Source organism: Nicotiana tabacum, chromosome 11 (assembly GCF_000715075.1).
Source record: "Nicotiana tabacum cultivar K326 chromosome 11, ASM71507v2, whole genome shotgun sequence".
Classification (NCBI taxonomy): Eukaryota; Viridiplantae; Streptophyta; class Magnoliopsida; order Solanales; family Solanaceae; genus Nicotiana; species Nicotiana tabacum.
Window position 1 is genome coordinate 133,078,588 of NC_134090.1, and position 72,089 is coordinate 133,150,676.

The 72,089-nt window shown below is 40.2% G+C and overlaps 2 protein-coding genes across 2 annotated transcripts in view; both read left to right on the forward strand.

Annotated features, from left to right (window-relative positions):
- Window positions 1–23,392: 23,392 nt before the first annotated feature.
- Window positions 23,393–28,176, forward strand: LOC107786667 (GDSL esterase/lipase At2g04570-like). Its single transcript, XM_016608183.2, has 3 exons — window positions 23,393–23,864; window positions 25,851–26,349; window positions 27,713–28,176. Exons 1-3 carry the CDS (start codon window positions 23,484–23,486, stop codon window positions 27,904–27,906), a joined length of 1,074 nt encoding a protein of 357 aa, XP_016463669.1. The 5' UTR covers window positions 23,393–23,483; the 3' UTR covers window positions 27,907–28,176.
- A 42,089-nt stretch (window positions 28,177–70,265) lies between these two features.
- LOC142166018 (uncharacterized) overlaps window positions 70,266–72,089 on the forward strand; it is a 3,075-nt gene continuing 1,251 nt past the window's right edge. The window contains exon 1 of the mRNA XM_075224419.1: window positions 70,266–71,121. Within this exon, the coding sequence (XP_075080520.1) occupies window positions 70,266–71,121 (856 nt within the window). The remainder of the gene's footprint in view (window positions 71,122–72,089) is intronic.

A 72,089-nucleotide genomic window follows, 5' to 3' on the forward strand; every position in this document is an offset into this window, starting at 1 on the left:
CCTATCTCCATATATTTGTAATAAATATACTTGTACTATGTTGGGATTTCCTCTCTTATATAAAGGGGATCCTTGTCATTTTGTAATCCCCCGTTACTTTAGTTGCTCCACATGAAATATACAAGAACATTCTCTCTGCTCTCTAACATGTTCTCTTGATATTATTGCTTCAATTTACTATCTTCATTATTGTTCACCATTTATTGCTTATCATTGGCCATAAAGATCCTTCGTTGATTTTATTAGAACTGCTAGTCATACTTCGACCACCTTCGATAGCTCTCAACCGAGCACCGGAATCGACCTCGAGGCCCCCGAATCGACAAGCTCGAAGCCTCGATAATTAACCTATCGGTGTGGTTATCACATTATCCTTACTCTCATTTCGTCTCTAAGTCTCACATAGACAACATCAACTGCTTAACAACTAGAATAAAAATAGATCAGTCCCATAATCAAATTTAATTATTATTACCATTTTCACTGTAAACAGTTTGGCGCCCACCGTGGTGCTAAAAATAATAATGATTATTTTTTTGCTGATTTTACTACATAACGCAACTTATCTTTCACGCTTTCTCTTGTCCAAGATCTTCGATTTCAGGTCGAAATGTCTAACTCAGTGAATGGAGGTGAAAACAATAATTTTGAGGACCACGGAGAAAACGGTGTGGCTGCTCCAGGTGTTGGTTTGCCACCATGAAACCTTGATAATGCACCAGGATCAATTCCGGCGGACGCAGTCTCGCACGATGCCCAACTTGGCGATGTAAGCTCGCACACCAATAAGAGTGTGCACCAAGGAGATCAATAAGAAGCTTAGGAAACCCAAACTAGGGAAGAACGAGAGGTTAGCCTTCATGTTATTTTTGAAATGTTGCAGGCACAATAGCTGGCTATTGCTCCGCTGCAAAGTCACCAGAAAAATCCTAGCACGATAGCACCAGGGAAGCTTCCCTAGCCGAACAGGTACCGAAGAGATCGAGAAATAACGGGTCAATGACCGATCCCGTCATCATAAAAATGTTCGAGGACCTCACCAGAAGGATCGAATTGCGCGAGAAAATGATAGAAGCCAACAACAAAAAGATCGAGACCTACAACTCCAGGGTCGACCAAATTCTGGGTGCACCCCCGATCCTAAAAGGGGTAGATTCGAAGAAGTTCATACAAAGACTATTCCCAGAGGAGGCAGCTCCAAAACCCATCCCAAAGAAGTTAAGAATTCCAGACCTTCCAAAATACAATGGAACCTCAGATCCCAATGAGCATGTCACCGCCTACACTTGTGCGGTAAAGGGAAACGACCTAAGGGACAACGTGATCGAGTTCGTCTTACTAAAGAAGTTCTGGGAAACACTCTCGAAAAGGGTCATGATGTGGTATCACAACCTAGCTCCTAACTCCATAGACTCATTTGCCATGTTGGCAGATTCCTTCATAAGGGCACATGCTGGAGCCATCAAGGTGGCCACGAGGAAATCCGACGTCTTCAAAATTAAGCAAAGGGAGAACAAGATGCTGCGAGAATTTGTATCTCGCTTTCAAATGGAATGAATGGAACTACCACAGGTCTCCGATGACTGGGTAGTGCAGGCCTTCACTCAAGTTCTGAATGAACGAAGCTCGGTGGCTTCAAAGCAGTTAAAACAGAATTTGGTCGAGTATCCCGCTATGACCTGGTTGGACGTCCATAACCAATACTAGTCAAGATCAGGGTCGAAGACGACTAGCTAGGGGCCTTCTCGGGCTCAGTATACCCAAGTAGACTTCTGGCGAAGGAGCCAAAGCCAAACAAATAAAGATATCAGCTGTACATCGAAGACAGAAGGAATGCCCCGAGGTGCAACCTACCTCGCAATGATCAAACGATAGACCGATGATAGAATCCTCGGGGACTCATCTCCAGGAATTCCTCAACGACCAAGCCAAAAATCAGTTCTGGGAAAGAGGGGAGGCCAATAAGAACGAAACGAATGAGCCACAGCATGTAATCCATATGATCTTGGGAGGCATCGATGCCCCACAGGAACCCGTGATGAGAAGGATAAAAATATCCATCACCAGAGAAAAGCGAACCCGGGGGTACATACCCGAAGATGCCCTCACATTCAGCGAAGAGGACATTAAGACCTTGTCTCAACCTCACAATGACACACTGGTAATCTCTTTCCTCGTAAATACATTTCAAATAAAACGTGTACTCATGGATCCAGGTAGCTCGGCCAACATTATCAGGTCGAGGGTAATAAAGCAGCTCAGACTGCTTGACCAAATTGTGCCCGCTACTCGAGTCCTCAATGGATTCAACATGGAAAGAGAAACAACGAAAGGAGAAATCACCCTCCTAGTCAACGTGGCTGGCACAACCCAAAACGTCAAATTCCATGACATCGAAGGAGACATGAGGTACATCGCCTTGTTCAGACGGCCGTTGATACACTGCATGAGAGCAGTACCATCCACCCTCCACCAAATGATGAAATTCCCGATGAAGGATGGGATTAAAATCGTCTACAGGGAACAACATGCGGCGAGAGAAATATTCGCAGTGCACGATGTGGCACCGGCACCAATACCTCCACCCGCAAAGGAGCCAGAGGGTAATCAAATTACATCTTCGGTTAAGCCAGATTAAACAAAGCAAAGGACCATACTACGTCCTCGTCACAAGTGACTAGGACGTATCAGACCTCGAGACATCACCGACAAGGTTTTTAACGAGGCAACATACATATGCTACCTAAGGAATACTCAACAAGTATTCAAGTCTTCCTTTGCAATCAACCTCAAATACTGGGGGGCATCCCCCAAAAGGCCATCCACTCGGAAAAGCTAAGAAAATGCCAAATGGGGTCCCAATAAGAAAATGATATACTGGGCCAAACGGTCAAGCGAACCGTGTCCGCATATCCAGGCCACCGACGGTGAAAACATGTACACTTGCATGAAGTAATCGAAGAATATCTTTCATCAAAGCATCTCACACTCCAAAAGACACTCGGCACCTTTGCAAAAATGACTCATCTGACAAAAATGTCCCGAGCACTCGGGGACTGGCGTCAACAATTCAACACCTGAACGACCTCTGGGTCGGGACTCCAAACTCATAAGCCCTTAGTGAGGCAACATGAAAATCACGAAACGTTTCCAAGGCCGAAAGTGTCCTGAACACTTGGGGACTGGCGTCAAAATCTCAAAAATCACATGACTTCAGGGTCGGAATCGCCAAAATCGTAAGCCCTCAATAAGACAATACCAAGTTTACAAGTAATGGCTCCTGAGCCAAGAAACCCTCGACGACCCGGGGACTGCCGTCAAGCGCCACCTCCATCGACTTATCAAAACCCAAGGTCGTAAGGCCACATGCTGGCAGCCTCGATCTTGTAAGACCTACATAAGGCAACAACAATATCTATAAGACCTCAAGCAAGGCATGAACAATACTTGTACTAAGTATCCAAAACTATAAGATCTCAAATACATGTAAAACTGTAAGACCTCAGAGGCATGTAAAACTTGTAAGACCTCACTAAAGGCATAAACCCGATCTCAAAGTTTCGGATATGTATCGAACTTGTAAGACCCCTAAAAAGGCATACCCTCGATATAGATGCCAAAACTACTTCACTCGGGACTTAAAGGCTTCGGCCGAAAACAAATGACTCAGGTCACAAGGTTGTACCATCCAAACTAACGCGACTCGGGGACGCCCGACCATTGCTATAAAATTATAGGCCTTCAATTACTTCGAATCTACTTTGAAAGAACCGATTAAATAGGCTACCCTCGATATAGGTAAAAGAGCTTCGACCATGTCAGCTCCAAATCACAGGCTTCGAGATACTCAGCCTCCGAGCCAAACCTCCTGAGGTGCTCGATTATCGCCACATAACGACTTATAATTGAGGTTTTTATCGAACCGTCGAAGAGTCAGGCAAAAATTATTTCAAAAAGTCCTTAACGAGGGAAAAATAAAGCCAATAAAAGGCCGCTCCGACCCAAGGCATAAGAGTCATTGTCGCTAGCTCATCTAAAAGGTCACATCGACCAAGCGCGTAAGAGCCTACGGGCCACCCTAGTGAGCCCCAGGGCCATACCACGAATCTAAGGATTCCTACCAACTCAAAGGCCAATTGATTTGGCTAAAATCTAGCAAACAGAAGCCTAGAAGATACAAAATTGCGAGGTTTCCCCCTCATACACACATGTAATAAAATGCAAGCTCCATTTACAGCATACTATGAAAGTACTATATACAAAGACAGAGAAAGAAAATCAATGTCCCCCTTGGGGACTGTGACCCGACGGCCCCGTCCTCACCATCAGACAGAAGTAACCGAGCATCACGCTCGTCCGCCCTCGCTCGTGCCAACTCTTCCGAGAGGACGAAACCCATAGCACATATCTCCTTGAGGGTCTTTCTTTGAGACTTACAACGAGCATATTCTTCAATCCTCCCTTTGCATTCGAGGATCCTTCTCAGCTCAGCTTGAGCATTAGTAGCGTCCTTTAAATAGATCGCCATCTCCTGGTCAGCCTTAGTTCGGCTTATTACAGCTTTAGCCTGGGCATCAACGATCTCAGCCCTGACCTTCGAAAGCTCGGACTCGAGCTTCGTAATCATATCTGTTTGAACCGAAGTGTTATCATGAGCTAAGAGAAGTTGAGCCTCAAAAGCGGGAACTTTAGCCAGAGCACTCTTCCCCTCTAAAGCCTGAGCCTCCGCCCGAGCTTTTAGCTCATCATGCTCACGCCTGGCTCGGCCAGCTTCATCCCGAAGACACTTCAAGGCCTCCGTCTTTTTCTGCAATTGAAATAAATAAAGTGTTAGCCTCAGAAGCTAGAAGGCGGAATGTGCACTCACTCAGGACAGAAAATTACCTGCTCTTTCAAGTAGCTCTCATAATTCAAGCTCCGGCTCACCTCATATCACAAGTGTACCAACTCGACTTCCTTTTCATCACAAAGGAGCCTAAGGGATCTCTTCTCATCCAGAGCTTTCCACAGCCTGGCTTCAAGATGAAGCAGCCCGGACTTAAGTTTGTCGAAGGCCTGCAAAATAAAACCTAATAAGGAAGGGAAGGTGCGAAGCTCGAAAGGCCTGTGCCGAAACTCACCACGAAGTGAAGCCGCTGGGCTTCCTCGAAGACCGAGCACGTACGCCAACCTAGCTCCCTTAACTACGAAAGGGTTGACTCCGGTCGAGGCACAATCGCTTGGTGCATGCGACCCCGGGTTTCTAGTATCCCTCGAAGTACTGTCGATGGAAAAAGAAGGCGACAGCAATGGAGAAACCATCTTTCCAGAACAAGGAACCACAGACGCGGCAGGATCAGATGATGTTTCCACTCCAAAGCCCCGGTCCCGTTTTGCCTTGCTTTGAATGTCATCGCCCTGTAAAAGCATCTCTTGCTCATTGTTGTCATTTTTTAGCCCGGAGGCTGGCAACCCTACCCCCTCTCCAGAGGAGCGTGGCCTTGCCTCGGAAGGCTCTCCGATGCCTACAACAACAAGATTAATACACATAAAGGGAAAATGCCTCTCCAAATGAAGGAAGGGAAAGGAAAAAATAGCACAACGTGTACCATGATGTTTTGCTTCCCATTTGCCCTGGGATAAAGCTCGCCACTTGCGCTCATCACAGGTCGAGTGGGTCACCAACTTCTGAACTCAATCAAGCAAATCGGGAACGTCACCCGACGCCCATAAAACCGCTGCAGAAAAAGAAAAGAAGGCACGATTACAAAACCAGCTTTCGCCATAGACAAAACTGAGAAGGCACGGAATGCACCACTTATGTGTATAGTTCCATTCCTCAGGGAATGGTATAAGCTCCGAGGGGATATTGTCAGCGGTCCGCACTCGGATGAAGCTACTCATCCACTCCCGGTCTCCATCTTCCTTATCATCAACAACAAAGGGCACGGTCGAACGACATCGCAAGGTTAGCAGACCTCGATGGTGAAAGGGCCGGTACAGCCTAATAAGATGACTAAGAGTAAATTCAAGCCTCGCCTTCTCCGCGGAAAATCTCATCATCAACAGGGTTCACCAAAATGACGGGTGGATCTTCGCCAAGGTAACCCGATACTTTAAACAGAAGTCGATCACAATTCTATCAAGGGGGCCCAGTGTGAAAGGATACGTGTACACACTCAAAAATCCATCGGCACGATCCGTGATGCCCTCATCTGGGAAAAATGTCTGTAACACTACTTTCTCCCCCATCTGCAGTCTTTTCTCACTAACTCAAGGTGCTCTTATCCTATCGAAGAAGTAATCTTCAAGTTATACTCTCATTGATCCTGAGTGTCGGAGGTGGAACTCTCCCTCTCTGCCGAACAGACCTCGATGTAGCACTCATGGCCGTCACACCTTCTTTTTCTACCCAGAAAAAGGGATATAAAGGGAGTTTTTTCCAATTAAAGTGACAATCGAAACGGAATTATTTATATTAAATTTAGAGGTGCCACTTGGAGTAATATGGCGTCCTAAGTCACCAGTTTAAAATTCCGAATCGAGGAAGTTTGACTCTGTTCTACAGTACGCGAAACATAGAAATCCGGGTAAATAATTCTATTAACCCGGGAGAAGGTGTTAGGCATTTTTGAGTTTCGTGGTTTTAGCACGGTCGCTCTATTATTATTATTGGCCTAATTATCTAATTAATCACATGTTTAAAGCCTATTGTGCATTTTATTCCTTCTACAGCTTTTAATTATTTATGAAATTATTTTCTGAAATAAGGCACGATTGTCGTACACTTGTCGATTTAGTACATATAGTGAATCGCGTCACGGGAACCGTACCCACGATCTACAATGTGTTTAATTTATTAACAAGATTAAATTATGGTCGGATCACATAAATGTACCTCCGGATATTAAAATTGTGTATCACAACTACGTCATGGGAACCGTACCCGTAGCTATGACACTTTATTTAATTAATGCGCCTAAAGCAAACTACGAGAATTCAAGGCATTTTTCTACATCAGTTAGATAATTAATATGAGGGCCATAGATTAGGTGATTCAATTGTAAATGGCACGCCTCAGTTTATTTCAAAGGATTTATGCTCAACCAAGCGAACTACGGATGTTCATATACTCAGTAATTTATATCTTTTCTTGACTAACAATTTCTCATCAGCAACCAAATACTCACATTGGACAGAAACGCCACACTCAAAACATTTAAATAATTCAAACCATAGTCAGCATCTTTAGGCAACTAGTTTTAAACCCCAAAAGCAAATTAGAAATTAACAATCAGTACTAGAGCTGAAAATGATTTAATCAAGCAATGACATGAAACTTGATAAGATATCTGAATAGCTCAGTCCGAGCTGGTTAAGATTCATTATATTCTTTCATTCCAGAAGTAACAGTGAGATCAAGGTAGATATTTTTTGCTTGAATATGATTTATTACCCTTTCAAATTTCTGACTCCAAACTCCAAATGAGAAAAACACCATAGGGACCGAACGGAAAATGCAAGCTCAAACCTCGAACCAGCAACCTCCACACGAGTCAAACTCAACGGCTCCATACACGCACGCTAAAAATTGGGCTCTAAGACTCTTAAAATTGTGGTCCAACACCTTAATTAACCCCCTTTAATATAAGATAATAATACTATACAATGCAAAAAATAATCATAACTAATTAAACTAAACTATATTAAAACATGAAACTATTTTTTGTAGTTTCAAGATTATATAAAGATAAAAATAAAGTACTATTTTTGTATATATATTTTATTTAAATTTATGAAAGATACATAAACTAAAATATTTTTTTGTGACGAAATAAAGTAAAAGAGTCAAAATTAGTTGAAATAGCGATATTAGGCCTAAACTAAATATTTACATGCTAAAATATAAAAAATCTTGGGGAGGATAAAAAATCACATGTCTACAGCTGCCCCTCTTGACTGGGAAAGCGAAGAGTTTTCAGACAAAGAACGACTAGATAGGTTTTTTTAACCCGACCCTTATTTAGAGAGACCAAAAACTTAAGAGAAAGGAGAATGTGACCGAGCCCTGGTATCTGAGCTGCCTACATATCCTTGTCTATAAAGGAATCAGGCCACGTATAGTTCAGAATTATGAAGAGTGATGGAGTATACTGAGGTGGGGAGCCTGTCGAAGTGCCGTTCCGTCGAGGTTTTGGTCTGCGGCCCTGTTATTACATCAAAAATAAAAAAATAAAAAAGACTAACTAAGCATGTCAACTATGAGTTACTCCCTCCGTTCCAGTTTATGTGAACCTATTTCCTTTTTGGTCTGTTCCAAAATGAATGACCCCTTTCTAAATTTGGAAACAATTTAGCTTAAACTTACAATTCTATCCTTAATGAGAAGCTTTTATAACCACAAAAATACTCTGGACCCCCTTTTGAACTTGTTTAGGACCACAAATTCCAAAAGTCTTCATTTTTTCTTAAACTCTGTGCCCAGTCAAATAGGTTCACATAAATTGGAACGGAGAGAGTACACGATTCCTATCTATAAGTCTTCTGAAGCTTGATCTTGAGTCTTAAAGGGCTCTTCATGCAGACTTTAGATTTGAACCTTGACGCTTACTAGCTGCAGGTGCTAGTTCATTCTTCTTCGGATCAAGACCGGACATGCAATGCTCATGATTTCAGCCATGTCTTGAGAAGTTCACATCTTTCTCTACTTCTGCATTTTGGATTCACGTCTTTTTTTTGTGACTAACGTCTGTTGATCATCTCGGACTGTAGACTCACATTCTTGCTACGAACTGCTGCTACTTCTTACCTGAATTGAATTCTGAAATGATTTCCCTTGTTCTCCAGGTGGGTGCCTGTTGCCGATACTTGAATTGAATTCCCTTGTTTCTTCAGGTGGGCGCCTACTGTCGATACTTGAACTAAATTCCCTTGTTTCTCCAGGTGGGCGCCTGCTGCCAATACTTGAACTGAATTCCCTTGTTTCTCCAGGTGGGCACCTGCTGTCAACACTTGAACTGAATTCCCTTGTTTCTCCAGGCGGGCGCCTGCTATCAAAACTTGAACTGAATTCCCTTGTTTCTCCAAGTGGGTCCCTGCTGCCAATACTTGAACTGAATTCCCTTGTTTTTCCAGGTGGGAGCTGAATTCCATTGTTTCTCTAGGTGGGCGTTTGCTGCCAATACTTGAATTGAATTCCCTTGTTTCTCCAGATGGGCGCCTGCTGCCAATACTTTAACTGAATTCCCTTGTTTCTCCAGGTGGGCGCCTGCTGCCAATACTTGAACTAAATTCCCTTGTTTCTCCAGGTGGGAGCCTGCTGCCGATACTTGAACTGAATTCCCTTGTTCCTCCAAGTGGGCGTCTGCTACCAATACTTGAAATGAATTCCCTTGTTCCTCCAGGTGGGCGCCTGCTGCCAACACTTGAAATGAATTCCCTTGTTCCTCCAGGTGGGTGCCTACTGCCAATACTTGAAATGAATTCCCTTGTTTCTCTAGGTGGGCGCCTGCTGCCAATACTTGAACTGAATTCCCTTGTTTCTCCAGGTGGGCACCTGCCATTAAAATAAAACAGACAAAACAAAAGGAACTTTTCTACCCCAATTTGGTACCGGGAACATCTGTGAGTGTTAATCGAACCTTGTTATCAAAAGAGCTATAAGAAATCAAAAACTAAATCTCATTATCCAGGGGGACCCTGAAAACTAAAGTTAAATCTCATCTTAAGAGTGAAAACTTGAAAGCTAAATTCAACTTCCTAAAGGTAAAACTTATGCTAGATCTCATTATCTAATGAAGGATTTAAAACTAAGTCCCATTATCCATGAGGGTACTGAAAACTTGAAATTAAATCCCATTATCCAGGAGGGTCCTGAAAAGCCGAGAATGAACTTACCTGAGCCATGCTCTCTTCCTGGAGGATCTCTGTAGAACGAAAACAATTCCTTGCCCTTGAACCATGATTTTCCTCATGGAGGGTTCCTATAGATCGAACAAATTTTCTTTCTCCTTCTCAAACCACCTTTGTGCTGACAAAATTTGGGCATAACATTTGAAAATATTCAAGCTTCCAAGCTTTGATTTGGACACAATTTTCATCCCTGTTTCAAACAAAGAAAACTTGTGAGTTTAAACATGGTGGTTGGTTTGTGGCCTTGACGTTGAGGGCGATTACTCCATCACTTCCCATGATAACTTTGATTTCAACTCGAAAGACCTTGCTTGTTTATTGACTGACCACTTTTTTTGTCACCCTTATCATAGAAAATACCTCTGATTCGTTCAAACCCAAGCCCTATATCTGTTGCATTGTGATCATGAATTGACATATACCGAACCTTTGTATTTCACATGAATCCCAAAGCACATCAATTGCCACCCACTCAGTGCGCATACTGTTCTTTCCTAACTTAAGCCACTTTGATATACTAGCCAGACTCCGCTTTATGTAATTGGAAAGCTGGTAGTAAATTTTGAAGTTATTTCTCACTTGTTCTGACCAAACAGACTCAGGAAGAGGAAGTAAACAAACCAAAAGGAACAGAGTAAGGGACAATAGAAAGAGATGATACCTAACAAGAAAATCACAAAGTAGAAACTTATGAGATGTGGATACCATCTCTAATAACCATGACATGCACCTTTGGTTTAAGTAGCATAATCAGTCAAGCAAGTCTAATATTCAACTCTTGTTGTACCTCTTCGCCATGAAATTGGGCTTCAATGCTCCGATTATCCTATCTGATTCACGATCCTTATTCGACTTGTAGTGCCCGAAGGGTTTTCACCATCAAACCTCTCTCATTTTGTTCTTTCTCTCAACTCACTGTCGTCTTACGGTGCCTGTGAAGGTTTTCATCGATAAGACTCTCTCATTTTGTTCTTTTTCTTTTTATTTCCTCTGATTCTGTAGATGACAAGGCATTGACCATAGTAAAACATCATATGCTCCCGACATGTTTAGCTCGACACTCTCAAAGATTATCTGGGAGGTCTTTTTGGACTATAATATGGCTTTTGGACGGGGTTAGAAAGAAAGAATATCATAAAGGCTCAAAATAACTAAGACAACGGGGTTGATTTATTTACAACTTTTGGAATCCATTATAAAATTTTGCCCCAATTTCCAAAATAATGGAATCTGATTCTCTTTTTTCTGTTTTTCTTTTTGAAATGGAATTTCTAAAAAAGACTGCTCCTTTTTCGACTTTATGGGATTATGAAATATTTTATTTGGTGCGACCGAACCGTAAGGCTGCCTACGTATCTTGTGGTGACAAGAATCAGGTCGAACGTAGTTCACAAGACTACTTTTTGTTACTATTTTCCATTTTCTTTTTTTTTCTTCTTCTTCTTTTTCCCTTTTTTTTCTTTTTCTTTTTTTTTCTTTATCTCTATTTTTCTCTTTTTTTCTTGAATTTCCCTTTTGGAATGCACTTTTTAAAATAAACCTATGGGGACGTGAACTTTTTTTCTTTTTTCGTATGACTCTAACTTGATTCCAAAAGAGGGGAAGTCAAATAAATCAGTACAGGCTCAAAAGGGTATCGAATGATATAAGTGTTTGGGTAGCTGAAAGAGGGCTTCCCAATCCCTGAAAATGCCAAGTACAACACGTTCAACTTGAGGAATGAAAAGAAGATCATGCACAACATTTCTTTAGCAGCTTCGGCATTGATATCACTGATATGCATTCCACTTTTCTTTAGCGACTTGTCAAGTACAGAACTCTCGTTGGGTAATTTCTTCTTCACAAGGGATGCCTTCCGTCAGTTCAGAGCAAACTCCCTTGGCTTTATCTTGTTACTTGAGGTGCACTTGAACTCAAAACCGCTCGCTTCAAATTGTCTGGGATGCACTCTCCTTTAATAAATTCTTGTCATCCTATTAACTTCCCAAATTATTTGTCCCAGTTTCACACAGTTCGGGCTTCAAACAATCTCAAAATGTCCAAATCTGTACTTATTTCCCTCAAACGTACCTATCATCTTCAAAATTGTTTTATTGCTTCATAATTAGATTGACTTTTAAGACCAGACCTAGAATTATGCGTGCATGTCATATCACTAGAGCCAACATGAAAAGAACTATAAAATAAAAAGGGAACTAAACAAAAACTGACTAGAATAACATAAAATAGGAAATTGCTTTAGACAGACGGTGAAAGGGTTTGAACAACAAAACAAGTAAAATAAACTGGGGTAACAACCCCGGAACATAACTAGACAACACTAAATGAGCTACTATGATTAAACAAACTAGGTAAAATAAAAGGATAGAAGGGTTTGAGTCACAGGACAATATCCGAATTACAACCCTAAAATGACCCGGACAACAGAAATGACAACAAAATAAACCACCAGAACTCCTCCCTGACTAGCCAAGAAAAGAGTGTCTTTCCAATCACCAAGCTCAACATCTTAGCCACTGAGTTCCACATTAATATCACTGGGACCTTCACCAACTTCAATCACATTGTCTTCACCAAGTGGCTCATTGACGCCTTTGACCAACCCTTCATCATTGCAAACCATCCCAACAATTTGTGCATTGTCATGTACCTATAGAGGATTATGTGTGACACTTGGGGTATTACTGCCTTGGACCACAATTATTCATTATTGAATCATTCTTTCTATTTCCCTTTTCAAAGCACGACAATCTTCAACATTGTGCCCCTGGGCATTGGAATGATATTCACACCTTTTAGCAGGGTCAAAGCTTCTCGCACGTAGGTCTATATAATTTGGAGGAATAGGTGCAATCATGTCGTAATGCTTTAATTTCTCAAACAAGCTTGCATAGGACTCTCCTAGTGGTGTAAATTATCTTTCAACCTTTGTTCCCGTCTACACCCTTGGCTTGGATGTGGGTTATAGGGCACTTGAAAATTTTGTGGAAACTGGTGGGGATTCTGCGGTGCTTGTGCTCGCCTTTTGGAGTGACCCAGTGGTTGGACAGATGGCCAGACGTTGTTCGGAGGATAATACTGGGATGGATTATGTAGAGCTCAGGGATATTCGTGGGGTCAGTATTGAGGCTGAAAGCGTTTAGAAGGAATGCCCATTAGATCCTGTCGTTAGCGGGGCTTAGCAACATCTTTTCTATCAATCGGGGGACTGACCCGAGCAACTTGTTCGTTCCATTTGAGCCAAAACTCCCTAAAACTTCCCTCGAGTTTCTTTTTCCATTTGAGATAGGGAGGAGCGGTCTGGGATAATATCTACATTATACTGAATGTATCGAACAAAATCTTGAGTCATGTCATCACATGTATGCCACTTATTGACATCTTGACATGTATGCCATTCCAAGGCTGCCCTAGTCAGGCTCTCACTGAAATACGCCATCAACAGCTCATCTTTCTCTTCAACACTTCTCATTTCGCTGCAATAACCTCTCAAATGGGCTACTGAATTTCCACATCCGTCATACAAATCAAACTTTGGCATCTTAAACCCAGCAAACAACTGGACACCAGGAAACAAGCACAAGTTTTTGTTAGACACGCTCACCTGCTCTAAGATTTTCACCTTCCTGGATATCTCATCTTGCTCCATCGTTTTAGCAGGCTTTTCAGTTTCACCGAGAGGTTCAAAATTAGGAGCGTAAGAGTATGGATCTGAGACCATGAAAGTTAGTTCTGGAGCACAGTGTTGGGCCTCGGGGATTTTGAGCACAGTCCTGCTAGAGGATCGAGGAAAGGTAGCTGGTGGATGAGCTACAAAAACATGAGTGGTCAAAAGAGCGGGATATGAGATGGTTTTGGCGGGTGGAGTGTGAAAAGGTTGTGGGGAGATATCAGCAGCAGTGTGAATCTGGATTTGTAACAATGGCGGAACGGTGACCAGGCTTTCAGGGTAGTTAGTGGGAAATAATGGTAGAGGACGCACACTAATCCATGCTTGGTATATTTCGGTCATCTGTCCTTTCAACCTTAAGACTTCTTCTTTCAACTCATATTCTAACCCAACAATCTCCTTAGATGGATCAATAACACCCGTGTCCAAGTCTTTGCTAGTCATGGCTACCTTGCTCTTTTATCTTGTGTTGTATGGATAAGTTACTTAATAACCACAAACCAACCACCCTTCTGCTCAATGAAGATAACAAAAGGAACAGAATGTGGTCATCCTGTTAGCATTAGGGCATTTAACAGCTAAAAATATCACATTGCGTGCAATGCACCTAGCAACAATTAACGGTTCTAGAATGACTTCGAGGTCACAAGGTCACTTGGCATCATCCCAATTTTGTTCATTTCAATCTTCTGTTTTCTTTCTTTTCTAGCACTGCTTGGCTTGCTCATTTTCCTTCCTTTTTTTCTTCTAATTATCACTCTTTTCTTTCCTCTCATTTCTCACATCCCATAATTTCACATTTTTTACTTTTTTTCTTTTTCTTTTAACTTTAAAAAAAGATTCAATCGAACCCTATGTAGGTTGCCTACGTATCATGACGCCACATAAATCAGATCTTTGCATAGTTCGGAAAAAGTAATGGATAAATTAAACTAAAAAAAATAAAAATCTTTTTGGATTATTCAATTACAACTTTTTTTTTGATTTTCAAATATAAAGCAAGAAATACGATAAAGGGAGACTTGACAAACTCAACTATACTACGACAAACTCTAACACCAACTAACATAATCAGTACTACTAAACATGACTATAAAGTACAAGACAACGTAAAAAAATAGACTCAAAACATAAAAAATCTCCTTTAGCCAGCTCTTGAATGCAGCGATCATGACTGGATGGTCCCGGGGTGTCTGTCATACTCAAACTCCGGTAAGTAGATTCACACCTCTATGAGAAAACTAAAACCAAATAGAGTTAAAGATTTAGAACGCTATGTAAGACAATAAAACTTCCTATCGGACACATGCAGGACGCGATTGAAGCTATTTTTGCAAAATGACCTATGCGGCTAAAAGGTGGCTAGAAATGCAAACTCAACAAAGGTGACCTCTAAGACATGGAAAAATTACTTTATACAAATGACCCATTTTGTAAAAATGGCCTATGTGGCCAAAAATGGCTAAGCATTGCTAATTCAACAGAATGGGCCCTAAAAAGAGAGAACACCTTGTTGTGGACGTAGGACTCAGAGACATGGGTTAATTGAACCACTTTTGCGAAAATAGCCCTATTTTGCAAAACGACCTATATGGCCAAAAGCGGCTAGACATGCAAATTCGACAAGGACGGACCTTAAAGTAAAGATACACCTAATTGTTGATTGAAGGCTCTCTAGACACAATTAAACAAATCACTTTGCGAAAATAGTCCTATTTTTGCAAAATGACCAATGTGGCCAAAAGTGGCTAGACCTGCAAGATTTGGCTACAACCTTCAAAGCCAAGAACCTAAGACTCACTAGGAAGACCGGACCCTATGTGGGTTGCCTACGTATCACGCCCCGATAGACGAGAATCAGGTGTGCATAGTTCGAGAGGATTGGATACGGGGTGAGAATTAAAAAAACAACTAATTTAGAGAAAAATATATTTTGTCTTTTTTGAAATATGATGAAACATGTAAACTTTTTTTGAATTTTCTTTTTCCTTTTTTTCTTTTCTTTTTGTGGAAAATGATGGGAAAGTGCAAAATCTTTTTTGGATTTTTCAAGTCTTTTTTCTCTTTCTAAAAAAAATGTGAAAGAAAAACATAACTGGCCTACTTGATTTTTTTTTTTACACTTCATCCTCTTTTTTTTATTTACCCTCAAACTTCATTGGTCCGCCAAATGACCTTTTTTACCCTTAAAAATTGCAACATGTAGCACATAAGATGCATCAGGATGGTCTTTTATTGTTTGGGTATACCTCTCCTAGACGGACTCAACCCCTATGTTGAGTTCCCAAAGTGAGATGCATGTGATGCAAACAAGCTTTCCTACCAGGGATCCCAGCATGAGACTATGTTATTCTATATTTAAATCCTATGTGTATTGTTCTAGACCTGACTTACCCGAGCGGACAACTCGAGTTGGGGGGAGGCAGCGTACCGATAACCAAAAGATCATCCGGCTTTGCAACTTGTCCGAACCTCATTCTAAATTGGGTGTGACTCTAATAGAAAAGAAGTCACGTCAGCGTGCACTTCTCAGAAGATTAGAAGAGAAGGGTTTTGCAGCATTTTATAAGCAGTTCAAATAATATCAAAGCGGTAAAAAGCGACAATTAGCACATTAGGCTCAAGCATGTAAAAATCAGATAATAAACAAAGCTAACTATAACAATTATTCTAAGCTCAAACTCTGAACCCTGGACCAAAGATTCTGGGTTTTTGTCCCCAAAAGAGTCGCCAGAGCTGTCACACCTCTTTTTTTTGCCCCGGAAAGGGATATAAGGGGAGTTTTTTCCAATTAAAGTGACAATCGAAACGGTATTATCTATACTAAATTCAGATTCGCCACTTGGAATAATTTATGGTGTCCCAAGTCACCGGTTTAAAATCCCGAATCGAGGAAGCTTGACGTTGTTCTACAGTCCACGAAACACAGAAATCCGGGTAAGGAATTTTGTTAACCCGGGAGAAGGTGTTAGGCATTCCCGAGTTTCATGATTTTAGCACGGTCGCTCAACTATTATTATTGGCCTAATTATCTGATTAATCACATGTTTAAAACCTATTATGCATTTTATTCCTTCTACCACTTTTAATTATTTATGAAATTATTTTCTGGAATAAGGCACGATTGTCGTACACTTGTCGATTTGGTACATATTGCGAATCGCGTCACAGGAACTATATCCACGATCTACAACATGTTTAAGTTATTAGCAAGATTAAATTATGGTCGATTCACATAAATGTATCCCGGATTTTAAAATTGTGTATCACAACTACGTCACGGGAACCGTACCCGTAGTTATGTCACTTTATTTAATTAACAAGCCTAAAGCAAACTATGATAATTCAAGGCGTTTTTCTACATCAGTTAAGATAATTAATATGAGGGCCATAGATTAGGTGATTCAATTGTTAATGACACGCCTCAATTTACTTCAAAGGATTTGTGCTCAACTAAAGCGAACTACGGATGTTCATATTTAAAACTAATTTGAAATTAGGTATCACAACTACGCTACGGAAACTGTACCCATAGTTGTGATGATTTAATTATGTGCCTAAAGCAAACTACGAATGTTTATATGAGTTAATTATTTCCTAATGTTTGAGATTATTGTTGGTGGCCCAAGAGTTTATGGAAATTATTGTAGAAGAAGTATAATAAATTAGATATGGAAAGGTGGGTTAATAAATTCTTTGCCCCAAAATTCAGCCCAACCCAAACCACACTTTACATGTGAATACGGCCCATTTGACTTTAAACAAATTGTGATCTTCTTCCTTATGATTTCTTTTAACTCTAACGAAGGAGAACAACAAAAACGATTAATAACATATGCCGATATAACCAAAAGAATGAATTATAGCAATCATGAAATCTACATAAACCATTTAACATGAAATAAAATAAAATGACAATTAAAGAAGAAAAAAAAAATAAATGCTGGTGTTTTAACCCTCTGGCCCTTTTCATATACTTAGTAATTTATATCTTTTCTTGACTAACAATTCCTCATCTGCAACCAAATACTCACATTGGACAGAAACGCCAAACTCAAAACATTTAAACAATTCAAACCATAGTCAGCATCTTTAGGCAAATAGTTTCAAACCCCAAAAGCAAATCAGAAATTAACAATCAGTACTAGAGCTGGAAATGATTTAATCAAGCAATGACAGGAAACTTGATAAGATACCTGAATAGCTCAGTCCGAGCTGGTTTAGATTCATTATATTCTTTCATTCCAGAAGTAACAGTGAGATCAAGGTAGATATTTTATGCTTGAATATGATTTATTACACTTTCAAATTTCTGACTCCAAATTCCAAATGAGAAAAACACCATAGGGACCGGACGGAAAACGCAAGCTCAAACCTCGAACCGGCAACCTCCACACGAGTCAAACTCAATGGCTCCAAACACGCACGCTAAAACCAACCCGAAGCCCTCCTGCAAAGCCACAACTAGAGCAGTTACAGTTGCTGAATGGGATGATGGCATTCCACCAGATCTAACGAGTTGCTTAAGATCCCATCGTCTTTCCTTGTACCTACTGTTGTACCCTCACCTTATCCATTTTCCCTCTATCTAAATTGATTTAAGATTTGTAGCTTTATTATAGATTTGGGTATAGAGAGGAAGTGGAAGCAACGACGAAGGATCCTCCCAAGTCGAGTCTTAGGATTCTTCTGCTCTTTCCTTCTTTGAGAAATGAGTGCTTAAGGATTGAATGAAACAAGGCTGTTTTCGGGGTTCTCAGCTGCTCTAGGTTCTTCGCCGTTTTTTGTTTCTTCCTCCTCTCTTTCTCGTTTTCAGTCTATGTGTCTGCGCTTTGTTGGTTTTTTGAGACAGAAATGATGAATATAGGGAGGGGAAACAGCTGAAGCTTAAGGTTTCTAGCGTTTCTTTTGTTAAGTTTCAATGAAGAAGAAGAAGCTTCGCCTCAAATCATGGAAAACGGCTGATCTTTTTAGTTTAGGGATCTAGGTTAGTTCTTTTTTGTTGCTGATGGGTGTTTTAAGCAGTATAGGTTTTAGGTCTTAGGGTTGGGTTAATGTGTATTGGGTATTGGGCTTAATGAGCTAATTCGAATTGGCTCTAAGCCTCTTAAAATTGTGGTCTAACACCTTAATTAATTCCCTTTAATATAAGATAAAAATACTACACAATGCAAAAACTAATCCTAATTAATTAAACTAAACTATATTAAAATATGAAACTATTTTTTGTATTTTCAAGATTATATAAAGATAAAATAAGGTACTATTTTTGTATATATTTTTTTATTTAAATTTATGAAAGATACATAACCTAAAATATTTTTTTGTAATTTTTATTTTTGTGACGAAATAAAGTAAAAGAGTCAAAATTAGTTGAAATAGCAATATTAGGCCTAAACTAAATATTTACATGCTAAAATATAAAAAATCTTGGGGAGGGTCAAAAATCACATGTCTATAATGACTATGGCAAAATTAGAGAACTAAAGTAGGAATTTGTGCAAGTACGTCACTACTGAAGTAACGAAAGACTTAACGCAGAAAAAGAAGGGTAACTACTTAGAATGGGGGGATCTCCAAAAAAGCAGAAATAACCCTATATATGGAAAAACAACATCATCGTCTGTCCCGAGGTGGTACCCAATCTCGAGGACCTCCACCAAAGAGAAGTTAGGCTCTAAAAGGCCGATGACATCATCGCCAGTCCCAAGGTGGTACCCGACCTCGAGGACCTCCATCAAAAAAGAAGTTAGGCCCTAAAAAGGCAACAACATCATTGTCAATCCCAAGGTGGTACCGACCTTGGGGATCTCCATCAAAAGAGAAGTTAGGCCCTAAAAAGCCAACGACATCATCGCCAGTTCCGAGGTGGTACCCGACCTCGAGGACCTCCATCCGGAAAATGTTAGGCTCCAAGAAGTCAATGACATCATTACAAGTCTCGAGGTGGTACCCGACCTCGACGACTTTCGTCAAGAAAGGAGTTTGGCTCCAAGGAAATAAGCATTCAAGCTCCACCCCCATGGGCTTGATCCCAGGGTGCCATCTGAATTCGGGTAGACCCTCATTCGGGATCTACCTACAACACCTTAGGTCTATCTATGCTAAGTTCAAAGCAGGTTTCCAGGTGGCCAGGGTTTGAACGAACCTCCATTCGGGGAATGCTCTCGAAAGCTCAAAGGCAGTCCCTATCCTCGAAACTCCGAGCAAATTTCCCCTCAAAGACTACTGCAGGTCCTAGGTGATAAATCATGGTCTCAAAGCTCGAAGTGTTACTTTCATTCAACTCAAAGTAAGGGTCCCGACGACCCGAGTTTATCGGTTCATGCTCGGTCTAAGGAACGATGAAGGGTTCCACGGGAGGTCGTATTAATCAATCAAAGGTCAGAAAAAACACTCGCATCTGGGTTCGATATTGGCAGTAGCCGATAGAGTCACTCGACGACAATATCTTCAACTGCCACCTCCTATGGGGTTTCATCTCGACCCTCCAGAATAATATCTTCGAGGGCGAAGATGAAGAAGAGGAAAGTGGGAAGATGAAGAAGAGGAAAGTGACGCAGAAAAAGCAAAAAAAAAGAGACATAGCCCGTCGAAGCCAGAGGTTGAAGATTCGGCGGGCTCCCTACTTGCACGGGTGTTCCGGGTCCACCTTATGGGACATTGTGTCGTGCAAGTCTAATGGTCGGTTGTGCCATTTTATCCCTTGGAAAACAAAGAGGATGAAGTGCCACACCAGGCCAAGGTAGGAGAGTGAGCAGCGGTGTATAGTCCGAACGCTCTCCCAAGCAGTGGTGTAGAGTCCAAACGTCCTCCTAAGTCGGAAGAAGTTAGCCCCCTATCTCGTCACAATGAACCGACGATGACGGCAGTAACAACCGTAACAACAACAACAAGAAGAAGATAGTATAATCTCGCTCGGCAAAGAAAAGCCCAGGCAAAAGGCCATGGCGTGGCTGATGCAAACGTCACCATAAGACCTTAATGCCATAGACCCCAAACATGGTGGGTAGCAATGGAGGAGGATAGTAGGAAGAAAGGGATGGAAAGGTGTTGAAAGGCGCTTGGATAAAAAGATAGTACTGGAAAGCCCCATTTATAGGGGGTGATAGTATGGCCAACAACGCCATCAATGCCTTTGAAGGACGGATTAACAGGCGCAATCAATGCGTCATTGGAAACTCGATCGACGGCGATACTGTCACTTTGGAGAATGGGAATCGGCAACGCATTGAATGACGCTGAAAAGACAAGTCCATGGGATGTCCCGGTTATCGTAAAGGCTTATGTCATAAGTATGATATCATCAACGCGACATCATCGCGAGAAGTCCGAAGAGTTGAATGTCAAAATCATTTTTTGTCGCTCCTCTCTAAGAAACGTGGGGACTATCCGTATACGGTGAAATCGGAGGGTTCGATTTCTCGTCATCGAGGAACCTTAGAAGATCATCTCGAAGCCTCGAGACTACAAGGCTATGGTCGAGTTTCCTCCCTCGAGGTTCGTCGACACCCGACCTTGGGACAATGTTGACCACGGCTATGGTAGAAATGGGGAGTTCCCAAGGCGTGAAGCTAGAGCCGACAAAACCTGTCAGGCTAGTCTGAGATTGTATCGTAGCATTAGCTAAATGTCTCATCTCCATATCTTTGTAATAAATACACTTGTACTATGTTGGGATTCCCTCTCTTATATAAAGGGGATCCTTGTCATTTTGTAAACCCCCGTTACTTCAGTTGCTCCACATGAAATATACAAGAACATTCTCTATGCTCTCTAACATGTTCTCTTGATATTATTGCTTCCATTTACTATCTTCATTATTGTTCATCATTTATTGCTTATCATTGGCCATAAAGAGCCTTCGTTGATTTTATTAGAACTGTTAGTCATACTTTGACCACCTTCGATAGCTCTCAGCCGAGCTCCGGAATCTACCTCGAGGCCCCCGAATTGACAAGCTCGAGGCTCCGATAATTAACCTATCGGTTTGGTTATCACCTTATCCTTACTCTCATTTCATCTCTAAGTATCACATACACGACATCAATTGCTTAACAACTAGCATAAAAATAAATAACGTATTTTTAAAGTTTCATAATCAAATTTAATTGTTATTACCATTTTCACAGTAAACAATATTTAATATGAGAAGAATTATACTTAATTTGAAGTCTTGAAGCTCTTCCTGTGAGAGCAGAGAAATGCAAGTACTAATAAACAACCAAATTGCATACTTCTAGGCTGAGTCCGAATATAACTAGTTGGATTGTTCCATATTAGTTGAAGGGACGGTATGTTGATCTTTATATGGTTTTGGGTGATTTGCATATGATGAGCTAACTTTAGATTGTCCCCTATCGATTGAAGGAATGAATTATTATTTCCTTCTATATATTATTCGTTTTTGATAATATTCACCCATGAGCTAATTATTGGGATTAAGTTAAATCCAAATTCTAATTTCTTATTAAAATTTGCTGTTTTTCTTTCTTTTTAATGGCATTTAATAAAAACATAAGAGATAATTTTAAAATATAGGAGTATTTGTGTCATCAGAGCCAAGCATTCACCGAGTGAATGGGCAGAGATACAGAAGTGCAATTTCCGATTCAAATTAAAGAAAGTTGCACAGTCGAGAAACAGACAGTGTTGCTGAGAAGTAAGAAAGCACAGAGCCGGTCATTTACGTGCGTCTTTATCAGTCTCATTAATTGCCACAATCAAACTCTACTGCCCTTCCCGCTGACAATATTGTTGAAACCATTTCACCTAAAAGGAAAAACAAAAAGATTTCGTATTCATAAGATGGAAATAATTTGTTTTTGAGATATTCCAACTTTTATCATAATCATTTAATACACTTAAAAGATGCTCTTAAAATTACACATATTTTTAACAAATCTAAGGGTAATTTTGTCATATTATTTAAAGATCGACTTTTCAGCAATTTTTTATCAAACATATCCACATATTGTTACAGATTAAATACTTTTATCTAAACATGTATTTTGTTACTCATAACATCAATGTCAGCACATATTGCACGTAAGTTATTCCCTCCGGTCCGCGATAAGTGATTTTTTAGTCTTTCAACTTTGGTCCAAATTATGGAGTAAGTGATTCTTTTAAAAGCTGGGAAGATATTAATTTTTTTCTAGCTTTGTCTAATAAATAATTTAAACAAATTTCTAATGTGTATTAACGAGTGAGAAGTGAGAACAGATAATTAAGTAACTTTCTTAATTAACGTTATTAAGTAATGGGTATGCAAAAAACCTTAAAAATTAATTATTGTAGGTGGAAGGGATTAGGGAGTATTTACAGTTAGCTAACCCAAATTGACTCATGTTTATTAACCTTCAACACGGGGTAGTTAGAAATATTGCCAAAGCACGTACATTCACTTCACCTCGTACGATTATCACACATCAGTACATCACATACTTCAAATAATCTGTAAAATTATTCTTTTAAGATATCCCATAAAAAGTACTCCCTCTTTTCCCTGTGAAACGTTCTTTTTGGTCCACTCCGAAAAGAATATTTTTTTTTTAAATTTGGTAATAATTTAACTTAAACTTATAATTTTACCCGTAATGAGAAGCTTTTATAACCATACAAATACTTTGGGGCTTTTTTGAACTTGTTTAGGAACACAAACTTCAAAAGTCTTCATTTTTTCTTAAACTACGTGCACAATTAAATAAGTTCAAATAAATTGGAACCGAGGGAGTATATTTCATGAAAAAAAGTATTTTCCTCATGTTAATACTATATGCTTTTTCCTTCGCCATTAATGATACCAACAAACTCCTGCCAAAGGATCCTCTTTCCCACCCAATTCACTTGTATAAAAAGTTAATATGCTTCACTCAAATCCCCATAACCTTAACTAAATCACCAAAAAAAAAAAAAAAGAATGGAAGCTCACAGCTTCAATATTCCATGGCTGATACTAATTCTTGTCCAATTCTTACTACTAATCACTACTTCTTTAGCAGGAAAAGTTCCAGCAATTATAGTATTCGGCGACTCCTCCGTTGATGCTGGCAATAACAACCAGATTTCCACTCTTCTTAAGAGCAATTTCGAGCCATATGGCCGTGACTTTTATGACAAAAGACCAACGGGAAGGTTCTGCAATGGACGTATTCCACCAGATTTTATATCAGAGGCTTTTGGTTTGAGGCCATTTGTGCCAGCTTATTTGGATCCCATGTATAAAATATCTGATTTTGCTGGTGGTGTTTGCTTTGCTTCTGCTGGTACTGGTTATGATAATGCTACTTCTGATGTTCTTGTAAGCTCTCATTCTTTCTACTACTCCCTCCGTTTCAATTTATGTGAACATGTTTGACTGTACACGGAGTTTAAGAAAAAATGAATACTTTTGGAATTTGGGTTCGTAAACAAGTCAAAAAGGACCCAGAGTATTTGTGTGGTTATAAAAACTTCTAATTAATGGTAGAATTGTAAGTTTAAGCTAAGCTAAATTGTTATCCAATTTAGAAAAAAGTCATTCTTTTTGAAATGGACAAAAAAAGAAATAAGTTGACATAAATTAGAACAGAGGAGTAATTACTACTCCATTCTTACTCCTATTATTCCCTCATCTTAATTAATTATTGAGGTAATATTTAATTTGATTGGTCAAGAAATTCAAAAAAGAAATTAAATAAATATTTTGTAGCTATTACATAGTACTAAGTTATTAAGGGTAAATAATTTAATGTTAAATTGTTGAGTGCCACATAAAACAGAACAAAGAGAATAATATTTATTTTGTTCAAATTTAATTTATATACACACTGGCAGTGTGCAAGATTACTAATCAGTTTATTTTAATTTGTTGTAGCATATCTTATTTTCAAGTTATCAATTCTACTTTTGTAGACAATAATGTAATCATTTAAATATTACTCTGATCAGCATAAGTTAATCATAATGTTTCTACGAGGCATAAAACATTTTTATCTAGGGGAGTTAGAGAGAGCTAGAGGGTGAGGTACGGATCCGACCGTACCTAATAATTTTGATTTAAATTCTATAAATTATTTTAAAAAATTCATCTAATATATACTAAAACTTATTATTACTCTATAGAAATCAGTAACTTAAATGAGTAAAATTAGAAACACAAACTTCAAATTTTAATGAACTCTTGGATATTTTTTTTTGGAAAAAATAATACTGATAAGTTGTTAGTTGGGTGGACGGGGCATTCGTCAGCCACTCTCGTGCGCACACGAGGTTGCTTTAAATAAAAGGAAAAGAAAAGGCCTTGTTTTTATTAAAGTCGAAAACCGTTGCTCCGAATTGAATATTCGTGTTTGTCGATGGAACATAGCGTCCATTACAAATTTACAATATATTTATTTTCCACATAAGTAGGTGAGTGCGTACATATTTCGTTGAGTTTGTAGTACTTCTTGATACATATGTTAAAATATTATTTTGAAAGAAAAGTGGTAGACGTTTAGCATATCAACAGAAAGTAAAGTTTTGGAGTATTATTATTAGCTCTGATCTGCTCTTTGGGAATGATAAACTGATAAAATAATTCTTTGAGCACGGAAAAAACTTACGCCCGCACCCCAAATCTTTGCACCAAATTTAATTAATTTAACACATAGAAGAGAATATTAAACTATTAAAACAAGTTTTTCTTATGGGCCGGGTAATATAATATAACAATTTAGTTTTTTATTTAAGCTTAATATTTATTTTCATAGTTTATGGAGTAATATTCATTTCATTTTTTAAATTTAATAATTTAATCTTGAATCTGCTTTTTTGATAAATTTCTATAATTACCTTTTCATGATGTCTGGAAAATCGCATGTTCTTCACCATTACGACCAAAAATAGTAATCCCAAGTGGATATTCTTTTCTAGTTCGACCAATTGATTTTGTTGGGCCTTGCCGGTCAAAGGTGTCTCTATCAGTAAGTGCTTAACCCTAACGTTTATAACTTGTATAACACAACTATATATATATATGTTTTGCTTTCAGTTATTTTTTTAAAGTTTTTGCAATACATTATAAGATTGCAGATACACTGTCAGTACAAAAGAATTTTACACCATTAGGACATTTATATGGTGTAGCCGGTAATTTTTATGACACCATTTTAAGTAGGCTTACCTGCATATTTCCTTTGGGTGACATGATAGAGTGTAATAAGTTCTTTACACTAACAATGTATATAACTTAAATCGATATATTAATAGTATAATTCTTTTATGGGTAAAATATTTGATTGGCTCCAATTTTTCCTTTTCACAGAATGTTTTACCCCTGTGGAAAGAAGTAGAAAACTACAAGGATTATCAAAAGAAACTAGAAGCATATGCAGGCACCAGAAAAGCCAAATACATAATAGAGGAATCCCTGTATCTTGTCAGCATGGGAACAAACGATTTCTTGGAAAATTATTATTCAATGCAAAGCAAACGTGCATCTCAATACACAATAGAACAATTTCAGGTCTTCCTTCTTGACCTTGCAGAAAAGTTCGTCAAGCAAATTTATGATTTAGGAGCTAGGAAAATTTCCTTAACTGGACTTCCTCCTATGGGTTGTTTACCTTTGGAAAGAGCAACTAATTATATAAGAGGAAGTGGAGATGGTTGCAATGAGAAATATAACGAAGTGGCTCTACATTTTAATGTGATGTTGAAGGGTTTGGTTCAGAAGTTAAATGAGGAGCTTCCTGGGATTAGAGTTGTTTTTTCTGACGCTTATGATCTCTTGCTTCAAATGATCAAAAATCCTTCCTCATTTGGTAAGTTTTTTCTTTCAACTCCGATCCTCTTTTATTTATCCATTTTTTCGTTAAATAATTGACTCATAAAATTAGGTTAACTTTCTAACTTTTACATGTCAAGATTTTCGGGAAAAAAACTAAAAATAGCCAGATTTACAAGTGGGAATTAAAAAATAGCCACAACTTCAAATCTAATGAAATTTAGCCATTTTTTCATGTAAAGATAAAATCTGAACAAAAACATCCTTAAAAATCTGGAAAAATTCCAGCATAATATGCTGGAGTTCGAATTTTTTTACATATGAGATTCTAACATAGTATGCTGGAATTTCATAATGTACTGGAATTGCAACATTATATATGCTGGAAGTTTAAATGCAGGAGTTTCATAATCCAACATATTATGCTGGAACTTTTCGTGTGCAAGAGTTCCAACATAATATGTAGGAAGTTTTTACGCACAAACTCGATAATCCAGCATATTATGCTGGAATTTTTCATGTTTCAGCAAAACAGTGATTATTTTTCAATGACTTTGCAAATGCTGGCTATTTTTCGATTACCAGTCCAAAAACTGCTAGCCCGTGCTATTTTCATAAGATTTTCCCATATTCACCCCCAATTATAACAATAATATAAGATCATGAGAGTGTTCATTATTGTTGTTTTTTCCCTACTCGTTTCAATTATATATTGAAGTGGGCGATAAATACTTTTAAGCTTAATTAATTGGACCTTCCAATTCTTGTTGCCTAAGTAATAATGCATTGCTCCTATAAGTAGCTAAATCCTTCAAATCATATTGTATTCCGCTGAGGCAATATTTTATTGTCACAATCGTTCTTCCACAAATAAGTAATTTCTACCTAGCTACTCATAATAAAAAATTTACTAAGTACTACGTATCTTCTAGTTCCTAAAAGGTCTTAAGGTAATTCTTCATTTCTTCCAAAGGAGCCACCTTTTTCAATATATATAATTCTCTCAATTCTAGTTTATGTGATAAATTTTCTTTTAATTCTTTTCAAAAGAATGACACTTTTCATAATATGTAAATAATGTAATTTAAATTTCTCATTTTATTTTAGTAATTTAAGTTTTTATGGTCACACAAATGTAAGGACATATTTATTAGTACCATTTATCAAAGTATCCTCTCTCTTTATTTCTTAAACTTTGTACGAGTCAAACTATGCCATAAAATTTGAAAAGAATGGAGATATACATTTCTTTGGATTGATGACTTGAAGGTCTTTTATTTATTTTTTATTATTATTTTTTTGCTTGACGGTCTTCAATTCTCATGATCTCTCTATATGTAAATATGATATTCTTGGGGTCATTTCCTAATTAATTAGCTCCCTTTTTACTTGCAAATCAGGATTTGAGGTGGCAGGTATAGCATGTTGTGGCACAGGATTATTTGAAATGAGTTACTTGTGTGATAAGTTAAATCCATTTACATGCACAGACGCAAACAAGTACGTGTTTTGGGACTCTTTCCATCTCACTGAGAAAACAAACCTCATTATCACCAATTTCTTGATGAAAAATGTCCTTGCTGAATTTTTGTAGTTCAACAATTTGAAATTCATATCAAGGATTTTGTACCTATGTAGATTTTCGGAGCATTATTTATACGTTTTCTTGCTTTTCATTAATTAGTTTATTTTTCTAGAATATTGTGTAATGTCCAGAGTTTGAAAAAAAATATATTTGTATATATATTAGTCATCTCAATCAGGTGATGATATCTGTACCTTTCGTTTTCGACACGTTAAGTAATGTAATCTGTCTTAGACACTTGATTGTCTTATTTGTATTTTAAAGATTTTTATTCCTTCGTTTAAAGATTTTACTATAAGTTATTCTGGTTTTCTTAGCCAATTTTTTCTCGTTGAAGTACATTAAGATTTAGGCTCTCAAAATAGTCAAATATTTCCCATAGATTGTAACTTGTTTGAGAAAATGCTATTGTTTCTTATCCAATAAGAATCATATTTTTGGGAACTCCAATTTTTTTTCAAGACTCCACAATAATATGTCGATAGATATATCATCTAAACAATCAAAATGCTTTGAGAAATCCAATCAAGTGAGTATAGTTTTTGTTAACTGTAACTTACCTCTGAGTTTACTTCAAATGTTAGAAACAAGATTAAAAAAAATGTAGTCTCACTTAATTCAACGTAATATTGAAAACTCTGCTAAATTCTAACTAGCTTGAAAAGTATTGCACTTGTGTTTTAGTCCCGATCTGGAAAGATGTTATTTTTTTGTTGGAAATAAACATCATCATAAAGGATTATAATTGTGGAAAATCTAAAGTCTAACCTTTCATTGTCATAATGTCACATTCTCAATTAACTTTATTTATAGCAAAGGATGCCCTCACATTGTCGTGTATTTTAGGGACAGATTACCTAATCTTTTGGGCTATTTAGTTTTTACAGTTGCGGCCGAACTCATGGCTTTTATTTTCATTAATTGTACGGCCAATTAATTAATGCAGTATATGATAACTTAATGGATTAAGTTGATAACTTAATGGATTAAGTTATATGCAATAATTTTGTAAATAGTTTTTACACTGTCAGTGCATTTTTATCATACTAGCAAGTTATTTTCTTTACTTTTTAAGTTTCCAAATTAAGTTTATTAGTAACAAATATTTATTGCTGTAGGTTACTTCAACCTGATAGTATAAATATGTATGCAATACTGCACAAAACTTAACTTCTAATTTAATATCGAAGAAAAGTTTAAAACACGCACACACAAACGTATACAAACAGAGACAGAGCAAAGATTTGAACCTTACGAGTTTAGGATCAGATTCTAAAACTTTTAAGTTATTAAGTTCTAAATTAATAATTTTTATATATTTAATTAATTTTACTTAATTAAATATATAATTTTCATTAAACTACTGAGTTCGACCGAACTCGCAGCTCCTATTCCCCTTCCGTCCCCGTCCACATGCTATTACGTGTGCTACAAAATCCATAACTCTTGACTTTATATGTGTTTAAAGTAGGTTTCTAACATCCACGAAACTTCCAAAAAAGTATCTGCCAAATTCACTTAATTGTGAGTTGCCAAAAAAAAAAGTAAATGATTTTGTCTTTTATAAGTTGTATTCGCTCTGGTTCAGTGCTTCTAATGTGGTAAACTATGAGGGCAACAAAGACAGTATCTGGACAACAAGGCCATGGCACTAATCTTAACCTTTTCTTTTAAGGGTTGTTTGGTTTGAAGATGAGTTATACTGGGATTAGTTACATTGAGATTACTTATTCTAATATTATTTTTATTGATTGTTTGATGTGTTGTATTTATTTTGGGATTGACAATTTTAGTAATTTATCCTGGGATTACTATTCTACCCTCTAGCAGGTGTAAGTTATTTCGGTACTATTTTTAATCATGGAATAACTTATCCCATGATTAGTGATCAAACAATGAATAAGGCGATATTATCTCAAGACTATTTTTGCTTATCCATCTTACCAAACTACCCCACAGAGTTTTAAGGACATATCACTACTAAAAAATCTGGTTTTAGCGACGGACAAATTCTGTAGCTAAACAGTAAAATCCGTCGCTAATCTCATTTAGCGACGGATTAGCGATGGATTATCAAGAAATTCTGCTAGCTACGGGCGATTTAGCGACAGATTAGCGACGACGTTCGTAGCTAAATCCAGATAGTAAGAATTTTTTTTATTATCGATTAAATTTAATCATAGGAGGTAATTTTATTATAATAGGTTATTTATAATTACATCACACCCCTTATGGTACGGTCCTTATTCGAACTCTACATGAATACGTAATATTTTGTGCACCGGGCTGCACTTTTTATAATAGATTACTTATTTATTTTCTAGATTCTTAATTAAGTTTGGTATTAAATTGTGCATGTTTCTTTAGGTTAATTTAACCTAATAATGAAAAATTCTATTACATTCGTTGGAGGGGCGGAGCTATTATACGGATTACGGATTCAGCCAAATTCTGTAGCTTTGGTTCAAATCTTGTATTTATCTTAAGAAATTTATTAAATATATACAAATTATTGATTCAGAATCCAATAACATTATTTGTGCACAAAAAATAAACTCTTTCTTCATATATAAGATATTGACAATAATGAATCAATTTTCGGTCTTCGTCAGAAAAGAGAAAGAAAAGAAAACGAAATGAATTATGATGTAAAGTTTGTCAGCAAATATCTGAATATATAAAGGGTATCAACCACCACCTCCATTTCTGCTCAACAGAGAATATTAATACAAAGTTGTTCTCAAATTAATTATCCCCTTCATTCTTTCGGTGAGTAGTTGGTACTACGAAATTTATAGCAGCTGTTTCTTAACCAAATGTGACAATTCTCTCGATCTGCATCATATATATGTACTCCATTTTTTCTGTTTCGTTAGGATCCCTTCTAGATTTTTGCGGATGGTATGAATTTGTGGACCTCCAAAGGCGAAATTAGTACACGTATTGTTTCTTAAATTAAATGTAGACCTGACTACTTCCTAACAAAATTATTTTCTGTATTTCTTTGTCTCATATCTATAACTATTTTTATTTCGACTCCTATAAAGCCATGATAAATACGGCATTAAGTACGACAGCATACTAATTATTGAAAAGAAAAAAGACAGACAAAAAGCTAGAGAAAGGTGAATTCTCTGCCTACGGCTTGAATCCAACTTCTACCTTCCTGACATGTAATTTTCATCTTCTTTGTTCGTAGTTGTAAAATTATGACATCATGGTAAAGCTTGTATTGTCACTATTTAAAATCCCACTCGTTGTGATGACGCCTAACACACTTACTAGACAAGCCGGACATAATAATAAAAAACCAAAATGATAAAATTCGTAGGAATAACATAAGTCTGAAATTTCAACATAACAAAATACTGCTAATACAAGGTAAATCCCCTAGAAACTGGTAAATACAAAGTCGTGAGTTTTACAACGGAATAAAAGTCTGAAAACTAAATAGCAATACCGTCTGAATTGAAACAACAGTACATAAGAAAAGACAAGTAAAGGCTGTGGCCGGAAATGCAGCTCTACCTCGTCTCTCGATACTCCACTCAACATGCAACTCTGCTACTGATCGTTGGTACCGACACCTGGATCTGCATAATTAAGTGCAGAGTATAGTATGAGTACAACCGATCCAATATAATCAATAAGATAACCTCGACGAGGTAAAAAAAGCGAGAATTATAAATGATACTTGTTATAACCTGTATAGTTTTATCAATTTAACAAGTACAAAGCAATAATGTAATCAAGTCATAACGCACGGAAAGAACCCTCTGTGTATGTGTGTGCAATTTCTCAAGTTCTCTATTCAGTCAATGATACAACTTATAAAGATGATATGTACATGAATCAAGTAATTAACCACAGAAATTTTCAATTAAAGATGAAATGAAGAATCCAAACAAAGCACTGGCCAGATTTCCTCAACCCTTCCATCTCCGTACCAAACCATTGACCAGTTTTTCTCAATATTCGCGTTTACACCATCAAGAGAGAAACATGAGAGGGTGATCCTTGGGAGATGAATTTATATCCACACGCAAGCACGGCCAATTCAACGTGCTACCAGCCCGGTGTGATCACAGACTCAATATCATAATCCATCCGGCATAGACACAAACTCAATATAATGGATTCACCTGGCCTGGTCACATGCTATATCACAATTCACTAGCGTAGTCACAGGCATAACAACATAATCCTCCGTGCATAATTATAGGCATAACAATACAATCCGTTCGGCGTGGTCACAAAAATAGCATTTATCAAGTTTATTCAGTGATTTAGCCTCTATGTAGCCTCAAACATGGCTCAAATAGGTCACAGCAATGTTACAAATATGAGAAACATTACAGCTTAAAGCTTAACAGTCAACTCTAGGCATATTATAGCCTAAGCACTACCCCGAGTATGAGTAAATAACCTGGTGCTCGCACATGTGCTCGAACCCCACACATATGCGTACCCATAACACGTAACAATCACAAACAATTCAGGCAACTAGTGCCTCAACCAAGTTTAGGTAAGATACTTGCCTCAAGCAAGCCTAATCACTCCTCTAACAAGCCCTTCCTACACGTATTAATCTCCGGACGGATCGAATCTAGCTAGAATAGTGCAATACCATCAATAGATGCCATATGAAGCGATTGCAGAAGATAAAGCTAAGACTTTTAACTCAAGTCAAAAAGTCAACCCCAGGTCCTCACCTCGGAACCCAATAAAATTCACTAATTCCGAACACCCATTCAATTTTTAGTTCAACCATACCAAAATCATCCAATTCCGACTATAAATCGACTATCACATCCTCAAATTTCACTCTCTACTAACATAGTCCAAAAATCCCCCAAATTATATCTTAGATTCATGAAAATAAGCATAATAATCAATGGGTATTCAATATCTAATACCAAAATTGAATAAACATCACTTACCTCTTCAATTGGGATGAGAAATGCTCCAAAAATCGCCTTCAACCGAGTCCCACAATTCCACAAATAAAAAACAATAAAAACCCTAGATTTTATTAACCTATCTAGCATTCTCACACTTGCGCCCCATACTTTTGCTTCTGGGGTCAAAGTTTCACACCTGCGCAATTCACTTAAGGCCTCGACCTTCCGCTTTTGCGGCTTAAGTCCCACTTTTGTGGGTCCGCTCCTGCGGAACCTCCTCCGCACTTGTGGTCTCTGGCCTTCTCCTCTTTTGCGGTCCTAATCCGCATCTGTAGACTCGCAGATGCGGTCCATATTTACACCTGCGACCTTCAATAGCCTTAGCCATCTCCGCACTTGCGATAAATTTGTCTGCACCTGAGGACTTCCTCTAGGTCTCCACACGTCACTTCTGCGAGTCCATAGTTGCACATGAGGCTCCGCATATGCGGTCTATCCCACCACAGATGCGATTACACCAGAAGCCTTACACCTTCAGTAATGCATTAAGTCTAAAAATTGATTTGTTAACCATCCAAAAACTCAACTGAGGCCCCGGGAACCCTATCCAAACATACTAACAAGTTCTAAAATGCGATATGAACTCGCTCGAAGCCTCTTGTCGCATCAAACAACACCAAAACCACCAATCACACATCGATTCATGCCTAATGAAACTAATGAATTTCCAACTTCTAAAACTAATGCTGAAGCATATCACACCAATTCGACCTCAAATTTTGCGCACACGACATAAGTGACATAGCCGACCTACTCGAACTCCCGAAACCAAAATTCAAACCAGATATCAATAAAGTCAACTATCGGTCAAACCCCTCAACCTTCCAAGCCTTCAACTTTCCAACTTTCGCCAAAATGCAACAAATCAACCTACAGACCTCCAAATCCAAATCCGGACATACACGTCTAAGTTCAAAATTGCCATATAAAGCTATCGAAAAAATCAAAACTCCATTCCGGAGTCATCTACACAAAAGTCAAACTCTGATCAACTCTTCCAACTTAAGCTTTCAACCTTGGGACTAAGTGTCTCAATTCACTTCGAAACATCCTCGGAACTAAACCAACAACCCTAGCAAGTCATATAACCACAAATAAATATATAATAAGCAATAAACATATTTACGGGGCTATAATACACAAAACGACTGGCTGGATCGTTATTCTCCTCCTCTTAAACAAATGTTTGTCCTCAAACGGGTCTAGAATCATACCTGGAGTCTCAAATGGATATGGATAACTTTTCTACATCTCTCGCTCGGTCTCCCAAGTAGCCTCCTCGATCGGCTGACCTCTCCATTGAACTTTCACTGATGCGATATTCTTTGATCTTAACTTTCGAACATGCCGATCTAAAATACCCAGATCCACATCATAAGTCAAATCCCCGTCTCACTAAACCGTGCTGAAATCCAAAATATGTGACGGATCACCATAATGCTTCCGGAGCATAGAAATATGAAATATTGGGTGAACACCCGATAAGCTAGCTGGCAAGGCAAGTTTATAGGCCACCTCAAAAGGTCCAATATATCGAGATCTCAACTTGCCCTTCTTCCCAAACCTCATCACACCTTTCATGGGTGAATATCTTAGCAAAACATTCTCACCCACCATATAAGTAACATCACAAACCTACCTATCATCATAACTCTTCTGTCTGGACTATGCTGAATGGAGCTGCTCCTAGATCAACTTTACCTTCTCTAAGGCATCACAGACCAAATCGGGCCCCAATAACTTAGCCTCCCCTGGCTCAAACCAACCAACTGAAGAATGACATCTCCTCCTATATAAGGTCTCATAACCAACCAACTGAAGAATGACATCTCCTCCCATATAAGGTCTCATAAAGAACTATCTAGATACTCGACTAAAACCTATTGTTACATGCGAACTCTGCTAACGGAAGAAACTAATACCATGAACATCCGAAGTCCATAACACAGTCACGTAACATATCTATCAAGATCTGAATAGTGCGTTGGGATTGCCCGTCTATCTGAAGATGCAATGTTGTACTCAACTAAACCCGTGTGCCCAAATCTCGTTGCACTGCTCTCGAAAACTGTGATGTGAACTGTGTGCCTCAGTTAGAAATGATGGAAATGGGCACGACATGCAAATGGATAATCTCCTGGATATAGATCTGAGCCAACCGCTTCACAGAATATAAAGTCACCACCGAAATGAAGTGTGCTGACTTAATCAACTGGTCCACAATAACCCAAACTGTGTCATACTTTGTGGGAGCCCAACAACAAAATCCATGGTAATACGCTCCCACTTTCACTCCGATATCTCCAATCTCTGAATCAAGCCTCCTGGTTTCTTATACTCATACTTCACTTGTTGAAAATTCAAACACCGAGGGACATAAGTAACATATCTTTCTTCATTTTCTGCCACAAATAATATTGTTTCAAGTCACGTTACATCTTCATAACACCTGGGTGAATGGAATAGCGCGATCTATGAGCCTCCTCAAGTATCAAATCTATCAACCCATCAACATTTGGAAAAGAAATCTGGCCTTGAAGCCCCATAAAACCATCATCATCAATCCCAACCTCTTTGGCACCATCCCACTGCACCATATCCTTCAACACTATCAAGTGAAGATCATCAAATTGGTGAGCCTTGATACGCTCCAACAATGATGACTGTGCCACAATGCAAATAAGAACACGACTAGGCTCCGAGACATCTAATCTCACAAACTGATTGGCCAAGGCATGAACATCCATGGCTAGTGGCCTCTTTGCTACTAGTAAATATACCAAGCTACCCATACTCTCTGCTTTCTACTCAAAGTATCGACCACCATATTGGCCTTCCTCGGATGATATAATATAGTGATATCATAGTCTTTAAGCAACTCTAATCATCTCCGCTGACGAAAACTAAGACCCTTCTGCTTGAACAGGTGCTAGAGATTCTGATGGTACTGAAAGTATCGGCGACCAAATTGGCCTTCCCTAGATGATATAATATAGTGATACATATTCTTTAAGCAACTCTAACAATCTCCACTGACGGAAATTAAGATCCTTCTGCTTGAAAAGGTGCTAGAGATTTCGATGGTTGACAATGACCTCACAATGAACACCGTAAAGATAGTGCCTCCAAATCTTTAATCCGTGAAGCATAGGCAGTCACCCTACCAACTCTAAGTCATGCACAGGGTAATTCTTCTCATAAACTTCAACTTCCGAGAAGCATAGGCAATCACCCTACCATCCTGCATCAACACTACACCAAGCCCAATACGCAATGCATCACAATACACTATGTAAGATCTCGAACCTGTAGGTAATACCAACACTGGGGTTGTGGTCAATGCAGTCTTGAGCTTCTGAAAGCTCTCCTCACACTCTTTAGACGATCTAAATGGGGCACCCTTTTGGGTCAATATAGTCAAAGGTGTAGCAATGGATGAGAAACCCTCCACGAAACGGTGATGGTAACCTGCCAAATCTAGGAAGCTCCAAATATCTATAGTTGAAGACAGTCTAGGCCAACTCTGAACTGCCTCAATACTCTTTGGGTTCACCTTGATCCCTTCACTGGACACCACGTGCCCCAAGAACGCCACCAAATCAAGCCAAAACTCACACTTGGAGTATTTAGCATATAACTTCTTCTCCCCCAAAATCTGGAGTACAATCCTCAGATGCTGCTCATTATCCTCCTAGTTGCGTGAGTACACCAATATATCATCAACGAATACTATGACAAAATAATTAAGATATAGCTAGAATACACTGTTCATCAAGTGCATAAAAGCTGTTGGGGCATTGGTCAGGCCAAAAGACATCACAAGAAACTCGTAGTGACCATAACGGGCCCTGAATGTCGTCTTCAGAATATCAGAATCCCAAATCTTCAGCTGATGATACACTAACCTCAAATCAGTCTTCAAAAACATTCTAACACTCGGAAGCTGGTCAGATAAGTCATCAATTTGCGGTAATGGGTACTTGTTCTTGATTGTAACTTTGTTCAACTGCTTTTAATCAATACACATTCATGTAGTACCATCCTTCTTCTTCAAAAATAGAATTGGTGCACCCGAAGGCAACACACTAGGCCTGATGAATCCCTTATCAATTAACTCCTAAAGTTGTTTCTTCAATTCCTTCAACTCTACTGGTGCCATATGATACGGAGGAATAGGGATGGGTTGAGTTCCTAACACCAAGTTAATACCAAAGTCATTGTCCCTATCGGGTGGCATGCCCGGCAAGTCTACAAGAAACACATCTGCAAAGTCTCTCACTACCGAAACTGACTCAACGGTAAGAGCATCAACACTAACATCCCTCACAAAGGCCAAATATGCCATACATCTGTTCTCCACCATCTGTTGAGCCTTCAAATATGAAATCACTCTACTGGGAACATAATCCAAGGAACATATCCACTCAACCCTAGGCATCCTAGGCATTGCTAATATCACGGTCTTAGCGTGACAATCTAAAATAACGCAACATGTGACAACAATTCCATGCCTAAAATCATGTCAAAATCAACCATGCTAAGCAGTAAAAGATCAAGTCTTATCTTTAATCCCCAATAGTCACCAGACACGACCGATAAACACGGTCCACTATAATAGAATAACTCACAGATGTAAATACATGAACATGCATCACTAAAGAATCATGGTGCATATCTAAATAACGAGCAAAGTATGATGATACATATGAATAAGTGGAACTAGGATCAAATAATATCGAAGCATCCCTGTAGCATACTGAAACAATTCCTGTAATCATGGTATCGGAAGCAACTACCTCTTTCCTGGCTAGAAATGTGTAGCAACGGGTCTGACCACCACCTTATCGACCTTCCCCTCTATGGAAGCCTCGAGCTGACTAGGCCCCACCTAGAGCTAGTTGTGTGGGTGGTGCAACTACTGGTGCTGAAATCATAGGCAGAGAAAACCCTACTCAATAGTCTGGGGCAATCTCTTGAGATGACTTAAGTCTCCGCACTCATAGCAACCTCTCTTGACATAATGCTGACCTTAATAGCTTGAAGAACTACCTGTGGAAAGTTGGGTGGATAGAGCACGGTAAGAACTCTATGCTGGTAATGCACTGAATGATGATTGAGCTGGGTGTGCACTATAGGAACTATGGCTAACTGAAGAACTACGAGGAACATGGCAAGCTGCTTGAACTGGTCTAGACGAACGAACTTTGCTGTAATAGGACTGACCCCCAGATGAGTCACTACTAAATCCACCTGAACTGTAAGGCCTCTTCGCCTCCCACTCCTCACTCTCCTGCCTGCGAACCAACTCAAAGCATCTAGCAATCTCGACCACCTGGTCAAACCTAGCATCCGTCATAACTTTTCGAGCCATAATGAAATGCAAACCATAGTTGAGGACAATCGATGAACCTCCTAATCTTCTCCCTCTTAGTGGGAACCAACCATACCACGTGACAAGCAACATCTACAAACCTCATCTCATATTAAGTCACTGTCATACCCTCCTAGCGTATCTACTCAAACTTCCTACGCAACTCCTCTCTATGAGTCTATGGGAAAAACTTCTCTAAGAAAAGAACTGAGAGCTCATGTCATGTAAGTGGCACTGCATCGGCTAGCCTGCTCAACTCATCAGCCTGCCACCATCGGTAAGCTTTCTCTGTCAACTGAAAAGTAGTAAATAAAACCACACTAGTGTCCAAAATACCCGCTGTGAGAAGACTCCACTGACACCGGTCTATAAAATCCTAAGCATCCTCTGATGCTGCTCCACTGAACTCGGGAGGCTTCAGCCTCCCAAAACGCATCGCTTTTGCTCCTCATTGTTGCACCCTATTTTATACGAGTCAAAATGAGATTCAACTAATGGTTTCCCTGTTATTAATGAAAGGAAGTCACCATCTAATATTTAAAGTTACACTAGGGTACCTATTCAGTTATTAAATCATTATCCTATTAGTCTGCTCACTAGTTGTGAGCACGTGATTTTTGCCACGTTTAAACGACTCCTATAAATTCCTTAGAATTAGAATTTTTCTTTATTACTTGAATTTTTAGGAATTAATTGTTTGATTTTTATGTCTTGTTTGGAATTTTGTGTGCATTACGGGTGACATAATTCATAAAAATACAAAATAATGTGCTTTTTAATGTTACAAAGAATAAAGAAAATACCAAGAATGATTCCTTGCATTTCTACTTTTTGGAGTTAGTTAATTTTGGAATATCAATTAGTATAATTTTAGATTTGATTTAGTTGTTTTAGTTTTTGATTTTACATAATAAAATCAGAAAATTAAAAATAATAATAATAATAATAATAAGTAAAATATGTAAATAAATAAAGCACAAAAATAAGAAAAGAAGAAAATCAATAAAAAGAGTAAAAGAAAAGGAAAGGGCTGTCTAAATAACCCGAATTGGGCCGAAAACTGTTTTAGCCCAAGCCAAAACCCCTAAAAATCGGACCAAATCCAAGCCCAAACATTACCCGACCCAGCCTGCCCACCCAATGAACTGAAACGACGCCGTTTCATGACCTCAAATCTGGCCATCGAGGTAACTCGATCCAACGGCCAGGAACTCACCTCTCATTAATATAAAGCTATCCGAACTCGTGCCCTACCCCCCGATCTCTCATCTTTCCAAACAGCCTCATCCTCTACGTAACCCTAGCGACGCCGCCCCCATATCCTCAACTCCTCCGGTGGTGGCGCCGGTGCCCAATCTCCTCCAAACGAACACCCTAACACCACCTTACCTTCTACATCCTCAATCCATAGCCAAAACCGTTCGAACACACCTGGAATCCTTCAAATCTTCGTGGGAAGCCATGAACCCTAGCTGCGCCGCCCTAAAATCTCTAAGCCGCCGGTGGAGGTGCTGACGCAAACCACCACCAAACTTACATTGTTGACTCTCCTCTGTCTCCTTATTCCAACCCTACCGATGGTTTCCCTTGAATTATCACCTATTTGTTTGAATCTTGAGTTGAAAATCCGGTCAAAACACAACCTTGTCCAAACCGGCTCAAACTCACACCCCGCAGTCTCCCAAACCTCCTCATCTCTAATCCCAAGACAAAACCTTTCAAATCCCCACGAAACCTCTCCAATGTTAGATCTAGGGTTTTCCGATTTCACCCATTTTGGAGTTTCAAGCACTCTGTTGTTTTTGATTCGTGTTATATGTCTATTTTTGGGTAAAATAAATATATAACATTAATCGAAAACCAAATTCGGGGTCAATCCCAATCGAAGACTAAAAGCGGTAAGTTTCTTTTCAAAATTAATTCTATCTCTTTTTAGTTTTAATTTTTTCTTACTGTTTTGGTTTAATTCTCGTTTTATTGGAATTAGTTGTGATTTAGTTCATAATTATGTTCTATTTTTAGTTTCAATATTTTTTTTAATTCGTGTTTACTAGTTCATGATTTTAGTTTATGATTTCAGTGTTTGTTTATCAGTTATTAGTTCGTTTTTTCTGTTAATTGTTGGTTACTTTAGTCTAATGTCAGTATTAACTAAGGCATTTAGGTTAGTTAGTATTAATTAAAGTTAAATTTTAGTTTTGTTGATTGGCTATAGCTGATTTAGATTCACTAGGATTAACTATAGTTAATTTTTAACTCAAGTAAAGGGTTTGTTTGAGTCAGTAATTTCAGGTGGCAAATAAGGGTAGTTTGGGCATGGGAAAGGGCTATTTTGTTAAGAATAGTAATTTCAAAACCAAAATAAGGGTAGTATAGGTATTCTATAGGTAGAAGAACAATCTAGGGCCTTCTAGAAGGGGGGCCTTAGTGCAATTTTCTGCACTCTTACTGCAGTAACTTGGGTAACAAGTCAAAACTTCTAGATTAATATGCTAATTTCTGAAATATAAAAGGGGGGAAATTGAGTAAAACACTCCAAAACATTCTGCCCCATTTCTTGCCTATAAAAGGCAACCTCAATACCTTCATTGAGGGGGCTGGACTCCCTGAAAAGATTCCAGAAGTTTCAGCCATCAAAACTCCCTCTAAATAGCTCTTTCTTTCTAATTTCCAGATCTAAGTTTGATATTCAAAGTCCAAAACAAAAACATCAGAAAACAGACACAAAAAAAATGAATAGATTTGGGTCTGCTTGAGTTGATTTTCTAATTAAGTTTACCTTGGTGAAGTTTCCAAAGCATTTAAGTTTAGTTTTGAAGGCATTTGGGTGATTTTCGAGTCATTGTGCTGTTATCCGAGTTATTTGGTTCATTTGCTATTGCTGTTGGTTTTCTTTCGAAATTTTCTGGTTGGTTGGGTTTGAATCATTCCTATATTGGCTGGTTGTTGCTGTGGCGTTTGCTGTTGCTGTTTCGAATTACTGCTGATCTGCTGATACTTCTGCTCTTCTTATATCTCACGTCACAGGTACATGTCCTAAAGCTCGAATCTATGGAGATGAAGTGTTATTTGAAGTGAATCTCTGAATTTCCCCCATTTGCTCAACTCTAATGTATAAAACAATAGTTTCTTCATTATTTCATGTCATGTACTAGACTGATTTGGACTGTTAAATAACAGATCGTTAAACTAATTAGATATATTCGCCGTGTCTTAGTAATTTAGTTTGGATTCAGCTGGTTGCTAATGTAATATAGAATTTTAGTGGGCTCCAATGGGTACATAACTGAACTGTGTGACTATGACTACTCTGATTCATGAGAGTTCGAACATGCAATTGTTTCCAGTGGTGTGTTTAGCAGGTTAGTTCAGTAGTGCAATTATTAGATCGTGAGTCACTAGTGAACGAAATGGTTTTGCAATTCATATGGTAAAATCCAATAATCCAGTTCGCCTGATATCGTTAATTTACATTAGTTTGAGAATGATTAGTTTGCTGCAATAATACTATTATCAAATCCATGTTTCTATTTTGATTTTCAACTTCATTATGATATCCATCAATGGATGAAGGATTAAGATGATATGAGAATGAACTGAAATTTAAACAGATAGTGTCGAATTAATTAGGGGTTCGATTGATCCCCATTTGTTACGAATGCAGAGCCCACTCCTGAAAGTTTTAGAATAGTTTTAATGGGCAGAGGTTTGAGCAAATTAGTGGCTTGCTGGCCCTTGAGGTTCGATCTGCTGATCATCCCAATACAGCCTGATGCATTTTTCGTTTGGGCTGATCTCAAACCCAATTCCTATGTTTATTAAGAACTTTGTCTGATGCATACATATTACATGGTGTGGACTCTTTGGGCCCAAATGTGAAACGGCGACTGGTTTGGTCATATTTAAATTAAAGTCCGAGTTTTATAATGATAATTAATTAGGTCTTATTCTTTTATTATTAGGGACAAAAAAAATGGAAAAATCGTAGTTTACTTTAGGTTTGACTTTTAGATAGTAAAATGAGATGAGCCTCGCCAAATAAAAATGCAAACTGTGTGGCCCTCAATAACATTGTATTAAAATACTTAGACTCTGGGATGGGCCTTTTAGAAAATTTCACGGGTTTTCCCCAAAAATAATAATGCGTTAAACTCTTTAGGCGCGATTTTAATAAAATTATCTTCCTAAAATTCGGGTGCACATTTATGTGACCCGAATCCAAATCTCAACGAAGTCGAAATATGTTAACAACCACGAGCGCATTGATGTGACGTGGTTCGAGATGCATTTTCACGACGTTGCAATTCTTTTAAAATAACGAAAAAGGCGGTTTAAAGTAAAGAGGCACATAAGTTACAACATGTACTAAAATCAGATTTTAGCCATTTATAATAGTTTAAGCGACCGTGTTAGAACCACGGGATCCGGGGGTGCCTAACACCTTCCCTCGGATCAACAGAATTCCTTACTTAGAATTTCTGGTTCGCAAACTCCAATTGGGAAGTCGAAAATTTTCCTCGGTTCGGGATTCAAGATAAACCGGTGACTTGGGACACCAAAATCCAAACCTATCCCTAGTGGCGACTCTAAATAAATAATCTCGATCCGAATAATGTCACTTTAAATGGAAAAACTCCCTATACATTATCCCTCGGGGTAAGTGTGTAAAAAGGAGGTGTGACAGCTCTGGCGACTCTGCTGGGGATACAAACCCAGAACTTCGGTTCGGGGTTTAAGAATTCGAGCTTAGAATAATTGTTATGTTTGGCTTTATCTGATTTTTCTACATATTTCATGCTAAATGTGCTAAATGCTTTACCGCTTTGATATTATCTGAACTGTATATAAACTGTGCCGAAACCCTTCTCTTCTCACCTCGGGGGATGTGCTTACTGGTTAAGACTCCCTATTCTGCTAGTGTCATACCCTGAAATAAGAAAGAGGCCGGACAAGTTACAAAGCCGGACGATCTCGCGGGTCCCCGGTACGTTGCCCCCTCCTCGACTCGAGTTGTTCGCTCGGGTACACAGTCTATAACAAATACCTAGGCTTTGAACCTAGAATAACGTGACTCCATGCCGGATCCCTAGTAGGAACGCTTATTTGCATCACGTTGCATTTGACTTAGGGGACTCAATACAGGGGTTGGGTCCGTCTAGGACTAGCAACCTGAAATGAAAAAGACCATCCTGACGCATCCTATTTGTTTTCCGTGCATTTATTTGTTTCGGGCCTGCATGCTGACCGGTTTCTGAATATCGGGAAAATTGAGAAAAAAAAGAAAAAAAGAGAGAGAGAAATAACAATGTAGAGAGTTGGCTGCCTACTTTTAGAAAACCAATGTAAAAAAATATGTTTATAGTTTGCTTTACTCAAAAACAAAAGGTAAAAAGGAAAAAAAGGTTTTTGTTGTATTGTTGAAAAAAAAATCTTGTTTTCAAAAATAGTTTATTTTCCCGAACTACGCCGGTTTGATTCTCACAGGGTGTGGGATACGTACGCAACCCTCATCGGGTCCAACCTCCCTTTTTGCAAAACTAGCCCCAAAAAAAATGTCAAAATTTTAATCTTTGTCATAAATAAGTCGGGTGATGCCATTATTGCTTAAAATAAGCCGAATGTCACCAAAAGGACGCCGGAAGGCTGTTTTCGCAAGAACAGCCACCCTGAGACATTTTTAAATGGTTTGCGGGCACAACCTTAAAATCTTCCTCTCGGAAGCGCTGAAAGGCCGTGTTTTCAATACCGGGTCTTTTATTTCAATTTGAAAAACAAAACAACAAGAAAAGAGTCATAAATAAGTCGAGTAATGCCGTTTCGTCAAAAATAGTCGAATGTTCCCGAAAGGGACGCCGGAAGGCTGACTTTGCATAAACGGCCACTATTGGTTATTTTTGGATTTTTGACCAGTTGACTCACACAGCCTTAAAATCTTCGTTCCCAAAGTGCTGAAAGGCCGTGTTCGGAAAACTGGATCTTTCTTTTAATCTGTGAAAAATTTAAAATAGTCAATTTTTTGAGTCAAATAAATTTTTTTTTTGTTTAATCACCTTAATAAATGTGCAGGATGAGCACGATGCAAAATGAACCTTTTTCAATAATGACTAAAATCCCTTTCGAGTTGCGGTTATGGTGGGATGATTTAGGTGGTAAAGGGCAAGATGAGGTCAAGAAATATCTGAAAGGTCTTACGGGTTTATTGGAAATCCAACCTCGGGGGGATATTATAAGAGCGTTGGTCATTTGCTGGGACCCAGCGCACAATGTCTTCCACTTCCCAGATTTTGAGCTCACCCCAACTCTGGAGGAAATCGTCGGGTACATCGGAAATGCTGGGGTTCCGTTAAGAGAAAAATATCTGGTTGCTCCAAGAGCCATCACGGTGCATCAGTTTTTAGATTCATTAAAAATACCCAGGACAGTCCATAATCCAGATTTGGCAAAAGGCTTCTGTATCTGCGCTTCGTATATGACAGGTACGGCCACGTAGGAGGGTTTAACAAGACAAACATCAAGTTATGCAGTAAAAATAACCGTCAAAAATTGGATGAGCACAGACGGGTGGCTTTCATGATAACCTTTTTAGGCCTCCTGGTGTTCCCAAGGAAGGACGAGAATATTGATATAAAAGTAGCCAGGGTCGTCAGTACCTTGCTTGCTCAAAATGAAAGCACTCTTGCGCCTATGATCGTATCTGACATTTTCCGAGCTCTCACTGCCTGCAAAGCCGGAGGCAACTTTTTTGAGGGGTGTAACTTGTTGCTACAAATGTGGATGACCGAGCATCTATGCTACCGTTCCCGGCTCTTGAGTTATGGTTCGTCTAACAAGACATGTATAGTAGAGTTTTACACAAGGATTGACGGGGTTAGTCTGCCTGAAGGAGTAACAACATGGATATCATACTTTCGTACTCTCACGGACAGTCAGATACAGTGGACGTTGGGATGGTTGCCTGTTGAAGAAATCATATACATGCCAGCAGCTAGGTCACATTTTCTTTTGATGGGCCTTAACAGCATCCAGCCTTATGCTCCATGTCGGGTTCTGAGACAACTCGGGAGATGCCAAACCGTGCCATGAGAGGAAGATCTTAGTGTTCAAGTAATTGAAATTAGCCATGACGGACAGTTTCCCGAAGCAAAAGTCCGCGAGATTTGGAATGAATGTCAATATCTACAAGCAGATACTTGTGTGCAGGATCGGGCCAAAGGAGAAATGTCGTCAGAATACCTCGCATGGTACAAAAGAGAACTTGAGCATCAGAGGCCAGCTAAAAGACCCCACATCCAGGATTTCACCGAATCATCACAAGAACAATGGGGTTGGCTAGCAAAAGAAGAAGGCTATCAAGCCAAAATCAGCAAGCTGAAACAACAGATCGGAGCTCTGAAATTTGAGAACAGTGTCCAAGTTGCTGCTGATCAGGGAGAAAAGAATAGGTTGGCCCAAGAAAATGAGGCGCTTAGGGCCCAAGTCCAGCAAATGAGGATAGCTGCCAATAACCAACAAAGGAGTCGGTCGGATGAACGATTGATAAGAGGGGTGAAAACGAAAATCGTTGAGTACCGGGATTGTAAGCACGTGATTTTTAACCCTCCCCGAGAATTTTCACATTTTTAGCGTGAATATGTGAAATTGGGTCTAGTATAGCTATTTTAACTATTTTACCTTATTTTGTTGCAAAAAGAAAAAAAATCACAAAATATATATATAAATTTTAGTTTATGTATTTCTCATAAACTTGAAAAATACAAAAATTGTACTTTATTTTGGTACTTTATATAAAATTCGAAAATTACAAAAAAATATAATTCTATTAATGATTTGTAGTCATTTTAATTTTGGAAAAATACAAAAAATATTACTTTATATTTTGTCTTTATTAAAAACGAAAATTACAAAAAATAGTTTTTATTAATATTCTATAGTCATTTTAACTTTGAAAAATACAAAAAAATATTACTTCATATTTTATCTCAATATTTAAGAAAAACGAAAATTACAAAAAAAAAATAGTTTCATTAATATTTTGTAGCTATTTTAAATCTTTAAAAAATATTTTAAAAAATATATAGTTTTGTTTAAATACTAGTCTTATTTTTGGTAGTTATTTTGCTTACATAGGACTAGTTAAGCAACGTGTTCCTATTTCTCGGGTCCGGGCAAAAGAATAATATTCGGGTTCAAACTACCCGGTTTTAGGCCTAATTTTCGGACCTAGCCCATAATAAACCGTGTCCAGGACACGTGGGGAACCCCACCACGCGTGGGGGACATATGCCTTGAACCCCACCACGCGTGGGCTCATTTTCATGGGCATTCCAATACAAAACACGGACGAAAGCCAACAGGAGAGGGGATTGATTTTTTTGGAAAAAATTGAAAAAGCAAAAGAACTACTGTTCCGCTTTCTTCTAAAAACGAAAGAGACGTGTGCTCTTCCGATCTTGAGAAAAAACGAAAAAACCAGTGACCACCGGACCCCCCCCCCCTTCACCTTCCCCACGTCCAAACGCTCCAAACACCACCACCACACGGACCCTCCTCCTCCCAGCTCCACCATCGTCACTACCCAGTCCGACGAGTAGCAGCAGCGTCGTCACCTCGTCGTCCAAACACCACCACCCTACTAATCAAACCACCATAACCTGCTGCCCAGTTCCGGCGACCACGACCACCTCTCCAGTCCGTCGACCTCCATAACCGCTGCCCAGTTCCGTCGACCACGACCACTCCTCCATTGCTGCTGCTTCACGTTCTTCTTCATCTATACTACCCAAACCAGTCGCGAACCACCCCCAGCGCACCAGCCTCGTCGTCGTTGCCCTTCGACTGCCATTACCCGAAAAAAAACAGTAGTCTCATCGCCTCCCTTCGAGCAGCAGTTGTGGCTGCGTTTGCTGCGTCGCATCGCCCAAACAACCCACAGTCCGTCAAGGTCGTCGAAAGAGAGAAGACGAGTGTAGAGGTCATTGACAATCTTGGTTCGAGTCGTCGGTTCCGTTGAGGTCGTCGTTGTTCGTCGAGTCCGTCCGTTGAAGTCAATGTAGAGGTTTGGTCCCTGGTTCTATCCGTCTCTGTTTGTTCAGGTTAGTAAACTTCAAGCATTAGACAAGGAAATGTTACGGAATGTTCAAAAAATGCAATATAGAATTTGGTTTGGAAATTTTCTGCCTATGTTTCATTGTCTGCATTTTGGTTCATTTTTATGTTATGTTATTCTTGTTTATTTGATGTCGTTAATTAAGTTGGACTAGTCGTTCTATGACACAAGTTTGACGTTAATTTGTTCGTCCTTTAATTTGCTTAGTTCATTCAAAAAAAATTATTATTAGTACATGTTATTACTAATCCCGAAATACTCATTCGCTAAAACTCTTTTATTAAACCTCTAACAAGTTATGAGATTTTAGTTGTAAAGAAGCTGTAAGGTTTAGTATGGTCAAAAGCGTAAAAATGGCATCCCTTTAAAAAATATAAAAATAAAATAAAATAAAAATAAAAATAAAAATAAATAATAATAATAATAAAAATAAAATGAGACGAGCCTCGCCAAATAAAAGGGACAAATTGCGGGGCCCTCACAAAGTATATGTATTAAATGCTTAGATTCCGGGATGGGTCGTTTAGCAAATTTCACGGCCCTACCCCAAAATAACAACGCGATAGTCTCTTTAGGCGCGTGTTTAATAATTTACTTTCTTAAGCTCGGGTGTGCATTTCATGCGACCCAAATCCAAATCCTAAAACATCAAATAAAATATGTTTCGGATTGTGGGTGCATTTCATGTGACACAGTCCAAAGATATATTTTAAGCAATGTTCACATTCTTGTAAAAACAATAATAATCAAGCGGTTAAAAGATAAATTTGCACATAAGTTCATATTGTATTAAAATCAGATAAATAAGCCAAATATAACAGTTGAGCGACCGTGTTAGAACCACGGAACTCGGGAATGCCTAACACCTTCTCCCGGGTTAACAGAATTCCTTATCTAGATTTCTGGAACGCAGACTGTAATATAGAGTCATTATTTTCCTCGATTCGGGATTAAAATTGGTGACTTGGGACACCCTAAATCTCCCAAGTGGCGACTCTGAAATAAATAAACCAATCCCGTTTCGATTGTCCTTTAATTGGAAAAAACTCCCCTCGCGCCCCTCGGGTGCGGAAAAAGGAGGTGTGACAGCTCTGGCGACTCTGCTGGGGATTTAGACCCAGAACCACTAGTTCAGGGTTAAGAATTCGAGCTTAGAATAATTGTTATTATTTGGCTTTATCTGATTTTTTACATGTTTTGAGCCTAATGTGCTAAATGTTGCTTTTACCGCTTTGATATTATGTGAACTGTATATAAACTGTGCCGAAACCCATATCCTTTCTGAGTCTTCTAAATCATGAAGAAGGGTGTACTTCGTACGACTTCTTTTCTGTATAGTGTCAAATCCCAATTTAGAACGAGGTTCGGATAAGTTGCTAAGCCGGTGAAGCTTCTGTATTCCCGGTACGCTGCCCCCCCTCGGCTCGAGCTGTCCGCTCGGGTAAGCCAGGTCTAGAACAAACACCCAGGTTCTGAACCTAGTATAACAAAGCCACATGCCGGATCCCTAGTAGGAACGTTTATTTGCATCATGTGCATTTGACTTAGGGGACTCAACACAGGGGTTGGGTCCGTCTAGGACAAGCAACCTGAAAATAATAGACCATCTTATGACATCCTATGTGCTACATGTTGTATTCAGTCAAGGGCAAATGGGTCATTTGGTCATTTCCAGCATGATGTTATTTTAATCAAAGCATGAGGAACATTTGCGGAATCCAAGAAGCCTTGGAATTCCCTATGTCCCCCACGCTTGCTTTTTGGGAAAACACATGGGGAACATTTGTGGAATCCAAGAAGCCTTGGAATTCCCTATGTCCCCCACGCTTGCTTTTTGGGAAAACACATGGGGAACATTTGTGGAATCCAAGAAGTCTTGGAATTCCCATATGTCCCCCACGCTTCACATGTTGGGAAAAGCGCATGGGGAGCATTTGCGGAATCCAAGAAGTCTTGGAAATCGTTATGTCTCCCATGCCACATTTTTGAAAGAAATAATAAATATAAAAAATAAAATTACAAATAAAAACAAAGCAAGAAAATCCAAATTTTTTTATGTTGTCATCATTTTCCACATATAAGAAAATCGTGAAAAAAAGGAGAAAATAACAGCATAGAAGTCTGAGTAGAGTCGAAACTCTGCCGAAATTTTGAAAATGAAAAAATGTCTTGTTAGTTTGTTATATTGAAAGCAAAGGGAAAATAAAAAAAAATCATCATCATTGTTCTGTCTGTTTTTTTTAAAGATTAAAGAAAATAGTTTGTTTTGTCATTAAATGAAAATGAAAAAGAGTTTGTTTTTTTAAAAAAAAAAAAAAAAAAATGTTTCATTTTATTTTATTTTGTTTGTCTATGAAAATGAAATAAAAATAAAAAGAGTCCGGCGTTGAATGTGATTTTATTATTTGTTCCAAAATAAGTATATATATAATCCAAAAAAAAATTCAAAAGAAAGTTCAAAATTCAAAAGATAAAATAGAAAAACAAATATTTTGATTCTTTTTTCGAAATTGAAAAGAAAATTCAAAATTCAAAAAAAAAACATTTTGAGAAGCATTTCTTTTATTAAAAGCAAAATTCCGAAAAATATTTTCTTCTTCTTCTCTAGAATAAAGAAAAAGACCAAATGAAAATTCAAAATATATCTTAGAAGTGTTTCTTTTAAAAAGAAAATCAATCAAAAAATAATATTTCCTTGCTGCTTTTAAAGTAGTTCTTTTAAACGAAAAATCAAAAAAAAGTTAGTTCATCTGCTTATCATTATTTGCCTACTTATTCTTATTTGACCGAACTACGCGGGTTTGATTCTCACCGGATGTGAGATACGTAGGCAACCCTCATCGGGTCCAACCCCACCTTCTCAAAAAAAGAAGGAATGTTTTATGTTCTTCGTTAATTTGTTTGTTTGTTATGAATGAAAAATAATAGTCTATTTGATTGTTGTGGGAAAAATAACAAAAACAAAAAATATAGAAAATGGAAAAGGGTCCTCTCAAAAATAGTTTATTCGACCGAACTACGCGGGTTTGATTCTCACCGGATGTGAGATACGTAGGCAACCCTCATCGGGTCCAACTCCCCTTTCCATTTTACCAATAATGATATACCATAAAGCATATATGTACACACATGTATATAAATACATATACTGTTTGTTTTGTTTTCCAAGATTTTTGTTTAGAGTCAAAATAAAGGTTTCTGTTTTGGCCTAAAAGGTCACCTTAATAAATGTGCAGGATGAGCACAGAGAAAAATGAACCATTCTCGGCCCTCAGCGAGGTCCCCCTACAACTCCACATGTGGTGGAATGATTTGGAAGCCAATGGCAAAGAGGTAGTAGGAAGAATATTGGGAGGTTTTGTAAATTTGTTGGGCGTTAGGCCAAGGACAGATATTCTTGAAGCTCTAATACCATTTTGGGACCCAACCCGCAATGTATTCCGATTTGTTGACTTTGAACTTTCACCAACACTTGAGGAAGTCGCCGGATATGCGGGATTGAATGAGAGGTTAAGAGGGCAATATTTGCTTTCGCCAAGGCCAGTGTCTCCGCATGCGTTTCTGGATCTACTAAGCATTAGTCGGAAGGTACAACATGACGATTTATCGAGAGGATATTGTGATCTCCATTTCTTGTATCAGCGGTACGGAACCCCGCAGGGTTTTGAGGAACCAAACCTTGGGTTAACTCATGGAGGGAACAGAAACAAATGGGAAGCAAGACGTACTTTGGCTTTTATCACAGCATTCTTGGGAGTCATGGTCTGTCCAAGGAAGGATAAAAAGATAGAGATAGGTCTGGTAGGGATGGCCGACGTGGCAATCAAAAGAACCAATAGTACTGTGGTTCCTTTGATTTTGTCCGAAATCTACCGGGCTCTGACTATATGCCGAGAAGGAGGCAAGTTCTTCCAAGGTTGCAACCTGTTACTTCAGCTATGGATGCAGGAACATCTCCATCACCGAGTAGGATACATGAACCACGGGTTGACCGAGAGGAATTGTATCAGCGGATTCAAGAAGCGCATGACAGGCGCCAGATTTCCTGAAGGCGCCGAAGCATGGTTTACACGGTTAAGGTCAACAACAGCTGACCAAATTGAATGGGCATTCGGTTGGTTGGCTGATACTGAGGTGATCTACATGTCGGCTGAAGAATGTCATGTTCTCTTAATAGGCCTTCGCAGCATCCAGCCATATGCCCCTCATCGGGTATTACGACAATTGGGCAGGTTTCAAGTAGTCCCTACTGACGAAGACATGAGCAAGCATGCCTTAGAATTAAGCCCGAGAGTCATATTCCCCGAGGGGAAGATTAGAAAACTGTGGCATGAATGTAGATTCTTGGAGCCCAAGACCATGGTGCGAGAACTAGCCAAAGGTGAGGTAGACCCAAAGTACGATGCTTGGTTCAAAGGAAGGTTTCAGATTCGGCAAAGACCTGCTAAAAGGGCACACGTCCAACACTTCACAGATGATTCGCAAGAGCAATGGGGATGGTTAAAAAGGGAGGAAGGTTACCGGGTTGAAATCGGGAAGCTAAAGCAACAAGTCGAAAGACTTACATTCGAGAACAATGTGCAAGCCGCTTCGGAGCAGGCTGAAAGAAACAAGCTAGCCCAAGAAAACCAAATCTTGAAGGCCCGCCTTCACCAAGACAGTAAGAGTGACGTTGACCGACAGAAGCGTCGCTCTGACGAAAGATTGATAGCAAGTTTGAGAAGTCAGGTCATCCAGAGCCAAGAAGAATTAGAACAATCAGAAGCATGCATAGCAAGGATGAAGGTCAGATGGGCAAGGCACACTTTGGCCCGGAAGCAGCGTTTGCAACAGGTCATAAGGGATTATGAGATGAGCATCGGAATATTGAGGGAGGCGAACTCCACTCTACATGATCGGATCGTCAAACAAGCACGAGATGCCCAAGCCGACAGAAGGCGATGTTACGATGCAATGACCAGAATGGAAAGACGAATGGAGATATTCCAGGATCAGCTTGCCAACAATGCGCAAACACTGGGGTTGAAGAACCGACAGATAAGGCATTTGTTCGCAGAAAGGGACAACATTCGAGGAAGGATCGACGAGATTGGGCATTACATCTACATGAGATGCCTGGCATGCGAGCAAATGCCTCGGAAGACCCTCCTTGTTTCCATCATGGGTTGCGTCCACCGAATCATGAATGAGTTGAAAGGTCTGCAGAGAGACCTCACACCAAGGGCCGCGGAAAGGCCGAATGATGCCTCGCGGGCCCCTAAGTTGGAAAATTAATCTTTGGTTGAGTCTTGTTTATTTGGTTTTGTTGTTTTTCCATATGTTGTTTTCTTTTCTTTTAGTCAAAACGGCTTAAGAACTGTGGAGTCTGTACTATTGCTATTCCTTGCTTGAAGTAATTTGTAATAGCAAAATTTTGAGAATGAATTTAACGATTTCACAAGAATTTTGTGTTTCTTTACTTTAAGGCAGAACTACGCCTGGTCTGATTCACGCGGGGACGTGATACGTAGGCAATCCCCATAAGATTCGACCGCTTTTAATAAATAAAAATAAAAATACAAAATAAAACACAGGGTTTCCCAAAGTACTTTAAAAATGGATGAATGAGCAAACCGGGATGACGTATGTTGTTTGAGGCAAGGCATGTAGAAACGATTAATTGCCTAGGTGCATTGCATCCTCTATGTGTTATGATCAAATCTGTTAAGCTCTAACACTAACAAAGTTTGTTGTTGTCTGATACAAGACAGTTAGTTGTTAAAGAATTCTGGCAACACATTCATACCAAACCAGATCCAAAGGACCGGTAGCAACAAGCATGACCACTTCTGAGAATAGTAATGAGGAAGAAAGGCCGATGAGCCAGTTGCTAAAAGAGGCAATGGAAAAGATTGAAAGGATGGGACTAGAGATGCATGCAATGCAGCTAGCCCTGGCCAAAACGCAAAAGAGCCCTGAGACACTGGGACACGTGCCGGAGTACCCTCACTCTGGCCCTTCCACAAGCCGCCCAAACCCCCTCTATCATCAAGAAAGAAGCCCTCATGATTCCCAAGCTCCACCACCCCATCAACCTCTCCCAACATCCAATATTCCCATTTTTGTGGGACCTGCATCAGCCCCTTTGCAGCGAACGACCAGTGAGCCATTGTTTCAGGCTCACGATACACAATACTATCCCCCTGAGCCTACATTCCACGCACCGGAACCACAGGTTTACAATCCCCATTTGGAAGTACCGGCAGAGGTTGAGAAGCCGGTTAAGGCCCCTGAACAGGATGAAGTGTTAAGAAAGTTCAAAAGCCTGGAGCAATCCTTCAGAAACTTGCACGGGCTGGGCAATCAAGTCAGCGTGGCATACAAAGATCTATGCCCTTTCCCAGATGTCCAACTCCCGGCTGGGTTCAAGATGCCCAAGTTTGATTTATATGAAGGGCACGGTGATCCCATGGCACATTTGCGGGGATTCTGTAGCAAAATGAGAGGGGCAGGAGGCAAGGATGAGCTTTTGATAGCTTACTTCGGCCAAAGTCTGAGCGGATCTGCACTGGAATGGTATACCAGGCAGGATTTCAGCAGGTGGTACACGTGGGATGATCTGGCACAGGCTTTTGCAGGTCATTTCCAGTACAATCTAGAGATAGTCCCTGACCGTCTCACGTTATTGAGAACTGGGAAGAAACCCGGGGAAAGTTTTCGCGAGTTCGGATTCCGCTGGAGAGAACAAGCAGCTAGAGTCGATCCTCCCATGAGAGAGGGAGAAATGGTAGACTACTTTTTGCAGACATTGGATCCAACCTACTTTGGTCACTTGGTGACAACGGTTGGAAAATCTTTCAACGAGGTGGTCAAAATAGGGGTCATGATAGAAGAAGGTTTGAGGTCGGACAAGATCTTAAACTATTCGGCACTTAAGGCCACAACCCAGGCTATTCAAAGCGGCACGGGAGGTGCGCTAAGAAGGAAGAAAGAAGAGGTTGCCACGATCGAGGCAGGCAGTTGGTCCAGGGCTGGCAGGCCGCACTACAACCAACCCAGGCCTCACAGGTCAAACTACCCATACAACCCACCACAAAATTTCTATCCACCTCGAGAACCACATTGTTCCGTACACCAAGCCCAGGTATACACTCAGCCTCCGGTTCGCCCACAATGGCGCGCACCGGCTCCCCAGAACATATATGCACCACCACAAAACACTTACCCTCCACCAAGGGCATATAGAAATCCTTCGGGGGCAGGTTTCCGGGGAAATCCAGATGCCAGAAATGACAGGTTGCGGAAGCAAAGAACCTTCACCGAACTGGGAGAAACCTACACCGCTGTGTTCCACAAGCTGCGGCAATTGGGTTTGGTTAGTCCCGTCCATACTCGGGAACCAAATCCCCCGCCTCAGAATTTGGATCGTTCAATCAGTTGTGAATACTGTTCAGGGATGCTCGGGCACGACACCGAGAAGTGCTGGAAGTTAAGGCATGCCATACAGGATCTTATTGACACCAATAAGATCGAGGTCCAGACACCAGAGGCTCCTAACATCAACCAAAATCCGCTGCCAGCGCACCACGAAGCTCACATGGTTGAGTTGGTGTGTGAGGGAGGTGAATTAAGAAAACCCTCACAAACAGTGATGATGGTCCAAGCTGCCCCAAAAGAAGTTTTAACCAGTGGAGGAACAAATGTACAGTCGCAGGGAGAAGGTGTCAAGCCGGTAGTATTATGGGGGAAGAACCCGTCCGTCATAGCAAGCAAACCCGAGCCAAGTAAGTTGGTAATACCAGGGATCCTGCCCACACCGGCGGTCGTGTTAAAAGGGGTATGTAGAGAACGGGTAACCATAAAGCCGGTGGTCCAACTGCCTATGCTTGACAGCAGGGCTGTGCCCTGGAAATATGAAAAAGCAGTGGTGACGTACCAAGGAAAACAGGTGGAAGAAGTCAGTTGTGAAGCGCAAGGGCTGACTCGATCAGGTCGATGTTTTGCTCCGGTGGAGTTAAGAAAAACCAACCCAGTGGCAACCAAGAAGCCAGTGTCAGAAGAAGAGGCTGAAGACTTCCTGAGGAAGATGAAAGTGCAAGACTATTCTGTGGTTGAGCAGCTGAGAAAAACACCTGCCCAGATCTCACTATTGTCATTACTCCTCCATTCCGAGGAACATCGCCGAGCCCTGTTAAAGATATTGAACGAGGCCCATGTACCCAGTGAGATTTCTGTAAACCACCTGGAAACCATTGCTAGCAAGATTTTCGAGGTGAACAGAGTGACATTCTCAGATGATGACCTGCCGGTGGAAGGTACAGAGCACAACAAAGCTCTATACCTAGCTGTCAAATGTGAAGACTCGGTGGTAACCCGAGTATTGGTGGATAACGGCTCAAGCGCCAATATTTGTCCATTATCCACCCTGGACCAGTTAAAGGTTGACCGTGGAAGAATACGGGAGAATAGCATCTGTGTCCGAGGGTTTGACGGAAACGGAACAGCCACTGTGGGGGATGTTGTACTTGAACTAACCATTGGCCCGGTCCTGTTTACCATGGAATTCCAGGTATTGGACGCCACAGTATCTTACAACTTGCTGTTAGGACGACCCTGGATTCACGCAGCTAAAGCGGTGCCTTCTACCCTACATCAGACAGTGAAGTTCGAGTGGGAAAGACAAGAGGTCGTGTTGCACGGCGAGGATACGACATGCACCATGGGCGGAACCATTGTGCCTTTCATAGAGACCACTGATGACAAGGGTCCCTGGGTCTACCAGATTCTCGATACAGGGTCGGCCAACAAAATTTCTGAAGGAGAAATCATCCCGCACCCTAGGGTGACTGCCGCAACAGTAATGATGGTATCAGAGATGCTGGGTAATGGGTTTGTGCCGGGAAAAGGCCTGGGAGTTGAACTTCAAGGGATAATCCAACCTGTCTCCCTTCCTAAGAATCTGGAAACTTTCGGGTTGGGGTTCAAACCAACCGCAGCAGACAGGAAGCAAGCGCGAAAAATGAAGAAGAGGGTCTGGTTTCTGCCTAAACCAGTGCCACGCCTCTCAAGGTCTTTTGTTAAAGCTAGTGCCAAGGGGTCAGCGATCCCAAAGATTCGAGGACCTTTGATCGGCATAAGTGAAGACCTGAATCAGAGTTTTGAGAGACTATTCGCGGATGTCAGTATGGTGGAAGCTGGAGAGGGTTCCAGCAGAGCAGAGATACAATTTGTGGGGCCTGAGGCCAAGACCAACAATTGGACGGTTACTCCTCTCCCTGTCCGAGGGGAGTCTTGGTAGTAGGCTTTGATTAATGTTTTGTTTGTTTGTTTGTTGGATCGGATTATTCAAGGGTGTAATCCCAATTTTACTTTCGTTTTGTAAAAGTGTGAACCCTTTTTATCCTGCAAATTTAATAAAATTCTTTTCTTTTGTCCCGTTTTTAATTTCTTGTTTTGTTCTTTTTCTTTCTGAACAGTTCTCTTTTTACTGGTCCTAATGACATGGCATGCACAGCGGATCTTCGACCTAGTCTAAATAATCAATCTGAATCTGACTCAATGATGCAAGAGGTCGTTTGTGATAATGAACCCGAAGGTGACGAAGGGGAAGCCTTCGAAGAAATAAACCGAGAACTGTGCCAATTTGAAGAGAAACCCAAGCCTAACCTAAATGACACTGAGGCTGTGAACCTAGGAGACGCTGATAACATCCAAGAGACCAAAATTAGCATCCACATTGAGCCGAATGTCAAAGCAGAATTGATCGAAACTCTCAGGGAATTCAAAGATGTTTTTGCATGGTCATATGATGATATGCCTGGATTGAGCACCGATTTAGTGGTTCACAAATTGCCCACTGACCCGGCATACCCTCCGGTCAAGCAAAAACTAAGGAAATTTAAAACAGAAATGAGTGTAAAGATCAAAGAAGAAGTGATTAAGCAGTTGCAATCGAAGGTCATTCGGGTCACTCGGTATCCCGAGTGGCTGGCCAATGTGGTACCAGTCCCAAAGAAGGATGGAAAAATCAGGGTGTGCGTCGACTACCGCAACCTCAACAAAGCAAGTCCCAAGGACAATTTCCCGTTACCCAACATTCATATCCTGATCGATAATTGCGCTGGGCGCGAGATCGGATCCTTTGTGGATTGCTATGCGGGTTATCATCAGATCCTAATGGACGAAGAGGATGCTGAGAAGACAGCGTTTATTACGCCATGGGGAACCTACTGCTATCGGGTAATGCCGTTCGGATTAAAGAACGCTGGGGCAACGTACATGCGAGCAATGACTGCTGTGTTTCATGACATGATACACAAAGAAATAGAGGTGTACGTCGATGATGTGATCATCAAATCTTGGCGTCAGGAGGACCATGTGGCAGACCTAAGGAGATTTTTCCAAAGACTCCGGAGGTATGATATCAAGCTTAACCCGGCCAAATGCGCATTCGGGGTTCCATCAGGAAAGTTGCTAGGATTCATCGTCAGTCGACGGGGGATTGAGTTAGACCCGTCCAAAATTGAATCCATCCGAGACTTGCCACCGCCAAGGAACAAAACAGAGGTAATGAGTTTGCTGGGTAGACTCAATTACATCAGCAGGTTCATCGCTCAACTCACAGCAACTTGTGAGCCCATATTTCGGCTACTGAGAAAGGATGCTGCAGAAGGTTGGACGACAGAGTGTCAAGAGGCTTTCGACCAAATCAAAGGGTATCTGTCTAATCCACCCGTGTTGGTCCCGCCTAAGCCCGGGAAACCCTTAATCCTTTACCTGACAGTCTTGGAAAACTCATTTGGTTGTGTACTGGGGCAACATGATGACACAGGAAGGAAGGAGCAGGCCATCTACTATCTTAGCAAGAAATTCACAGTGCATGAGGTCAAGTACACTCAACTCGAGAAAACATGCTGCGCCCTAACTTGGGTAGCTCAGAAGTTGAAGCACTACCTGTCTTCATATACTACTTATCTCATATCCCGCTTGGACCCATTGAAGTATATCTTTCAGAAACCTATGCCCACGGGAAGGTTGGCAAAATGGCAAATTCTGCTCACAGAGTTTGATATCATCTACGTAACGAGGACGGCCATGAAAGCCCAGGCACTGGCAGACCATTTGGCAGAGAATCCCGTTGACGAAAAATACGAGCCCTTAAGAACGTATTTTCCTGACGAAGAGGTGATGCACACGACTGATTTGGAATTACCTGAGGAACCGGGTTGGAAGCTTTTCTTCGATGGAGCTGCAAACGCAAAAGGAGTTGGAATAGGAGCAGTACTCATTTCTGAAACAGGACGGCATTATCCTGTTACGGCTCAACTACGCTTCTATTGCACCAACAATATGGCCGAATATGAAGCTTGCATTCTGGGTCTGCGCTTGGCTGCTGACATGGGTGTCCAAGACGTCTTGGTCTTGGGAGACTCGGACCTCTTGGTACATCAAATTCAGGGTGAATGGGAAACACGAGATCTAAAGCTCATACCATACCGACAATGCTTGCATGATCTGAGCAAGAAATTTCGATCGGTAAAGTTCAAACATATCCCGAGAGTTCACAATGAGGTTGCGGATGCCTTAGCCACCTTGGCATCAATGCTGCACCACCCTGACAAAATGTATGTTGATCCTCTACACATCCAGGTCCGTGATCAGCACGCCTACTGCAATGCCATAGAAGAAGAAGCGGATGGCGAACCCTGGTTTCATGATATCAAAGAATACCTTAGGATGGGGATATATCCAGAACATGCTTTTGGGGACCAAAAAAGAGCCCTTCGGCGTTTGTCGAATGGTTTCTTCCTCAGTGGAGGAGTATTGTACAAAAGAACCCCGGATTTGGGATTGTTGAGATGCATAGATGCCGGGCAGGCAACGATGGTTACGGCGGAAGTACATGCCGGAGTTTGTGGGCCACACATGAGCGGATATATATTGGCAAGAAAGATCCTTCGAACAGGGTGTTATTGGCTAACCATGGAACACGACTGTATCACTTTCGTAAGGAAATGCCATCAGTGCCAGATACATGGAGATTTGATTCATTCTCCGCCAACAAAGTTACATACGATGTCAGCACCCTGGCCGTTTGTAGCATGGGGCATGGATGTCATTGGGCCCATCGAGCCAACAGCGTCCAACGGCCATAGGTTCATTCTAGTGACCATTGATTACTTCACCAAATGGGTTGAGGCTAAAACCTTCAAATCAGTAACTAAGAAAGCAGTGGTGGACTTTGTTCACTCCCATATCATCTGCAGATTTGGGATCCCAAAAGTGATCATCACGGATAACGGTGCGAATCTTAATAGCAGCTTGATGAGAGAGGTATGCCAACAATTCAAGATTACACACCGCAATTCCACCCCATATCGTCCTAAGGCAAATGGAGCAGTCGAAGCAGCCAATAAGAATATCAAGAAAATACTGCGAAAAATGGTGGAAGGGTCCAGACAGTGGCACGAGAAATTACCCTTTGCTTTATTGGGGTACCGCACTACCGTCCGGACCTCCATAGGCACAACTCCTTACTTGTTGGTATACGGAACTGAGGCCGTGATACCAGCGGAGGTCGAAATTCCGTCTCTCCGAATTGTCACTGAAGCCGGGATTGATGATGATGAATGGGTAAAAGCTCGATTGGAACAGTTGAGCCTGATAGATGAGAAAAGATTGGCAGCAGTGTGCCATGGTCAACTGTATCAGAAGAGAATGGCAAGAGCATATAACAAGAAGGTGCGCCCCAGGAAGTTTGAGGTAGGGCAGCAGGTGTTAAAGAAGATCCTCCCACATCAGGTCGAAGCAAAAGGCAAATTCGCCCCAAATTGGCAAGGGCCTTATATCGTGACCAGAGTATTGTCCAACGGCGCTCTGTGTTTGACAGATATCGAGGGTAGATGTGTCGACATGGCTATCAATTCAGATGCAGTCAAGAGATATTATACGTAATTTCTTTAATTATGGCAATTTTTGGTTTATTTGTTTGTATTTGGCATTTGATGGATAATGAGATGACGGAGGCAATTCTTTCTTCTATCCAAACACTGTTTAACCCTTGCTTCCCCCTTTGAGCCTTAAGTAATTCTTTCATACCCCTCTTTTGGAATCACTAATGGAAAGGACATGAAAAAAAAAGAAGAAAAAAAAAGAAGAAAAAGAAGATAAAATCATAAGAAATACAAAACCGTGGGAACTACGTTTGACCTGATTCCTCAAAGAGGATACGTAGGCGCCTCACGGCTCGGTCATAGTATGCATCAAAGCGAATATAGGATGCATAATGTACATAGTGTGCGTAATAGGCACAGCGTGCGTAACGCACATAGCGCAACATAAGTATAAATAATAAATTCCCCAAGCAAGAAAACTGGGGCAGAAGTTATGTTTTAAAATTCCAACAAAGGTTCGATTCCAAAAGTTGTAGCACATCACCCATCAAATTATTTTCATTTCTCTCATAGCCTTTCTTTAACCCCACACCAAAACCAACATCAACGTCCAAAAGACCTCCCGATCAATGTTCAAGAGATGTCGAGTCAGGCGAATAAGACCGAGAATAATACACCAAGCCCCAGCAAAGAAGAGGATCGTAGATTGGGAACGAATTGATAGTCAAAGGAATCTCCAGAAAAGAGGGTCGTATCTACAACACCCCGATTCCTCGAAAGAAATAAAATGAGAGAGTCTCATCGGTGAAAACCTTCGCAGGCACCGAGAGGCGATGTAAGATGAGGGATATAAAATGAGAGAGTCTTATTGGTGAAAACCTTCACAGGCACCATAAGGCGCCGGGAGATGAGAGAAAAGAGAGAGTCTCATTAGTGAAAACCCCTCGAAGGGCACTATGAGGCGACGAAACAGATCAGCAAAGCTACCACATTCGCAACAAGATGAACATCCATTTATCATCCCCAGCAAGTCAGACCGTCGGACAAATCGATTGATACAAATAGACTGGGTCGGGAATCTATGGTGCACGTCATGATCACGGGGACCAGTTGTGTCCTCCAGATAAGTTCTTTGGATTGTCTCTTCCCACAAAATATTGGTTCAGAAAGTTTTTCTTTTTTTCCATGTCTTTATTTCTTTTCCTAAAATGTGTCTCGAAAGGATTTTTCAAAGCTTACTACCAGAAACCAAAGGAAAATTCATCCAATGCAGGATGATACAAACAGTCTTAAAGGCCGGTCCCAGGCAATGCAGGGATTGTGCCCGGAAATTATGGAAGAAGTAAGCTCCAAAAGGGAGTGGTTTCGGGAGTTAGAAGCAGACCCCCACATCATGTGTTTAAAGAGAAAGCAGAAAAGGGGATAAATTGAAAACCAATCCCCAGCAGGCTAGAGACCCCCAACAGGCAACTTTGCCTGCCAACCAATTGTGGGGACAAAGAGCAAGAAAAGGGGAAGAGAGAAAAATTGCTCGCCAGAAAGGCACCCTCTACCACCACGATTAAAACTGACTAAATCCTTTTGTCTTTTGCAGGAGAGCAAATAATTGATGACGGCAACAAGATGCAATGCCATGGAAGTTACCAAAAACCGGGGCAGAAAATTTTCTGCCGATTGTCGAAAATTTTCTCGGAAGAACGGGGAAACAATTTCAATACTTTTAAGTTCTAGGTCGCCCACCAGTATAATGCGGGAATACTTTTAAGTTCTAGGTCGCCCACTAGTATAATGCGGGAATACATTTTAAGTTCTAGGTCGCCCACCAGTATAATGCGGGAATACTTTTAAGTTCTAGGTCGCCCACCAGTATAATGCGGGAATACATTTTAAGTTCTAGGTCGCCCACCAGTATAATGCGGGAATACTTTTAAGTTCTAGGTCGCCCACCAGTATAATGCGGGAATACTTTTAAGTTCTAGGTCGCCCACCAGTATAATGCGGGAATACGTTTAAGTTCTAGGTCGCCCACCAGTATAATGCGGGAATACTTTTAAGTTCTAGGTCGCCCACCAGTATAATGCGGGAATACATTTTAAGTTCTAGGTCGCCCACCAGTATAATGCGGGAATACATTTAAGTTCTAGGTCGCCCACCAGTATAATGCGGGAATACATTTAAGTTCTAGGTCGCCCACCAGTATAATGCGGGAATACATTTTAAGTTCTAGGTCGCCCACCAGTATAATGCGGGAATACATTTTAAGTTCTAGGTCGCCCACCAGTATAATGCGGGAATACGTTTAAGTTCTAGGTCGCCCACCAGTATAATGCGGGAATACATTTAAGTTCTAGGTCGCCCACCAGTATAATGCGGGAATACTTTTAAGTTCTAGGTCGCCCACCAGTATAATGCGGGAATACTTTTAAGTTCTAGGTCGCCCACCAGTATAATGCGGGAATACATTTTAAGTTCTAGGTCGCCCACCAGTATAATGCGGGAATACATTTAAGTTCTAGGTCGCCCACCAGTATAATGCGGGAATACATTTAAGTTCTAGGTCGCCCACCAGTATAATGCGGGAATACTTTTGTTTGAGTCATTGAGGTTTTATTTTAGCAGACGCATTTGCTAACAAAAGTTTTGTTTTACCCGTAGGAGATGCACATCCTAGCCTAGTCTTTAGTTTACTCATCATTGCATCAGTAGTATAAATGAGTTACAATTTTGCTAACGACTCACGAATCTTCCTAGTACAAACTGGGTTAGGAAATTTTGTTTGTTTTGTTTGTTTTGATTGTCAGGGACCCGCCTGTAGAACGGAGGTTGTTGCGTGTCAAAGAAAAGAAGAAATCAGGCGTCCACCTGGAGAACAAGGACAAAGAAAAATAGAAGTCAGGTGTCCACCTGGAGAACAAGGACAAAAGAAAGAAGAAATCAGGCATCCACCTGGAGAACAAGGACAAAAGAAATAGAAATCAGGCACCCACCTGGAGAATAAGGGAATACAATTGAAGTATTGAAGTCAAAAGCCCGCTCATATGAGAAAGGAGCACACTCATAATCAATAAAGCAGAGGAATACAACAGGAATCCCCAGCAAGAAGCAATAAAAATCCCCAGCATTCACAAAAGGCTGGTCAGAAAAGAGAAAAACAAAAAGGGAGAAAAACACGAAAGTGGAGAGCAAATGTGGTCTGCTCAAGAACTAGCACCTACAACTAGCAAGTATCAAGGTTCAGATCCAAAGTCTGCGTGAAGCACCATTCAAGACTCAAGACCAAGCTTCAGAAGACTTAAGAGATAGGAATCCTTGTAACTAGTAGCTGATAGGCTTAGTTAGTCTTTTTCAGTTTTCATTTTTGTTGTAATGACAGGATCGCGGACCGGAACCTCGACGGAACGGCACCTCGATCGGCTCTTCACCTCGGTACACTTCACTATCTCTCTCATTTCCGAACTACACGTGGCCTGATTCCTGTATAACCAAGGATATGTAGGCAGCTCAGATACCAGGGCTCGGTCACAATCCCTCCCTTTCCTTAAGTGTAGTCCGTCCAAGCAATGGTCGGGTCAAAAACACGTTTAGTCGTTCTTTGTCGGAAAACTCTTCGTGTTTCCAGTCAAAGAGGGGCAGCTGTAAGCACGTGATTTTTAACCCTCCCCGAGAATTTTCACATTTTTAGCGTGAATATGTGAAATTGGGTCTAGTATAGCTATTTTAACTATTTTACCTTATTTTGTTGCAAAAAGAAAAAAAATCACAAAATATATATATAAATTTTAGTTTATGTATTTCTCATAAACTTGAAAAATACAAAAATTGTACTTTATTTTGGTACTTTATATAAAATTCGAAAATTACAAAAAAATATAATTCTATTAATGATTTGTAGTCATTTTAATTTTGGAAAAATACAAAAAATATTACTTTATATTTTGTCTTTATTAAAAACGAAAATTACAAAAAATAGTTTTTATTAATATTCTATAGTCATTTTAACTTTGAAAAATACAAAAAAATATTACTTCATATTTTATCTCAATATTTAAGAAAAACGAAAATTACAAAAAAAAAATAGTTTCATTAATATTTTGTAGCTATTTTAAATCTTTAAAAAATATTTTAAAAAATATATAGTTTTGTTTAAATACTAGTCTTATTTTTGGTAGTTATTTTGCTTACATAGGACTAGTTAAGCAACGTGTTCCTATTTCTCGGGTCCGGGCAAAAGAATAATATTCGGGTTCAAACTACCCGGTTTTAGGCCTAATTTTCGGACCTAGCCCATAATAAACCGTGTCCAGGACACGTGGGGAACCCCACCACGCGTGGGGGACATATGCCTTGAACCCCACCACGCGTGGGCTCATTTTCATGGGCATTCCAATACAAAACACGGACGAAAGCCAACAGGAGAGGGGATTGATTTTTTTGGAAAAAATTGAAAAAGCAAAAGAACTACTGTTCCGCTTTCTTCTAAAAACGAAAGAAAGAAAGGAAACCTACTGAGAAAAAACGAAAAAACCAGTGACCACTGGCCCCCCCCCTTCACCTTCCCCACGTCCAAACGCTCCAAACACCACCACCACACGGACCCTCCTCCTCCCAGCTCCACCATCGTCACTACCCAGTCCGACGAGTAGCAGCAGCGTCGTCACCTCGTCGTCCAAACACCACCACCCTACTAATCAAACCACCATAACCTGCTGCCCAGTTCCGGCGACCACGACCACCTCTCCAATCCGTCGACCTCCATAACCGCTGCCCAGTTCCGTCGACCACGACCACTCCTCCATTGCTGCTGCTTCACGTTCTTCTTCATCTATACTACCCAAACCAGTCGCGAACCACCCCCAGCGCACCAGCCTCGTCGTCGTTGCCCTTCGACTGCCATTACCCGAAAAAAAACAGTAGTCTCATCGCCTCCCTTCGAGCAGCAGTTGTGGCTGCGTTTGCTGCGTCGCATCGCCCAAACAACCCACAGTCCGTCAAGGTCGTCGAAAGAGAGAAGACGAGTGTAGAGGTCATTGACAATCTTGGTTCGAGTCGTCGGTTCCGTTGAGGTCGTCATTGTTCGTCGAGTCCGTCCGTTGAAGTCAATGTAGAGGTTTGGTCCCTGGTTCTATCCGTCTCTGTTTGTTCAGGTTAGTAAACTTCAAGCATTAGACAAGGAAATGTTACGGAATGTTCAAAAAATGCAATATAGAATTTGGTTTGGAAATTTTCTGCCTATGTTTCATTGTCTGCATTTTGGTTCATTTTTATGTTATGTTATTCTTGTTTATTTGATGTCGTTAATTAAGTTGGACTAGTCGTTCTATGACACAAGTTTGACGTTAATTTGTTCGTCCTTTAATTTGCTTAGTTCATTCAAAAAAAAATTATTATTAGTACATGTTATTACTAATCCCGAAATACTCATTCGCTAAAACTCTTTTATTAAACCTCTAACAAGTTATGAGATTTTAGTTGTAAAGAAGCTGTAAGGTTTAGTATGGTCAAAAGCGTAAAAATGGCATCCCTTTAAAAAATATAAAAATAAAATAAAATAAAAATAAAAATAAAAATAAATAATAATAATAATAAAAATAAAATGAGACGAGCCTCGCCAAATAAAAGGGACAAATTGCGGGGCCCTCACAAAGTATATGTATTAAATGCTTAGATTCCGGGATGGGTCGTTTAGCAAATTTCACGGCCCTACCCCAAAATAACAACGCGATAGTCTCTTTAGGCGCGTGTTTAATAATTTACTTTCTTAAGCTCGGGTGTGCATTTCATGCGACCCAAATCCAAATCCTAAAACATCAAATAAAATATGTTTCGGATTGTGGGTGCATTTCATGTGACACAGTCCAAAGATATATTTTAAGCAATGTTCACATTCTTGTAAAAACAATAATAATCAAGCGGTTAAAAGATAAATTTGCACATAAGTTCATATTGTATTAAAATCAGATAAATAAGCCAAATATAACAGTTGAGCGACCGTGTTAGAACCACGGAACTCGGGAATGCCTAACACCTTCTCCCGGGTTAACAGAATTCCTTATCTAGATTTCTGGAACGCAGACTGTAATATAGAGTCATTATTTTCCTCGATTCGGGATTAAAATTGGTGACTTGGGACACCCTAAATCTCCCAAGTGGCGACTCTGAAATAAATAAACCAATCCCGTTTCGATTGTCCTTTAATTGGAAAAAACTCCCCTCGCGCCCCTCGGGTGCGGAAAAAGGAGGTGTGACAGGGATGAGCTGAAGAAATCCGAGGGTACCATAGCAGAACTCCAGGCACAGTGGGCAAAAAGAACAAAAGAGCGCACACAGTATCTACAGCAGGTAAGGAAGGATTATGAAAATACCATTGCTAGTCTGAAACGAAAAATGATCACTCTTGAGGATAAGGCAGCTAAGCAAGCCCAAGCTCTTGAAACCGAAAGTGGACACTGCTATGATTTACTGGCGAATGGAAGTAGAAATACAGCAGCTACAGAGACAACATCTTCAGGATTCTCAGGTTTTGGAGGCCCGTAATGATCAGATAAGGCGCTTGCTCATAGAAAAAGGTCGAACCAGGAATAAGATTGAGACTATTGCCCATGCCATCATCAAGAGATGTCGACTGTGTGAAGACATGACCCGCACCACCTTCTTTTCAACCATAATGATTTATGTCAAGCGGACAATGTATGAACTGGAGCAACTTGAAAGGGATCTCGCACCTAATCCCGCGGCGAGGCCGAACGATGCCCCGCGGGCACCCATTTTTAAAGCTTTAATGTACTCATAGTTCGAGTTTGTATTTTCATTTTAGAGTCTGTTGTTTGTTTGTTGGCTTCCTTTTCGCATCAGTAGTTTTTGAGTCTATTAGTTCCCTTTTCAAAAATGTTTAGTTTGTAATATAATGTTTTAGTATTGAAAATTGAAAATTCCCAAAAATTGTTCTTTATTTTTCGCATTTAATTTTCACGAACTACGCTTGGTCTGATTCTTGCGGGGTCGCGATACGTAGGCAATCCTCATCGGATTCGACCGTAACCGTAAAGAGAAGAGCAAAAAGAGGGAAGAAAATAAAGGAAAAACAAAAGAAACAAAAGAGCGGAAGAAAAATCAAAGGAAAAACCATGGCAAAAGAAAAAGGGAAAGCAGAAAATGAAGAAAACTGAGGGAAAAACAAAGTGGGAGAAAACAAAAGAAAGCTGGGATGACGCATGCAACCGTGCAAAACACGTAGAAATCCATTTAATTATGTAGGTGCATCACACCCCAATGTGAGATTACCTATCTGTTATTTGTCCCAAACTAACCGTTTCTCAATCTCACGTCACAGCCAGGTTTATAGAAACAGGTGGTTGGTTTTGTGGTAAACTGGCTTCGCACCATTACTTTACCAGATTTAAAGGTAGTACAGAAATGTCGTCAGAAATGACCCTACCAACAATCCCTATTTCGGAAGATAGCCCACTCTTAGGCGTCCCGGCCTTAGAGTCCGCAGTGGCCGAAGAAAACAGAATCTTACGTCTGAGGGTAATGGAGATGTGGGATGCATGGACAAATGGAAAATAACCCCCGAGTGTCATCCCTGGATTTCCCGAGTTGTTCCCAAGACCAACGGGTACCTTTAACATTCCCATCAGCCACCCGAACATCCCTCTAGGACAACCTACTATATCCGCTCATTTCGTAGGAGCAACTTCTGAGGTCCGGCCCCAGGCATTCATACTCGGGACAACTCCAAACATTTTCACTGCTCCACCATCTTCTGCTACAACATAGCCCGCAGTCCCAAGGCCTATGTTTGATCCATCAGCCTTCACTTATCAAACTCCTACTTACCAGCCAGAAATTTCTCCATACTCCGCATATGCTTACCCTCAGCCACCACCATATGAGTTTACATCGGGGCAAGACAAAACCCCTAAAGCCCCAGAGCAAGATGAGATGGCCAGGAGAATGAGGAGCCTTGAACAGAGCTTAAAGAACATGCAAGGTTTAAGCGGGCCAAAGAGTGTCTCTTATACAGATTTGTGTATGTTTCCGCATGTACACTTGCCGTCAGGGTTCAAAACACCAAAATTTGAAAAGTATGACGGGCACGACGACCCCATTGCTCATTTGAAGAAGTATTGCAATCAGTTACGGGGGGCCAGTGGCAAAGAAGAATTGTTGATGGCATATTTTGGGGAAAGCTTAATCGGCATAGCTTCAGAGTGGTATATGGATCAGGACATATCTCGATGGCACATTTGGACGTTCTTGCCAGAGATTTTGTTCGACAATTTCAGTACAACATAGACATTGCACCGGATAGGAATTCTTTGACAAATCTAAGGAAAAAGCCCTCAGAAAGCTTAAGAGAATATGCCATTAAGTGGCGCGAACAAGCATCAAGAGTGAATCCTCAAATGGATGAGGTAGAGATGGTCACTGTCTTCTTGCAAGCCCAAGAGCCTGATTACTTCCAGAATATGATGTCGGCCATAGGAAAGCCTTTCGCAGAGGCAATTAAAATCTGGGAAATGGTAGAAAATGGTTTAAAAACGGGTAGAATCTTGAGCCAGTCGGCCATAAGAGCGACCTCCCAAGCCATCCAAGGCGGGTCTGGAGGAATGTCCAAAGGGAAAAGGAAAGAAGAAACGGTCATGGCAGCGTCAGGAGGAAGGAGATACCAGGATCATAGACCGGTGTTCTCCGAAAGAATACCTCAACACTATTATCCTCACAATGATATGGCCTACGCTCCCTCACCTTATGCGGTCATGAATTCTCAACCTTTTGGCCGACCGCAACCACAAGCCAACCGAAATTCACCTCCATTCCAAAGAAACCAACCTCCTTACCAGAACCAATATAATCCCCGACCACTACAAAATAACTTTCGCCCCCGGGAACCATCCAGGAGTCCCAACTTTACACCAATCGGTGAACCCTACTCCACCATGTTCCCTAAGCTTGTCCAGATGGATCTGCTGCAGCCTATTCCCCAAAACAGGCAGAATCCGGAATCTCCAGCTTACCAACGAGGTGTCCACTGTGCTTATCATTCAGGAGCTGAGGGGCATAGTACTGATAACTGCTGGACCTTGAATAAAGCAGTGGAAAATTTGATTGAACAAGGAAAAATAGTGTTGAGGGACGAAGAAGCCCCGAATGTGACCAATAATCCATTGCCCACACATAACAATGGGTCGGTAATCGGGATGATCTGTGAAGACAAAGAGTTCGATCCCACCTTGAAAGCCATAATTGCTATTGCTGATGCAGAAAGAAAGCCTAAAGCAACCCCGAAGCAGGAGAAAGGGGGAAAGAAGACTAAAACTGTCAAGATTGAACTCGAAAAGAAGGTTGAAACAAAAGCAGAGATGGCACCTCCGAAAAATATGGTTCTCTATATTCTGCGAGGTCGCCAAGAAAAGCCATTAATCGTGGGTATTCCAAAGAAATTTGAAGTGAAAAAGGGAACACCAACGTATGTGCCAAAAGGAGCCTATGTGGTCCGGGGGACGATTAAACCGCCTCAGCTGAATGAGCTAGTGGTTATCGGACGCGTGCCACAGAAGCCAATAACGGACCCGCCTGCGGTGCCATGGAATTATCAACAGACATTCGTTACATACAAAGGTAAAGAAATCACGGGAGAACTTCCGGGAAATACCGTCGCTAGGAAATATTCAGATGTACAAGAAGTGAACAATGCCACACAAAAGCGCTTTCCATCCAAGAAGCCTGTAAGTGCTGAGGAGGCAGAGGCTTTCTTCCAGAAAATAAAGATGCCTGATTATGAAGTGGTGGATCAGTTACGCAAGTACCCTGAACAAGTGTCTATGCTATCTTTGTTAAAGAGATCTGCCGAGCATCAAAAGACCCTAGTGAAAACTCTGAATGAGGCGTATGTGCCTGCTGAGACTTCAGTTGAACAGCTTGAAAGAATGGCAGAAAGGTTCTTTGTTGTTAGTCAAATTTCCTTTAGTAAGAACGATTTGCCTCCAGAAGGATCGGCTCACAACAAAGCTTTACATCTGACTGTCAAGTGTGAAGGTTTTTATGTCAAGTGAGTAATGGTGGATGGGGGTTTGGGTGTTGACATTTGTCCACTCTCTACATTGCAGAGAATGGAAATCGGGACTGGAAAGATTCGTCCCAATAACATCTGTGTAAGAGCTTTTGATGGCATTAAGAGGGATACCTTCGGAGAGATAGATCTGGTATTAACCATAGGCCCGGTGGATTTCGAGGTGACCTTCCAAGTGTTGGACATGGATACATCTTACAACTTCCTCCTAGGAAGAACTTGGATCCATGCCACGGGGGCTGTACCTTCCACCCTTCACCAAATGGTAAAGTTCGAGTATGAAGATCAGGAAATTATGGTCTACGGAGAAGACGAGCAGTCTATTTATCGGGACCCATCTATCCCATGTTTGGAGGCTAGGGAGGGAAGTGAACACATTGTTTATCAGGCTTTCAAAGTTGTAGTGGCAGATCAGTACGAAGAGAGGAGCCCTTGCCCCCAACCTTTCCTATCTAATGCTTCGATCATGGTGGAAAAAGAGATGATCAAACATGGTTTCAAGCCGGGAAAAGGATTGGGAAAAGCTCTACAAGGAATATCAGAGCCAATAACCCTACCCACAACAGAAAAGTTTTTCGGGATAGGTTTCCACCCTACCCCAGAAGATGAAGATTGGGCAGATGAGAGGAAAATTGAAGGATGGGCCTTGCCACATCCATTGCCACATCTATATCAGACCTTTGTCAAGCCAAAATACAGCGAGAATGAAGATGGTGAGGCCTTCACGGCCGAAGAAATCAAAGATATATGTGGAGCTATGAGGCAAATGCTTTATGAAACCAACATTGTTCAGCTAGGGGAAGGTACTAGCACCACTGAGGTGCTCTACATGGGACCAGATGGTAAACTTCAAAATTGGAAGGTTACGCCATTCCCGATCAGGCGGGAGTCCGGGTAGACTTGTCCTACCACTTTTCCTGCATCACGCGTTATCCCAGGGTGTGGCTCGGATGTTTGTTCTTTAGGTTTTCTGTCTTTAAATTCCTGAATGTAAACCCTGTTATCTTCCCAATCCCAAGAAATGAAATCAATATTTCATCGTTCATTCTCTTTATTCTTTCTGATTTTTCCTATTTTTCTCTTTTATTTCTTCTTTTCAGTTATAATAATGCGGCTTTAAATAATATGACATGCTTGCGGACTTCACGCCCAGATCCATACACGCTATCTAATTGTGAAATCATGAACCAAGAACCGGAATATGATGAAGAAGAGGCTTTTAGGGAAATAAATCGAGAACTGGAACAATTTGAGAATAAACCTAAGCCGAAATTGAATGATATAGAACCAGTTAATTTGGGAACTTCTGAAGAAATTCGGGAAACAAAAATAAGCATTCACACTGATGAGAAAATGCGGGATGCAATAATTCAACTTCTGTTTGAGTTTAAAGACGTGTTTGCTTGGTCATACGATGATATGCCAGGATTAAGTGTCGATCTAGTGGTGCATAAATTGCCAATTTACCCTGATTGTCCTCCGGTTCAGTAGAAACAAAGAAAGTTTAAGACTGATATCAGCGATAAGATCAAAGAAGAAATCACAAAATAGCTGAAAGCAGGGGTAATCCGGGTGGCCCAGTATACTACGTGGATGGCTAATGTAGTTCCCGTGCCAAAGAAAAAATGGGAAAACCTGGGTGTGTGTGGATTACCGAGATTTGAACAGGGAAAGCCCCAAAGACAATTTCCCTCTGCCCAACATCCACATCCTTGTAGATAACTGCGCCAAACATGAGATACAGTCATTCGTGGATTGTTATGCAGGATATCACCAGGTGTTGATGGACGAAGAAGATGCCGAGAAAATA

Bases quoted from the DNA above. Each gene is read 5' to 3' on its own strand.
- LOC107786667 (XM_016608183.2), top strand. From the start codon at position 23,484: ATGGAAGCTCACAGCTTCAATATTCCATGGCTGATACTAATTCTTGTC. The intron at 23,865-25,850 runs GTAAGCTCTCAT...TCCTTTTCACAG, and splicing joins ATGCTACTTCTGATGTTCTT to AATGTTTTACCCCTGTGGAA. The intron at 26,350-27,712 runs GTAAGTTTTTTC...CTTGCAAATCAG, and splicing joins CAAAAATCCTTCCTCATTTG to GATTTGAGGTGGCAGGTATA.